Source organism: Amia ocellicauda (genome assembly GCF_036373705.1).
Source record: "Amia ocellicauda isolate fAmiCal2 chromosome 11 unlocalized genomic scaffold, fAmiCal2.hap1 SUPER_11_unloc_3, whole genome shotgun sequence".
NCBI classification, from domain to species: Eukaryota; Metazoa; Chordata; class Actinopteri; order Amiiformes; family Amiidae; genus Amia; species Amia ocellicauda.
In genome coordinates this window covers 699,458-771,204 of record NW_027102661.1, presented here as the reverse complement: position 1 = coordinate 771,204, position 71,747 = coordinate 699,458, and the positions used below count along the sequence as shown (strand labels likewise).

Here is a 71,747-nt window from a genome sequence, read left to right as displayed (position 1 = left end):
ATCACCTTGTTGGGTTAAGTGCAGGCACTGTCAGAGCGCAGGGCGTCCTGCCTTTAAAAGAGTTTCCGAAGTGTCCTGATGTGCCCTTTAGCAATGCCAAACAGGTCAGTGAAAATGGCATCCTTTCGCCGCACTTCAGACGCCATCTCACAGCCTAGCCGACCTGAAACACCTGAGCCCGTTTTACCAGCAGGCTTTAACGGTAACCATTTGAAGCAAGAGGCAGCGGTGTCAGTTTCCGTAGTGTAGCGGTTATCACGTTCGCCTAACGCGCGAAAGGTCCCCGGTTCGAAACCGGGCGGAAACAGCCTACTGAGGGCTGACCCTTTTCGTCAAGCTTGCCCTCGTGGTTCCCCGGAGGCGGTGGGTGTCTTTTCTTCATTGGAGTGCCCGCAATCGATGCACTCAGAGCGTCCGTCCGTCGACAGGTTGAAATTGTAAACGCTGGTGTAGCCACTTTTAATTAAAATCTGATGATGATGATGATGATGATGTTGTTGTTGTTGTTCTTGTTGTTGTTGTTCTTGTTGTCATCGTGGTCGCCGTCATTATTATTGTTAAAGTAAAGCAGTAGTTAGATTTGTTGCTACCGTAAGGTGTAGAAGACAACAGTAGGTATGGCGTGTGATATCAAAACATTCAGAATACTTTTAACCTATATAATTTATAAGCTTTGTAAAATAAACCCAAATATCTCTTTTGCGGGGATAAACGCTGTTCTGAGTAGTTTGTGACTTGTTTAATACCAAACAAAGCATCGCTATAAAAAATAAATAAAAAAATCACTGTAAAAGCGCTAGTTATTTTTGATCTTTATAGTTATTTTCTAGGCTCAGGTTGTTTTTTAGCGCTTATAAAGGCCTGAAATATTCTTAGTGGTTGTTGACTATAGGTCTTGATGCTTAAAAATGTTTTTTTGAGAGACCAAAAGGTTCTAATAAAAGTTTAGAGTAGAGAGGAGAGAGATCGTCTCCATCTTGGTTTCTATTTGAAATTTGATGCAGTGTCATTTTATTGGTTGGTTTTGATATGTTAATTGGTAACAGGGTGGCACAAAGGCCAGACCAGAACAATGCCTTACAAGCAGATCCGGCATGTGGCCATCAGTATAAGTATGAAGGTCTGGTCTTCAGCTCGACAGACTCATACTGACCTTTCGATTTAAGACTAAAGATCAACAATGTCCGGAAACAACATCAGCGATTCGATTTAAACGAGTTTTTAGGCAAGTCTTCAGATTATTTTCATTGACTCAGAGCGTGTTGTGTGCATGTATTGTAAATAAGGCTATAACATCTGTTTTAAGTTCTGTAAAATTATTTTTCAGCCAGTCAACAGGAGTTAATTCCCAACGCTGAGGAGATCATCTGGAACAACGACGGTAAGATTTTTGTGTTTGCGCTCATGGGTTCTTATGCATGGGTGTGTGTGGTTTTGAAGCGGCTCATTAGAGTTATGAAAACGTTTTAATATATATTAATGCCGGTCTCTTTAATTACACAGAAACTATCGAAAGGCCTGTGATTAATGTCTCTGAGGATCGACCAAGAGAAGTGGTTGTCCCTAGACAGGCTGTCTGCCGACCGGGTAAGAACTAAACCCCTGTTTGTTTGTATAACGTTTCTGTAAGATGTTTGAGTCCAGTTTTGTTAATTTAAAAAAATTATCCTGTCTAACAGTATTAAGAAACGTGGTTCGAGACAACGAAAGGCCTTCCACATCGAGGGCTTGTTTCGTTTTACCTTCGAGAACCGTAACCTTTCAAGAATCTGAAAGGCCGTCAGCCCCGGTATCTGATAGCTGTGAGTATATATCTGCAGCCTGTAAGAGGTTAAAGCTTTTTATAAAGCGGTGTGGTTAAAGGTTAAACATGTCTCTTACCTTCACAGCGGTGCAAAAAGCTAAACCAGCCGAAAAACATAAGAAACGATTATTCTGTGGAGGTAAGTAAGATCTTTCAAACTTTAATGTTTTTAAAAGAGCTTTGTTTGCCCGTTGAGGGCTAATATTTAAGCGATGGGTGACCGTTTCCTGTAGGGCGGGGGGTTCTGGGAAAGATCTTTAGAAGTCCGGACAGGTCTAGGCTTGTTTCTGGGGAACGTGTTTAGAAATGACCGATTGCTGTACCGTCTGGTTAGGAAGTAAAGCCGTCCGAAAGGGTTTAGTAAGTTGTTTGGCTTATATCCCGCTATTATACTTCTGTTTTAAAGTGGTTGTAGGAAAAGGCTTGAAGGTGTTCATTGTATTTAATATTTAAACAGATCGTGAAAACGTTTGTGAAACAGGAAGTCCCGGGATCAGGAAGCGTTTACACTTGGAAGGTTCGTTTAAAAATGAAATGTTGCTGTGTGTGTGTGTGTTTTATTAACAATATTACAGTTTTTAAAGAAACATTTAAGAAACAGTTTATTTACAGCGGCTTCTCTGTTTTACATTTATTATCAAGTCCTAATAAATATATTGTCTGTAAATAATAAGGCGTTGTAGTGAATGTCTAAGGCTATTTTCAAAGGTCTAAAAAAGCTAAAGGTTTTGAATGTCCTGGACATGTTGTTTTAAGTTTGATTTCTGTCGCCGTTTAAAGATGTAAATGTAATGTATATTTTTATTCTTCCCAAGACTCTTGGGATAGTCATTCTGTGAATGAGCTATTGAGGACAATTACCCCGTCTAAGTGGGATCAAACATCTTCCCCGGTGAGATCACCGAGAGGATCCCCCACGGTGGTCTTGGAGACCCCCCAACATCTACTCAGGCCACAGCCTTCTGGGAGTAATTCAACACCCCAGATTCAGCCCGCCGCATTGTCGGGCGGAACAAATACAGGCATCCAACAACCTCAGGGGTCGCCGTCAGTCAGGGCTGACACACCACCCAACGACGGCCTGGTTTCAACATCGTCCCCCCAGACCCGTTTCTTGGCTACAGAAACGCGGAACAGTACCCCGCGCTTGGCCAGGGTGTCACCGCAAAGGCCTTCTTGGTCTCCGTCCATGAGTATACGCTCGCTCCCTGCCTCCTTCGACCGAGATTTACCGGAGCGACCATCCTTTGAAGCTGAGCCAGGCCACCAGCCCCCGGAGCTACATCCTGAAGGTCGGCATGAGTTGCTACATACTTTGTTACAAAATCAAAGACTTGTGTTAGTGGGGCAAAACCTGGTGATAGAGAGCCAAAACATCCTTATTAATACCCTTACTAACGAATTGTACCGTATTTAATGTTTTAATAGACACAAAACGCCTTACTATTGTGGGTTGTTGGAAAAATAAAAAATAAATTAAAAAATGTCCTGACTTGGTAAAAGAACTCACAAACTAAAGGATTATGAACAAGCTAGGGCCCCAAAAAGACCTTCCCGAGAGAACATCCCCGGCCCTGTTGTGAACTCCTCTGATGTCCCAATGAACCTGGAACTATTACAAATGATAAATGATTTAAATAACCCCCAATTACCACCGATAGAATGTGAATTAACAGACTTACCGGTGAACCCCGACCTGTTACAGATGGTCAATGATCTAAATAACCACCTCCCACCGGTAGCGCTTATAGAGGTTCACCCCCTAGTTCACCCCGATTTGTTTGAAATGGTGGAGGCTTTGGAGGAGCTACCCCGACCAAATTCTGCCCCTATTATAAATGATTTGAGACAATTAGAACACAGGATGGCGGCAGAAGCAGCCATCACTATAGAGGAGGGTCTTGACATTAACCGGTTGGATATCTTTGAAGGACTTTTACAGGCTTTAAATGAGCCTCCTCAAAAAGGGGGTTTTGTAGATGTCAGCAGTGGGGGTGTTCGGAATGTGGAGGGTTCTGAGACTGATAAGGCTGTGGAGGACATGCTCTGTGAGAATGTAGGGGGTGAAGGCTTTGTTCAAAATGATGATGTGTCCAAGAGTACCAGTGATCCCGTGATTATAGATAGACCGGCCTATAACAATTTTGAAATGATTCAGCGTTTTAATTTTGCAGAACTTTTAAATTGTGACAATTATGCAGAAATATTTGTCAACATACACGAGGCCTTGCAGAAAATGCTTGAACAGGTTGCTGAAAGGGTCAGACCTCGAGATGTTGTACAGTTAGAACTCAGAGGGGATGATTTGTTTAGTAACCTATCTGTAATGCTGAGTGGAGATAATTTAGACGTCTGGCTAAAATCGAAGCGTTATTGCAAAGTAACGCAGCCATCATAGCTGATGAAAGTCTGTCTCTGGTAATGAATGTGGTTCGTAACCCTGAGGGTGGGGCGCTTAGAAGACTGTCGAAATGCTTGAAGAACGACATAATTAGGACCAAGCTCAGGCAATTAGTGGTGAGTTCCAGTGGGGACAATAAGCTCTGTTTTGCTTACAGTTTAATAAAACTACTCACCCCCGACATGCCTGAACCCCAAGCTCTGCAAGAAGCTTTAATGCTTCATCAGAGGGCCGGCTTAAACTCTCAACAGATGGTTGCCTTTTCAGACATCACCAAGTTTGAGGAGTTGTTGTCTTTAAAAATTGTTGTGTGGTACCGTTGTGAGGTAAAGGAAGTATTTGTGAAATTTCAGACACATCCTGAAACCCATACACAGACACTGTTTCTCTTCCTAAGTGATAGTCATTACTTTGGAATAAAGAGTTTGACGGCTTTTTTGGGTTGTTCGTATGTTTGTCATTGGTGTTATAAGGCCTTCAATGATAAGCTTAAGCACCGATGTGACGGTTACTGTAACGTCTGTTTCAATCCGCAATGTCGTAAGGGTTTGGCCCCTACCATCCGATGTAAAGATTGCTTAAGGATTTGTCTCTCAGCGTTCTGTTTTTCCGAGCATAAGGTACAGAGGGCCGCTGCTGAGGGGGTTAAAAAACGGAGTTATTGTGATCAAACTAAATATTGCCCGCAGTGTTGCCTCCAGTACCGTTTTCATGAGGTTAAACCACACAAATGTCTGGAGCCGAGATGCAGGATCTGTAATGCTGATTTAACCCCGGGGTCCGAACACCAGTGCTTTATTCAGCCGGTTAAAAAGGAGCCGCCGCACAACCGGTATGTCTTTTTTGCTTTTGAATGCCGGCAAGAAAACGGGGTCCACGTTGCTAATTATATACTCTGTATTGACATGTTGGATCGTGAGTGGTCAGCTAGCGGTGAGAGTTGTGTCAGGGATTTCTTTACGCGGTATCGCGGTCCAAAATACCTCAATTACACATTTATTGCCCACAATGCTAAGGGTTATGATTCTTACATTTTGATGAAGTATCTGGTGGAAAATGGGGTGACCCCAAAAATAATAGCTCAGGGTAGCAAGATCATGTGTTTCACCGACGAAGCTTTCAACTAACGTTACATAGACTCGTTAAATTTCATCCCCATGAAATTGAGCGCTTTGCCTAAGGCTCTGGGTTTTGAGGCTCAGAAGAAAGGTTGGTTCTGCCATTTTTTTAATACTATGGACACTCAAAATTATCGAGGGTCCTACCTGCCCGCCACTTATTATGGGGTTGATACTATGATGTCTCATGAGAGGGAGGAATTCTTTAAATGGTACAATACGGTTAAGGGAGGTGTTTTTGATGACCGAGAAGAGATGGCCGCTTATTGTAAAAATGATGTGGTGATCCTTAAAGAAGCCTTTGTGCGTTTCCGCGCCGAGGTTATCAACACATCGGGTCTCGACCCTTTGCAAAGTGTGACCATAGCGTCTCTCTGCATGAAAATGTATCGGTCCAATTTCTTGCAGAAAAACACTATAGCGGTCACCACTTCTGATAACTATCGTGCTAGACAAAAGAACTTTTCGACTGTCTCCATACAGTGGCTGGAATACCTGAGTGCCCGGGATAACATCTTCATCAGACATGCTTTAAATCAAGGGGAAGTCAAAATGGGGCCTTACTACTTAGACGGTTTTAGCGACGTGTCCGGGCGGCGTACCGCTTATGAGTTTGCAGGTTGTATTTACCATGGCTGTCCTCAGTGCTTCGACCCAAACACCTTTAACCCCGTAACACAAAAACTCTGCAGTGATATGTACTATGATTTCCAGGAACGAATTGAAACTTTAAAAAACACCTATGGTTTGAACGTGCTGGTGATTTGGGAACACGAGTGGACGACCCTGAAGCAACAGGATGCGGGGGTACAACGGTTTATGGAAACCTTGGACTTTCCTGAACGTCTTGAGCCCCGGGATGCGTTATTTGGGGGTCGTACCAACGCCCTCTGTTTACATTATGAGGTAAAGGAGGGTGAGAGAGTAGATTACTATGATTTCACCAGTCTGTACCCTTATGTCAACAAGACCAAAATGTACCCGGTGGGGCGTCCAACCATTGTTTATCGTGACTTTCTCGAAATCGGACATTACTTTGGTTTGATCAAAGTCACCATGTACCCTCCTCGCGAGCTGTTCTTACCCGTGTTGCCTTACAGGTGTTCGGGAAAATTGATGTTCCCTCTGTGTAGAACGTGTGTGGAAACTGAAAATAAAACTACCTCTTGTCTGCACAGTGATGAAGAGAGAGCGCTGACGGGTGTCTGGTGTAGCATTGAGCTTGACAAGGCGGTGGAGAAAGGTTACAGAGTCGGTAAGGTGTATGAGGTTTGGCATTTTTCTGAAAAATCTGATACTCTTTTTGCTGATTACATTATGACCCATCTGAAAGGGAAACAGGAGGCATCGGGCTATCCCTCATGGTGTGTTGACTCCGCGGCCAAAGAGCGATACGTTTAGCAATATTTTGAAAAGGAAGGGATCCGTCTAGTGCTGGGGAACATAACTGTAATCCCCACCAAGAGACAAATGTCCAAACTGATTTTAAACAGTCTGTGGGGTAAGTTTGGGGAAAGAAATTACCATCTAAACACAACCTTGATTAAAACCCCTGAACAGTTTATAGAATTTATGTTTTCCAAACAACATGCAGTATCACACTTTCAATTCTTAAATGACCACGTGGCACAGGTCCAGTGGAGGGCCCCTAAAGATTTCCCCACCAAACAGGGGAACGTTAATGTTTTCATAGCGGTTTTTACCACGGCTTACGCCCGGCTTGAACTGTACAACTTAATGGATCAGTTGCAGGAACGCACGCTCTATCATGATACTGACTCTGTAATCTTTGTCACCAGGCCAGGGGATTGGGTCCCTCCCCTCGGGGACTACCTTGGGGAGTTAACGAGCGAACTAGATCCTCAGGACCACATAGTGGAGTTTGTTTCAGGGGGTCCTAAGACTTACGCATACAGAACGGCTGCGGGTAAGACCTGTATGAAAGTTAAGGGTTTCACTCTGAACCATTGTAACAACAAGCTCATTAACATCAAGTCTCTGACGACCCTGGTAGAAAGTTTTGTAACGAGAAAGACGCGCCTCCTCGTGAGATTATTACAGCCGGAAATCAGATCTATCGCAATAAAAAGGGGTACACGTTGGAAAATAGATCACTAAACAAACGGTTCAGAGTGGTGTACAATAAAAGAGTGTTGAAGACTGATTATACCACTCTGCCTTATGGATATTAGCGGTGGTTTTGATAACAGACTTCAACACCCTTTCTCCTGTATTATAGCCGGTCCCTCCAATTCGGGGAAGAGCTATCTTATAAAGAACATCATAGAAGATGTGGACGCAACCGTGTCCCAAGCTCTTGACAACATAGTGTGGTGTTACTCTTGCTGGCAACCTCTCTACGATGATTTGGCTTCGAAAAAAAATAATCTGAAATTTGTGCAAGGTCTCCCCGCCTCGTTGTGTGGCGATGACTTGTTCCCGCCCGGTCAAACTAACCTAGTGATCCTTGATGACCTGATGGAGCAGGCCGGTGACAACAGTGAAGTGGAAAAAGCTTTCACAAAGTACACTCATCATAGGAATTAAAGTATTATTTATTTAGTTAAAAATCTATTTTTTCAAGGTAAAAAAAGCCGCACTATTAATTTATATGCCAATTATATAATTCTTTTTAAAAACCCCAGAGATAAACTACAGGTCACCGTCTTGGCTCGTCAAATGTACCCTAACCAGACCAAGTTCTTTTTGGAGGCATTTGAGGATGTCACCAAAAAACCCTACGGGTACTTGATTGCGAAATTAAATGCACAAACCCCAGAAGACTTTCGCCTAAGAACAGGTTTGTGCCCGCACGATTGGCCGGCAGTCTATGTGCTAAAGAAAAGGAAATAAATAAGAATGTCTGTTCGGATTAAAAGAAATCTGCCGCTTTTGCAAATGTTATTTGAGAGGAGCCCGCGCCATAGGAAAGCTGTGCTGGCAGGGGCCCCCTCGGATTTGATCGAGACCCTGTGTGAAATAGCTTTTAACATCTTACGCGGTAATATACCCCTAACCCCTTCTCAACATTCTAAACTCAAAAAACAAAAAGCGGTTATCAAGATCATCGCTAATAAGAAGTATTCTATTAAAAGAAAAAGAAAGAAGATTAATCAAACCGGGGGTTTTATAGGACCGCTGTTGAGCATAGCCGTGCCTTTCCTAACCAGTCTTCTAGCTTCCAGAGTGGGTTAATAATGGAATATGCTCAGAAAATGTTTTTGATCCCTCAGGAGCAGCTTGAGAAACTGAGAAAAAATGTTGTCGGGCCAGAGCCCATTAGACAAACGGCCGAAAACAACCTGGACTCTGAAATGAAAGCTATACAGGCCAGGGCCGATTTAAATCAGTATTCCAAAGCCCAGTTGTATACCAACACGTTACAGCGCTACCTCCGTCTGGTTAGACAGGGTGAAAAAGATCAAAACATTTTAACTTTAACCATGGCCTCTCAAGAAAATGGTTCTGGGGCTGATGCGGGGGGAACGGTTGATAAAGATGTTGCGGTGACCGAACCTGTAGAGAGTTCAGAGGGAGATGTTGTAACGGATGTTTTGAGAAACATGCCGGCCAGAAGCAAAAGACATGCACAATATATCCTGCACAAAATGGTTCAGAAACTGCGGGTAACGGCTTGGAATGAACAGGGTGAATTTGTTTTTAAAGGACAACTGATCAAAGGTTCACACATGTTTGATTTGTTGAAGAGTGTCACTAGCACTAATAAGGTACCCGATAGTCGCCGACCTGTAGGCTGGAATGCTTTCCTACAGGCGATGGCCTGTCTGAACATGCCCCAATCAACAGTTCCTAACCAGGAAACGCGACAAAAAATCCGTCTGTGTAAAGAGGTGGAGCCTGATCTGACTCCGATATCTCATTACTCTGACCGTGCTGAGCGACCATCCTCAGGATCTATCCATCGTTGGGAAGCTTATTAATCTCATGTTTTTATTTGTCTCCCCTGTAAATAATGACCCGACAAACAATTTTTTATTTTTATTTTTTATTTTTCAAATGTTGTACATTTATTTATACCATAACCCCTGCTTTGTATAAGAATTGTGTTGAATAAAAACAAAACTAATGATTCAAAGGCTGTTTTCATTATTTTTTCACCTTAACACGCATGACATCTTTTAAAATCCTCACAAGAACACCCCATCTGTATACACGGCTGGCTAGGGTCGTAAGTCATTGTGTTATAAGGGGGGGTCCACAGTGTCCTGACAAACTCTGCCACTTTTTTATCATTTTGGCCTAAATCCTCACTGTACAAGGCCATAATATCGGGGTATGACCTTCCTTTAGATCTATGATATAAGAAAAACACACAGTGTTGACCACAAGTGAAGGTCTGAAGACTTTGTACTTGACGACCGCTGTAAATGGTTTCTTGACAGTTGTTGAGCAGAAAGTTATTGATCTTCCGAGGGAAAGGTCTGAAATCCGGGGGGTTTGCATAGGAATCAAAAAATTCACCACGGTGGTCCTCCCTTAGATAAATAGCCAGCCAATGTTCTCCGGGCATATTTTTAGGGTGTGTGTTGATTATGTACATTGCAGGTAAATTCTTGATCTTAAATTTAGGCAGCTGATCGCAGGTGTAGACTCCTTGAAACAGTTTCCGTGAGCTGGCCAGGGCATTCATGATGTGGTTGAGCTCTCTGGTGTTCATTTTAATAATAATCATACATAACGTTTCTCCTCTGATTCACCTCAATAATGTTGTCAAACACTGCATACACGACCATATTTACAGTGCGTGGTAGAGGCTGCTTGAAACGCATCTCCAAACGCATATTGCCCGTCTTCATCAGTGAAAAATGTTGTCCACACTCTTCGTCAGGGGTCAGGTTGAAACCGTACAGGGTGTAACCGCTGCAGTATTCCCGGCGATCGATCAGCAGAGTTTGATCCTTGAGATGGCGACCCGTAGCCAGTACTAGACTGTCATATTCACGAACCGCATTGCCGTTTTCAAAGTCAGGTTGAAAAGGTCTGGATGGAACCTGCACACCATCGACGTACAACGCTATAAATTCCGCGTTATAATGTTTAAAGTTAAAGGGGTTCTTGTTGTAAACCCCGGTAAATGCATCATTATCTTCGAGACCTATAATAACCTGTTTTGGGAGCTGTCCTAGAAACAGATTTTCCTGGTTCATCACCCGTGTCCCTGCGGGGATACTGTGGACTTTCATATAGACTCTTTCGATCGGGTACTTGGCGTTTGCCGTCATTAACGCCTGCGCGTGTCCTAGTTTAACCGCCGGGGAGACGGACACTTTTTTCACAAACAGCGAGGACGATAATATGGTCAGTTTATATTTTTCAGTATCAGGGGTCATCAGACAAAAAGCACTTTTACTACGGATCATTTTAATTTTAATGTCTACCCCGTTGAGCATGAGTTTTTCTTGGAAAAATATGTCTGCATGGATATGCCCCATTAGCTCAAAGGTCCTCCCTTCTGTTGAAGAGGCCGTTCTTTTTTGCAAACCCTTATTGAGTCCCTCTGGATCCTTGTCGTCCATAGCTTCCGGGATGTCTTTGAAGAAAAGGCCGGGGCTGAACTGTTTGCTTAGGGTCTCCTCACTATAATTAAGTATACACTCCATCATGGCTCTATAGGGGTAAGTATTGCTGCTTTGACTAATGAGCCGATCTCCCAGGGTCACATCCACCTGTGAAAACATGGTGGCCACCGGGTAATTGATGACCCCAGCGTTGGTCGTCTTCTCGATTGCATCGCCATCCTCATCAGTCACTTTACAGTTCATTAAAATAAATGTGTTATTCAAATCAATATAATCCTCGCCATTGCCAGCTATAAAAAACTCCAGAGGGGCCGTGTCTGAAATTGCAGAAAGAGGGGGAATCTCTACATATATGCTCTTATCTATACTCGTTTGAGTGTGTGGAACTGTAAACAGATCCAGTTCTGATTTGACGCATTCTTCCGATAGACTGTGGACAAAAACAATGTTTAAAAGATGTATCCTGAGGCTCTATTTTTCTTTCTTTGAGACTTTCTTTTTGCAGGTTTTTTCTTGTGCTGCTTCCTTCTCCGAGTGTTTCCACGATATGTTGGAGAATGAGAGATTCTTCGTTTTTTGTTAGCCACGGATCTTCGTCGCCCCCTGGTGGACACATGCTGTTTCTTCTTTTACCCCCCCTCCTCGCCATTACCATGAGACCCGAACCCTCCTGATGCTCATGGCTAGCTGCCCGGTTCATAACATTGGTGAACACGTCACTAACAATATCTTTAGCCGCTGATTTCAAGTGGGGTCTGGCTATAGTAAAGCCTCTCTTAAGCAGGGGTATGGCCATTCTAAAGAGACCACGAAAGAGTCCTCCTAGACCGGCGCCATACATTGTGGGGGCTCCTACAATACCGGGCAAGCCGTTCCATCTTGCATCTTGTAATAATCCACATAGGCGCTAGGATCTACATAACCCCTCGAGGTAGCCATTTTAATAATGTACAAACTGTTTCAGGGGTCGAAAATGTAGTTTGACATTAACTTTACCGAAGCGGAAGGGTACGTTGATATTCTGATCCGATTTTACTTCGATCGTGATGTTGTCAAAGTGGGTCTTTGAGACTGGTACGTAGTGTGGTTTGTCATAAGTAATTGTGACCATGTCATTGCTTTTACCTTTAGTAAGTACATTTCTCAAAAGGGGGACATAACTATCCCAGACCCTCTGGTGGGTTATGATATCCGTATACACATAAAGAGTGTAAAAGCCGCCCCACCACTTCTGAGAACCTGCTCTCTGTGTTAGAATAGATCCCAAATATACGCCCCAGTTGGCCGCTGGTTTGAATGCTAATACCTGGTTTTGACACCTTGTACACTCTGTTTTTAATAGGGTTGTAATATAGCTTGATGTTGGGGGTGCCTTCTGAGAACTGTTTATGCATCTCATCTAATATTTTATCCACATTGTCATAATAACCTCCTTGTATCGTGAATGTCCATTGACTCTTTTTAACATCATCAAAAATGGCGAAGGTGGCATCCTTATCTTGTAAAACAGCCCAAGTGTAAGGATACTGTATTTCCGCCAACCCCACTTCCCACGACCCCCTTAGATCTATAGATTTTCCAAATTGTACCGTGTAACTGGATATTTCATTTTTAGGATATATATCGAGAGAGGCATTACTGGGTAGAGTCACGTAGAAGCCTCCTGATTCCATCTTGAGAATCGAAAGTAATGCCCCCAACACACCCGCGGGCATGTTGTTATAAGGATTGAATATCGCAAACCTGTTGTTCCGGGACCCAACTATTGAACTTTTCAGGCCATCCAAGCCATTTCATCAACACATATTTTTTCCGGTTCTGGGTTTTTTCAGCTAATATCTTTTCAACTCTGTATACACTGTCTTTACCCACAATATTTTGTAACTCGGCTTCATAAAACGTTCCTTCTATATCCTCCCTGTCATAGTCTTTTAACCGGTACACGGGGGGGTCTCTAGCCAACTGTTCGGTAACTGTAAAATATTCGTCAGAAAATGTTTGTTCATAACCTTTGGCAAAAGTACTCCTTAGCTTTGAAACGCGAACCACATCACCGATGTTGAACTAATAAGTAGTTTTTCCCTTCTTAATAAATGGTCGGTATAATTTTTTATAGACCTTAAAAGAATTACTTTGATCAACATCTAAAGGCTTCATTTTAATACTGGTGTGATACCCTTGATTGTAAGCATCGATAAAATCCTGAACTTTATCAAAATACTTGAACGTGTGGACCGCTGTAAAATATCTCCACATTTTGGTCTTTATGGTGCGGTTAAACCTCTCCACTACCGATGCCCTAAGCTCATTACCGGTGGTGAAATGATGTATTTTGTGTCTCTTCAGTAGATTCTGAAATTCTCTGTTGAGAAACTCTTTTCCTTTATCAGTCTGCAGTTTTTTAGGACATCGACCCTGGGACAATATATCCTCAAAGGCCCTTGTCACCGCCCGACCTGTTTTATTATGTAGAATGCGAGCCCAGGCATATTTTGATAACACATCGATACACATCAACATCAATTTGTGACCATTGTTATGTTTTGATAAATTTGACATATCGACTAGATCCATTTGCCATTGTGAATCTATGTCAGTTGCATATACGCGGTTTCTTTAAAAGTTAATCCTGAGAGGTTTATGTAAGGTATAGGCGTCTTGTTCCCGTAACCATTCTGAAACAACCACATCATTAACCTTCACTCCGGCCTCAGCGAGTCCTCTTTGAAAACCCTTCTTACCCGCCAAACCCCCAATCTTGGCTGGGTTGTAGTATAGTTCCTGCATTTGGGGAGCTTGCCGAGTCATTCTGTCAAATAACCACACAGACCCACACTATGCGCAAAGTTTTTATACAAGGTTTTTTATTCAACTTCAGGAGAGCAGATACCCCTTTTTAGACATTTGAGAAAAGTATAACATACACAACAATTTTTTCTACGGTCCAGACAAAAAGAAATCAGATGATTGGTTACTTGATCTATATCAACAAATATACCTGTTTCTTTATCTTGTAGGCACACACCTCAGTTACATATGTAAATAAAACAACAATATGACCTATTTTAAAAGTAAACAGAGGTGTATTAAACATGCTCAGTAAAAGGTCATACAGATGTTGATGAAATGGCCTAACATCATTCTTGGCCCCCTTGAGCCCTTCATCCCAGTGTTCGTACCCCCCGGTCTTTGTTACAGCAGCCATTCACTTTTCCAGGTTTGAAAGTTGATCCTCATCGATGGTTAAATCTGTAGAGAAAAGGCTCGCGTTGGCTACTTTTCTGTCAAGCACATGGTGTAATAGCGCTCTCAGGTTAGCTGCAGAGTGTTGATGACAGAACCAGTTGCAGAAGCAGTCCAGAACATTCCCCATGTTCAAAGTCCCTTAGTTCAGGTCAGAGTCTGAATCAGTGGCGTAGATGTCGAATTCTTCGTCGCTGCCCCCAGCTTTAACTTCTTTACGGAAGAAATAAGCTTTTAGCTTGCCAGCGGTTTTTCTACTCGGCTCATCCAGGTCATTGAGCAGCTGCCCAAGTTTCTCTATTATAAACGGCTCCTTTTTCACCTCCAGCAAAATCTCATCTATGATTTTCTGGACTTGTCCCACAGTGACATGTATGTGGGAGTAAGAGAGCGCCTTGATTAGTGCCGGTTTCAGCCACGGTTTGTTCAGTCTTCTGTAAAACACGTTGAAATAGAACAGGAAATAGTAACGGTCTGGTTCAAACAAACAACTGTGTCTCAACTGACTGGGGTGATTCACTTCACACCCCCGACAGACTTCTTTCAGAGCTCGGTCGATGAGAGCACTCAGAATATACACCAGGGTGCTTTTAACCACTCTGCTTACTTGGTCACATACCCCGGGCATAAATCCTGCGTCTTCATCACGCCCCCGGGACAGTCCGATGCTCATTGGGTCGCCTGGTGGTTTGTGGGGTGTTTCTCCATCCATTGGACTGACCCCCTCCTGAGACGCACAGACGGTAGACAGTTCGGCAAAATCGAGGCCCTCCATGAGCTCCAGAGGCTGGGGATCCCCGAGACTCATTTGGACATCCATCGCACCGCATGTTGTTTCGTCCTGAGGGACCGGGGTCTGAGGTCTTGGAGAGTAACCACAGTCAAAGGGTTCCAGAGTGTATACAAAATCTGGGGAATAGAACCAGGGGTGATCCCGGGTTTGAAGAGGCCTGTAGAGCCTGTCGACGTCCGCAGCTTTCGGGTAAGACATTCTCTTTAATTTTAAACCATGAATGAATTGTTGCACCTTTTATCCTATCTCTTCACTACATCACGACACACCGCCCTCTTAGAAGAGAGTAGCCCCTGAGCCGTCAGACCCCCCTCCAAAACCCCACACGTCGTCTGTCGTAGTTCTGCAAGCTTTCCCATTCACACCTTTCAAAACCCTGAGTCGGAGACTCCATTTCGCATTCTCTTGGACCCTCTTGCAAGCCTTCTAGAGTCTTATCCACAAGCCCCAGATCTCTCCAGGCCATCACCTTCAACCAGTCCTCATAAGAGTATTCAATTACCGTCTCAAAAGGTTCCAACGTACCCTCCTTCTCTCCCAAAGCAAGAAGCTCCACTCCAACATAGCTGGGATCCCTTTTAAAGCGGTAACCCCGTCGAGCCCCCCAGAACAACACCCAGGAGCGTTCAATCTTCAAATTGGTGAGTACAGGAACCCTTGCCCGGGATTGTTTCTTGCGGGGTTTCATGTTGATGTCGCTGGACATGTTGAAGAAGCGGGATGTTTCAGAAGCTGAGAATTAAAGAGGTATTGCCTAAAAGAAGCGCGGGTTCTTAAATAGAGAGGAGAGTTTCGGGGCGTTGCCTTCAGAGGGGTGGGGGTATTTATGGGTGGCCTTGTTGTTCAGGGTTTTATGGGTGCACACTTTCTGACGGATATGACGTAGGAATAATTAAGGAAATAACTCTACCTAAAATCACGCCCCCCAATTATGACGTAGGAATATTAATAAGCTTAGGGCATACGTCATAACAAAATAGGCCGCGCCCAAAAAACCCTACTATCTACTCTTATGTAGTTGAAGGCGCAGTATAGCTCTCATAGTCTGGTGGTGACGGAAGACCACCAGCCGTTTGAACAAGCCATTCAGCATCACCTTGTTGGGTTAAGTGCAGGCACTGTCAGAGCGCAGGGCGTCCTGCCTTTGAAAGAGTTTCCGAAGTGTCCTGATGTGCCCTTTAGCAATGCAAAATAGGTCAGTGAAAATAGAAACCTTTATCTCACAGGCTGGCCCACGGGAAACGCCTGTGCGCGTTTTATCAGCCTGCTTCGATGGGAGGCATTCGAAACGCCAGGACGGGTCGTTTTCCGTAGTGTAGTGGCTATCACGTTTGCCTCACACGTGAAAGGTCCCCGGTTCGAAACCGAACGGAAACAACCCGCGGTTCACGCGTGCCAGTGCCATGTTACCCGTCGCCATCTCTCTGCCCCAAGGCCGGCCGTCGTTTTCTCTTCCTCGGAGTGGCAAGAAATCCTGACCTTGAGAACAAACGATCGCAGAAGGGTAGCTTTGCGAGGCGCTGGAACTCACACTTTTAAAATCGATACATGTTGTTGCTGTTACAATACGACAGTAGCAGGATCAGCGACATTGCTGTTACTCTTATGTAGTCGAAGGCGCAGTATAGCTCTGATAGTCTGGTGGTGACGGAGGACCTCCAGCCGTTTGAACAAGCCATTCAGCATCACCTTGTTGGGCTAAGTGCAGGCACTGTCAGAGCGCAGGGCGACCTGCCTTTGATAGAGTTTCCTAAGTGTCCCGAAATCGGTGCACTCAGAGCGTCCGTCCGTCGACAGGTTGAAATTGTAAACGCTGGTGTAGCCACTTTTAATTGAAATATGATGATGATGATGATGATGTTGTTGTTCTTGTTCTTGTTGTTGTTGTTGTTCTTGTTTTTCTTGTTGTCGTCGTGGTCGCCGTCATTATTATTGTTAAAGTAAAGCAGTAGTTAGATTTGTTGCTACCGTAAGGTGTAGAAGGCACAATAGCTTTGTGATTGTCTGATGGTGGCACAAGACGAGCAGCAGCTGTTTGAACAAGCCATTGAGCATCACCTTGTTGGGGTAAGTGTAAGTCTTGTCATAGCTCAGGGCGTTCTTCCTTTGAAAGAGTTTCCAAAGTGTCCTGATGTGCCCTTGAGCAATGCAAAATAGGTCAGTGAAAATAGAAACCTTTATCTCACAGGCTGGCCCACGGGAAACCCCCGTGCGCGTTTTACCAGCCGGCTTCGATGGGAGCCATTTGAAACAGCAGGACGGGTCGGTTTCCGTAGTGTAGTGGCTATCACGTTCGCCTCACACGCGAAAGGTCCCTGGTTCGAAACCGGGCGGAAACAACCCGCGGTGCACGCGTGCCAGTGCCGTGTTACCCGTCGCCATCTCTCTGCCCCAAGGCCGGCCGTCGTTTTCTCTTCCTCGGAGTGGCAAGAAATCCTGACCTTGAGAACAAACGATCGCAGAAGGGTAGCTTTGCGAGGCACTGGAACTGACACTTTTAAAATCGATACATGTTGTTGCGTTACAATACGACCGTAGCAGGATCGGCGACATTGCTGTTACTCTTATGTAGTTGAAGGCGCAGTATAGCTCTGATAGTCTGGAGGTGACGGAAGACCACCAGCCGTTTGAACAAGCCATTCAGCATCACCTTGTAGGGCTAAACGCAGGCACTGTCAGAGCGCAGGTCGTCCTGCCTTTGAAAGAGTTTCCGAAGTGTCCCGAAATCGGTGCACTCAGAGCGTTCGTCCATCGACAGGTTGAAATTGTAAACGCTGGTGTAGCCACTTTTAATTAAAATCTGATGATGATGATGTTGTTGTTGTTATTCTTGTTGTCGTCGTAGTCGCCGTCATTATTAATGTTAAAGTAAAGCAGTAGTTAGATTTGTTGCTACCGTAAGGTGTAGAAGGCACAATAGCTCTGATAGTCTGGTGGTGAAGGAAGACCACCAGACGTTTGAACAAGCCATTCAGCATCACCTTGTTGGGTTAAGTGCAGGCACTGTCAGAGCGCAGGGCGTCCTGCCTTTAAAAGAGTTTCCGAAGTGTCCTGATGTGCCCTTTAGCAATGCCAAACAGGTCAGTGAAAATGGCATCCTTTCGCCGCACTTCAGACGCCATCTCACAGCCTAGCCGACCTGAAACACCTGAGCCCGTTTTACCAGCAGGCTTTAACGGTAACCATTTGAAGCAAGAGGCAGCGGTGTCAGTTTCCGTAGTGTAGTGGCTATCACGTTCGCCTAACGCGCGAAAGGTCCCCGGTTCGAAACTGGGCGGAAACAGCCTGCTGTGGGCCGGCCCTTTTCGTCCTGCTTGCCCTCGTGGTTCCCCGGAGGCGGTGGGTGGCTTTTCTTCATTGGAGTGCCCGAAATCGGTGCACTCAGAGAGTCCGTCTGTAGACAGGTTGAAATTGTAAACGCTGGTGTAGCCACTTTTAAATAAAATCTGATGATGTTGTTGTTGTTGTTCTTGTTGTTGTTCTTGTTGTCATCGTGGTCGCCGTCATTATTATTGTTAAAGTAAAGCAGTAGTTAGATTTGTTGCTACCGTAAGGTGTAGAAGACAACAGTAGGTATGGCGTGTGGTATCAAAACATTCAGAATACTTTTAACCTATATAATTTATAAGCTTTGTAAAATAAACCCAAATATCTCTTTTGCGGGGATAAACGCTGTTCTGAGTAGTTTGTGACTTGTTTATTACCAAACAAAGCATCGCTATTAAAAAAAAAAAAAATCACTGTAAAAGCGCTAGTTATTTTAGATCTTTATAGTTATTTTCTTGGCTCAGGTTGTTTTTTAGCGCTTATAAAGGCCTGAAATATTCTTAGTGGTTGTTGACTATAGGTCTTGATGCTTAAAAATGTTTTTTTGAGAGACCAAAAGGTTCTAATAAAAGTTTAGAGTAGAGAGGAGAGAGATCGTCTCCATCTTGGTTTCTATTTGAAATTTGATGCAGTGTCATTTTATTGGTTGGTTTTGATATGTTAATTGGTAACAGGGAGGCACAAAGGCCAGACCAGAACAATGCCTTACAAGCAGATCCGGCATGTGGCCATCAGTATAAGTATGAAGGTCTGGTCTTCAGCTCGACAGACTCATACTGACCTTTCGATTTAAGACTAAAGATCAACAATGTCCGGAAACAACATCAGCGACTTCGATTTAAACGAGTTTTTAGGCAAGTCTTCAGATTATTTTCATTGACTCAGAGCGTGTTGTGTGCATGTATTGTAAATAAGGCTATAACATCTGTTTTAAGTTCTGTAAAATTATTTTTCAGCCAGTCAACAGCAGTTATTTCCCAACGCTGAGGAGATAATCTGGAACAACGACGGTAAGATTTTTGTGTTTGCGCTCATGGGTTCTTATGTATGGGTGTGTGTGGTTTTGAAGAGGCTCATTAGAGTTATGAAAACGTTTTAATATATATTAATGCCGGTCTCTTTAATTACACAGATACTATCGAAAGGCCTGTGATTAATGTCTCCGAGGATCGACCAAGAGAAGTGGTTGTCCCTAGACAGGCTGTCTGCCGACCGGGTAAGAACTAAACCTCTGTTTGTTTGTATAACGTTTCTGTAAGATGTTTGAGTCCAGTTTTGTTAATTTAAAAAAATTATCCTGTCTAACAGTATTAAGAAACGTGGTTCGAGACAACGAAAGGCCTTCCACATCGAGGGCTTGTTTCGTTTTACCTACGAGAACAGTAACCTTTCAAGAATCTGAAAGGCCGTCAGCCCCGGTATCTGATAGCTGTGAGTATATATCTGCAGCCTGTAAGAGGTTAAAGCTTTTTATAAAGCGGTGTGGTTAAAGGTTAAACATGTCTCTTACCTTCACAGCGGTGCAAAAAGCTAAACCAGCCAAAAAAAATAAGAAACGATTATTCTGTGGAGGTAAGTAAGATCTTTCAAACTTTAATGTTTTTAAAAGGGCTTTGTTTGCCCGTTGAGGGCTAATATTTAAGCGATGGGTGACCGTTTCCTGTAGGGCGGGGGGTTCTGGGAAAGATCTTTAGAAGTCCGGACAGGTCTAGGCTTGTTTCTGGGGAACGTGTTTAGAAATGACCGATTGCCGTACCGTCTGGTTAGGAAGTAAAGCCGTCCGAAAGGGTTTAGTAAGTTGTTTGACTTATCTCCCGCTATTATACTTCTGTTTTAAAGTGGTTGTAGGAAAAGGCTTGAAGGTGTTCATTGTATTTAATATTTAAACAGATCGTGAAAACGTTTGTGAAACAGGAAGTCCCGGGATCAGGAATCGTTTACACTTGGAAGGTTCGTTTAAAAATGAAATGTTGTTGTGTGTGTGTGTGTTTTATTAACAATATTACAGTTTTTAAAGAAACATTTAAGAAACAGTTTATTTACAGCGGCTTCTCTGTTTTACATTTATTATCAAGTCCTAATAAATATATTGTCTGTAAATAATATTGCGTTGTATTGAATGTCTAAGGCTATTTTCAAAGGTCTAAAAAAGCTAAAGGTTTTGAATGTCCTGGACATGTTGTTTTAAGTTTGATTTCTGTCGCCGTTTAAAGATGTAAATGTAATGTATATTTTTATTCTTCCCAAGACTCTTGGGATAGTCATTCTGTGGATGAGCTATTGAGAACAATTACCCCGTCTAAGTGGGATCAAACATCTTCCCCGGTGAGATCACCAAGAGGATCCCCCACGGTGGTCATGGAGACCCCCCAACATCTACTCAGGCCACAGCCTTCTGGGGGTAATTCAACACCCCAGATTCAGCCCGCCGCATTGTCGGGCGGAACAAATAGAGGCATCCAACAACCTCATGGGTCGCCGTCAGTCAGGGCTGACACACCACCCAACGACGGCCTGGTTTCAACATCGTTCCCCCAGACCCATTTCTTGGCTACAAAAACGCGGAACAGTACCCCGCGCTTGGCCAGGGTGTCACCGCAAAGGCCTTCTTGGTCTCCGTCCATGAGTATACGCTCGCTCCCTGCCTCCTTCGACCGAGATTTACCGGAGCGACCATCCTTTGAAGCTGAGCCAGGCCACCAGCCCCCGGAGCTACTTCCTGAAGGTCGGCATGAGTTGCTACATACTTTGTTACAAAATCAAAGACTTGTGTTAGTGGGGCAAAACCTGGTGATAGAGAGCCAAAACACCCTTATTAATACCCTTACTAACGAATTGTACAGTATTTAATGTTATAATAGACACAAAACGCCTTACTATTGTGGGTTGTTGGAAAAATAAAAAATAAATTAAAAAATGTCCTGACTTGGTAAAAGAACTCACAAACTAAAGGATTATGAACAAGCTAGGGCCCCAAAAAGACCTTCCCGAGAGAACATCCCCGGCCCTGTTGTGAACTCCTCTGATGTCCCAATGAACCTGGAACTATTACAAATGATAAATGATGTAAATAACCCCCAATTACCACCGATAGAATGTGAATTAACAGACTTACCGGTGAACCCCGACCTGTTACAGATGGTCAATGATCTAAATAACCACCTCCCACCGGTAGCGCTTATAGAGGCTCACCCCCTAGTTCACCCCGATTTGTTTGAAATGGTGGAGGCTTTGGAGGAGCTACCCCGACCAAATTCTGCCCCTATTATAAATGATTTGAGACAATTAGAACACAGGATGGCGGCAGAAGCAGCCATCACTATAGAGGAGGGTCTTGACATTAACCGGTTGGATATCTTTGAAGGACTTTTACAGGCTTTAAATGAGCCTCCTCAAAAAGGGGGTTTTGTAGATGTCAGCAGTGGGGGTGTTCGGAATGTGGAGGGTTCTGAGACTGATAAGGCTGTGGAGGACATGCTCTGTGAGAATGTAGGGGGTGAAGGCTTTGTTCAAAATGATGATGTGTCCAAGAGTACCAGTGATCCCGTGATTATAGATAGACCGGCCTATAACAATTTTGAAATGATTCAGCGTTTTAATTTTGCAGAACTTTTAAATTGTGACAATTATGCAGAAATATTTGTCAACATACACGAGGCCTTGCAAAAAATGCTTGAACAGGTTGCTGAAAGGGTCAGACCTCGAGATGTTGTACAGTTAGAACTCAGAGGGGATGATTTGTTTAGCAACCTATCTTTAATGCTGAGTGGAGATAATTTAGATGTCTGGCTAAAATCGAAGCGTTATTGCAAAGTAACGCAGCCATCTTAGCTGATGAAAGTCTGTCTCTGGTAATGAATGTGGTTCGTAACCCTGAGGGTGGGGCGCTTAGAAGACTGTCGAAATGCTTGAAGAACGTCATAATTAGGACCAAGCTCAGGCAATTAGTGGTGAGTTCCAGTGGGGACAATAAGCTCTGTTTTGCTTACAGTTTAATAAAACTACTCACCCCCGACATGCCTGAACCCCAAGCTCTGCAAGAGGCTTTAATGCTTCATCAGAGGGCCGGCTTAAACTCTCAACAGATGGTTGCCTTTTCAGACATCACCAAGTTTGAGGAGTTGTTGTCTTTAAAAATTGTTGTGTGGTACCGTTGTGAGGTAAAGGAAGTATTTGTGAAATTTCAGACACATCCTGAAACCTATACACAGACACTGTTTCTCTTCCTAAGTGATAGTCATTACTTTGGAATAAAGAGTTTGACGGCTTTTTTGGGTTGTTCGTATGTTTGTCATTGGTGTTATAAGGCCTTCAATGATAAGCTTAAGCACCGCTGTGACGGTTACTGTAACGTCTGTTTCAATCCGCAATGTCATAAGGGTTTGGCCCCTACCATCCGATGTAAAGATTGCTTAAGGATTTGTCTCTCAGCGTTCTGTTTTTCCGAGCATAAGGTACAGAGGGCCGCTGCTGAGGGGGTTAAAAAACGGAGTTATTGTGATCAAACTAAATATTGCCCGCAGTGTTGCCTCCAGTACCGTTTTCATGAGGTTAAACCACACAAATGTCTGGAGCCGAGATGCAGGATCTGTAATGCTGATTTAACCCCGGGGTCCGAACACCAGTGCTTTATTCAGCCGGTTAAAAAGGAGCCGCCGCACAACCGGTATGTCTTTTTTGATTTTGAATGCCGGCAAGAAAACGGGGTCCACGTTGCTAATTATATACACTGTATTGACATGTTGGATCGTGAGTGGTCAGCTAGCGGTGAGAGTTGTGTCAGGGATTTCTTTACGCGGTATCGCGGTCCAAAATACCTCAATTACACATTTGTTGCCCACAATGCTAAGGGTTATGATTCTTACATTTTGATGAAGTATCTGGTGGAAAATGGGGTGACCCCAAAAATAATAGCTCAGGGTAGCAAGATCATGTGTTTCACCGACGAAGCTTTCAACTAACGTTACATAGACTCGTTAAATTTCCTCCCCATGAAATTGAGCGCTTTGCCTAAGGCTCTGGGTTTTGAGGCTCAGAAGAAAGGTTGGTTCTGCCATTTTTTTAATACTAAGGACACTCAAAATTATCGAGGGTCCTACCCGCCCGCCTCTTATTATGGGGTTGATACTATGATGTCTCATGAGAGGGAGGAATTCTTTAAATGGTACAATACGGTTAAGGGAGGTGTTTTTGATTTCCGAGAAGAGATGGCCGCTTATTGTAAAAATGATGTGGTGATCCTTAAAGAAGCCTGTGTGCGTTTCCGCGCCGAGGTTATCAACACATCGGGTCTCGACCCTTTGCAAAGTGTGACCATAGCGTCTCTCTGCATGAAAATGTATCGGTCCAATTTCTTGCAGAAAAACACTATAGCGGTCACCACTTCTGACAACTATCGTGCTAGACAAAAGAACTTTTCGACTGTCTCCATACAGTGGCTGGAATACCTGAGTGCCCGGGATAACATCTTCATCAGACATGCTTTAAATCAAGGGGAAGTCAAAATGGGGCCTTATGACTTAGACGGTTTTAGCGACGTGTCCGGGCGGCGTACCGCTTATGAGTTTGCAGGTTGTATTTACCATGGCTGTCCTCAGTGCTTCGACCCAAACACCTTTAACCCCGTAACACAAAAACTCTGCGGTGATATGTACTATGATTTCCAGGAACGAATTGAAACTTTAAAAAACACCTATGGTTTGAACGTGCTGGTGATTTGGAAACACGAGTGGACGACCCTGAAGCAACAGGATGCGGGGGTACAACGGTTTATGGAAACCTTGGACTTTCCTGAACGTCTAGAGCCCCGGGATGTGTTATTTGGGGGTCGTACCAACGCCCTCTGTTTACATTATGAGGTAAAGGAGGGTGAGAGAGTAGATTACTATGATTTCACCAGTCTGTACCCTTATGTCAACAAGACCAAAATGTACCCGGTGGGGCGTCCAACCATTGTTTATCGTGACTTTCTCGAAATTGGACATTACTTTGGTTTGATCAAAGTCACCATGTACCCTCCTCGCGAGCTGTTCTTACCCGTGTTGCCTTACAGGTGTTCGGGAAAATTGATGTTCCCTCTGTGTAGAACGTGTGTGGAAACTGAAAATCAAACTACCTCTTGTCTGCACAGTGATGAAGAGAGAGCGCTGACGGGTGTCTAGTGTAACATTGAGCTTGACAAGGCGGTGGAGAAAGGTTACAGAGTCGGTAAGGTGCATGAGGTTTGGCATTTTTCTGAAAAATCTGATACTCTTTTTGCTGATTACATTATGACCCATCTGAAAGGGAAACAGGAGGCATCGGGCTATCCCTCATGGTGTGTTGACTCCGCGGCCAAAGAGCGATACGTTCAGCAATATTTTGAAAAGGAAGGGATCCGTCTAGAGCCGGGGAACATAACTGTAAACCCCGCCAAGAGACAAATGTCCAAACTGATTTTAAACAGTCTGTGGGGTAAGTTTGGGGAAAGAAATTACCGTCTAAACACAACCTTGATTAAAACCCCTGAACAGTTTATAGAATTTATGTTTTCCAAACAACATGCAGTATCACACTTTCAATTCTTAAATGACCACGTGGCACAGGTCCAGTGGAGGGCCCCTAAAGATTTCCCCACCAAACAGGGGAACGTTAATGTTTTCATAGCGGTTTTTACCACGGCTTACGCCCGGCTTGAACTGTACAACTTAATGGATCAGTTGCAGGAACGCACGCTCTATCATGATACTGACTCTGTAATCTTTGTCACCAGGCCAGGGGATTGGGTCCCTCCCCTCAGGGACTACCTTGGGGAGTTAACGAGCGAACTAGATCCTCAGGACCACATAGTGGAGTTTGTTTCAGGGGGTCCTAAGACTTACGCATACAGAACGGCTGCGGGTAAGACCTGTATGAAAGTTAAGGGTTTCACTCTGAACCATTGTAACAACAAGCTCATTAACATCAAGTCTCTGACGACCCTGGTAGAAAGTTTTGTAACCGAGAAAGACGCGCCTCCTCGTGAGATTATTACAGCCGGAAATCAGATCTATCGCAATAAAAAGGGGTACACGTTGGAAAATAGATCACTAAACAAACGATTCAGGGTGGTGTACAATAAAAGAGTGTTGAAGACTGATTATACCACTCTGCCTTATGGATATTAGCGGTGGTTTTGATAACAGATTTCAACACCCTTTCTCCTGTATTATAGCCGGTCCCTCCAATTCGGGGAAGAGCTATCTTATAAAGAACATCATAGAAGATGTGGACGCAACCGTGTCCCAAGCTCTTGACAACATAGTGTGGTGTTACTCTTGCTGGCAACCTCTCTACGATGATTTGGCTTCGAAAAAAAATAATCTGAAATTTGTGCAAGGTCTCCCCGCCTCGTTGTGTGACGATGACTTGTTCCCGCCCGGTCAAACTAATCTAGTGATCCTTGATGACCTGATGGAGCAGGCCGGTGACAACAGTGAAGTGGAAAAAGCTTTCACAAAGTACACTCATCATAGGAATTTAAGTATTATTTATTTAGTTCAAAATCTATTTTTTCAAGGTAAAAAAAGCCGCACTATTAATTTAAATGCCAATTATATAATTCTTTTTAAAAACCCCAGAGATAAACTACAGGTCACCGTCTTGGCTCGTCAAATGTACCCTAACCAGACCAAGTTCTTTTTGGAGGCATTTGAGGATGCCACCAAAAAACCCTACGGGTACTTGATTGCGGACTTAAAAGCACAAACCCCAGAAGACTTTCGCCTCAGAACAGGTTTGTGCCCGCCCGATTGGCCGGCAGTGTATGTGCTAAAGAAAAGGAAATAAATAAGAATGTCTGTTCGGATTAAAAGAAATCTGCCGCTTTTGCAAATGTTATTTGAGGGGAGCCCGCGCCATAGGAAAGCTGTGCCTGCAGGGGCCCCCTCGGATTTGATCGAGACCCTGTGTGAAATAGCTTTTAACATCTTACGCGGTAATATACCCCTAACCCCTTCTCAACATTCTAAACTCAAAAAACAAAAAGCGGTTATCAAGATCATCGCTAATAAGAAGTATTCTATTAAAAGAAAAAGAAAGAAGATTAATCAAACCGGGGGTTTTATAGGACCGCTGTTGAGCATAGCCGTGCCTTTCCTAACCAGTCTTCTAGCTTCCAGAGTGGGTTAATAATGGAATATGCTCAGAAAATGTTTTTGATCCCTCAGGAGCAGCTTGAGAAACTGAGAAAAAATGTTGTCGGGCCAGAGCCCATTAGACAAACGGCCGAAAACAACTTGGACTCTGAAATGAAAGCTATACAGGCCAGGGCCGATTTAAATCAGTATTCCAAAGCCCAGTTGTATACCAACACGTTACAGCGCTACCTCCGTCTGGTTAGACAGGGTGAAAAAGATCAATACATTTTAACTTAAACCATGGCCTGTCAAGAAAATGGTTCTGGGGCTGATGCGGGGGGTACGGTTGATAAAGATGTTGCGGTGACCGAACCTGTTGAGAGTTCAGAGGGAGATGTTGTAACGGATGTTTTGAGAAACATGCCGGCCAGAAGCAAAAGACATGCACAATATATCCTGCACAAAATGGTTCAGAAACCGCGGGTAACTGCTTGGAATGAACAGGGTGAATTTGTTTTTAAAGGACAACTGATCAAAGGTTCACACATGTTTGATTTGTTGAAGAGTGTCACTAGCACTAATAAGGTACCCGATAGTCGCCGACCTGTAGGCTGGAATGCTTACCTACAGGCGATGGCCTCTCTGAACATGCCCCAATCAACAGTTCCTAACCAGGAAACGCTACAAAAAATCCGTCTGTGTAAAGAGGTGGAGCCTGATCTGACTCCGATATCTCATTACTCTGACCGTGCTGAGCGACCATCCTCAGGATCTATCCATCGTTGGGAAGCTTATTAATCTCATGTTTTTATTTGTCTCCCCTGTAAATAATGACCCGACAAACAATTTTTTATTTAATTTTTTTTAATTTCAAATGTTGTACATTTATTTATAACATAACCCCTGCTTTGTATTAGAATTGTTTTGAATAAAAACAAAACTAATGATTCAAAGGCTGTTTTCATTATTTTTTCACCTTAACACGCATGACATCTTTTAAAATCCTCACAAGAACACCCCATCTGTATACATGGCTGGCTAGGGTCGTAAGTCATTGTGTTATAAGGGGGGGTCCACAGTGTACTGACAAACTCTGCCACTTTTTTATCATTTTGGCCTAAATCCTCACTGTACAAGGCCATAATATCGGGGTATGACCATTCCTTTAGATCTATGATATAAGAAAAACACACAGTGTTGACCACAAGTGAAGGTCTGAAGACTTTGTACTTGACGACCGCTGTAAATGGTTTCTTGACAGTTGTTGAGCAGAAAGTTATTGATCTTCCGAGGGAAAGGTCTGAAATCCGGGGGGTTTCCATAGGAATCAAAAAATTCACCACGGTGGTCCTCCCTTAGATAAATAGCCAGCCAATGTTCTCCGGGCATATTTTTAGGGTGTGTGTTGATTATGTACATTGCAGGTAAATTCTTGATCTTAAATTTAGGCAGCTGATCGCAGGCGTAGACTCCTTGAAACAGTTTCCGTGAGCCGGCCAGGGCATTCATGATGTGGTTGAGCTCTCTGGTGTTCATTTTAATAATAATCATACAGAACGTTTCTCCTCTGATTCACCTCAATAATGTTGTCAAACACAGCATTCACGACCATATTTACAGTGCGTGGTAGAGGCTGCTTGAAACGCATCTCCAAACGCATATTGCCCGTCTTCATCAGTGAAAAATGTTGTCCACACTCTTCGTCAGGGGTCAGGTTGAAACCGTACAGGGTGTAACCGCTGCAGTATTCCCGGCGATCGATCAGCAGAGTTTGATCCTTGAGATGGCGACCCGTAGCCAGTACTAGACTGTAATATTCACGAACCGCATTGCCGTTTTCAAAGTCAGGTTGAAAAGGTCTGGATGGAACCTGCACACCATCGACGTACAACGCTATAAATTCCGCGTTATAATGTTTAAAGTTAAAGGGGTTCTTGTTGTAAACCCCGGTAAATGCATCATTATCCACGAGACCTATAATAACCTGTTTTGGGAGCTGTCCTAGAAACAGATTTTCCTGGTTCATCACCCGTGTCCCTGCGGGGATACTGTGGACTTTCATATAGACTCTTTCGATCGGGTACTTGGCGTTTGCCGTCATTAACGCCTGCGTGTGTCCTAGTTTAACCGCCGGGGAGACGGACACTTTTTTCACAAACAGCGAGGCCGATAATATGGTCAGTTTATATTTTTCAGTATCAGGGGTCATCAGACAAAAAGCACTTTTACTACGGATCATTTTAATTTTAATGTCTACCCTGTTGAGCATGAGTTTTTCTTGGAAAAATATGTCTGCATGGTTATGCCCCATTAGCTCAAAGGTCCTCCCTTCTGTTGAAGAGGCCGTTCTTTTTTGAAAACCCTTATTGAGTCCCTCTGGATTCTTGTCGTCCATAGCTTCCGTGATGTCTTTGAAGAAAAGGCCGGGGCTGAACTGTTTGCTCAGGGTCTCCTCACTATAATTAAGGATACACTCCATCATGGCTCTATAGGGGTAAGTATTGCTGCTTTGACTAATGAGCCGATCTCCCAGGGTCACATCCACCTGTGAAAACATGGTGGCCACCGGGTAATTGATGACCCCAGCGTTGGCCGTCTTCTCGATTGCATCGCCATCCTCATCAGTCACTTTACAGTTTATTAAAATAAATGTGTTATTCAAATCAATATAATCCTCGCCATTGCCAGCTATAAAAAACTCCAGAGGGGCCGTGTCTGAAATTGCAGAAAGAGGGGGAATCTCTACATATATGCTCTTATCTATACTCGTTTGAGTGTATGGAACTGTAAACAGATCCAGTTCTGATTTGACGCATTCTTCCGATAGACTGTGGACAAAAGACATGTTTAAAAGATATATCCTGAGGCTCTATTTTTCTTTCTTTGAGACTTTCTTTTTGCAGGTTTTTTCTTGTGCTGCTTCCTTCTCCGAGTGTATCCACGATATGTTGGAGAATGAGAGATTCTTCGTTTTTTGTTAGCCACGAATCTTCGTCGCCCTGGTGGACACATGCTGTTTCTTCTTTTACCCCCCCTCCTCGCCATTACCATGAGACCCGAACCCTCCTGATGCTCATGGCTAGCTGCCCGGTTCATAACATTGGTGAACACGTCACTAACAATATTTTTAGCCGCTGATTTCAAGTGGGGTCTGGCTATAGCAAAGCCTCTCTTAAGCAGGGGTACGGCCATTCTAAAGAGACCACGAAAGAGTCCCCATAGACCGGCGCCATACATTGTGGGGGCTCCTACAAAACCGGGCAAGCCGTTCCCGGCTTGCATCTTGTAATAATCCACATAGGCGCTAGGATCTACATAACCCCTCGAGGTAGCCATTTTAATAATGTACACACTGTTTCAGGGGTCGAAAATGTAGTTTGACATTAACTTTACCGAAGCGGAAGGGTACGTTGATATTCTGATCCGATTTTACTTCGATCGTGATGTTGTCAAAGTGGGTCTTTGAGACTGGTACGTAGTGTGGTTTGTCATAAGTAATTGTGACCATGTCATTGCTTTTACCTTTAATAAGTACATTTCTCAAAAGGGGGACATAACTATCCCCGACCCTCTGGTGGGTTATGATATCCGTATACACATAAAGAGTATAAAAGCCGCCCCACCACTTCTGAGAACTTGCTCTCTGTGTCAGAATAGAACCCTAATATACGCCCCAGTTGGCCGCTGGTTTGAATGCTAATACCTGGTTTTGACACCTTGTACACTCTGTTTTTAATAGGGTTGTAATATAGCTTGATGTTGGGGGTGCCTTCTGAGAACTGTTTATGCATCTCATCTAATATTTTATCCACATTGTCATAATAACCTCCTTGTATCGTGAATGTCCATTGACTCTTTTTAACATCATCAAAAATGGCGAAGGTGGCATCCTTATCTTGTAAAACAGCCCAAGTGTAAGGATACTGTATTTCCGCCAACCCCACTTCCCACGACCCTCTTAGATCTATAGATTTTCCAAATTGTACCGTGTAACTGGATATTTCATTTTTAGGGTATATATCGAGAGAGGCGTTACTGGGTAGAGTCACGTAGAAGCCTCCTGATTCCATCTTGAGTATCGAGAGTAATGCCCCCAACACACCCGCGGGCATGTTGTTATAAGGATTGAATATCGCAAACCTGTTGTTCCGGGACCCAACTATTGAACTTTTCAGGCCATCCAAGCCATTTCACCAACACATATTTTTTCCGGTTCTGGGTTTTTTCAGCTAATATCTTTTCAACTCTGTATACACTGTCTTTACCCACAATAATTTTTTGTAACTCGGCTTCGTAAAACGTTCCTTCTATATCCTCCCCGTCATAGTCTTTTAACCGGTACACGGGGGGGGCTCTAGCCAACTGTTCGGTAACTGTAAAATATTCGTCAGAAAATGTTTGTTCATAACCTTTGGCAAAAGTACTCCTTAGCTTTGAAACGCGAACCACATCACCGATGTTGAACTTATAAGTAGTTTTTCCTTTCTTAATAAATGGTCCGTATAATTCTTTATAGACCTTAAAAGAATTACTTTGATCAACATCTATAGGCTTCATTTTAATACTGGTGTGATACCCTTGGTTGTAAGCATCGATAAAATCCTGAACTTTATCAAAATACTTGAACGTGTTGACCGCTGTAAAATATCTCCAGATTTTGGTCTTCATGGTGCGGTTAAACCTCTCCACTACCGATGCCTTAAGCTCATTACCGGTGGTGAAATGATGTATTTTGTGTCTCTTCAGTAGATTCTGAAATTCTCTGTTGAGAAACTCTTTTCCTTTATTAGTCTGCAGTTTTTTAGGACATCGACCCTGGGACAATATATCCTCAAAGACCCTCGTCACCGCTCAACCTGTTTTATTATGTAGAATTCGAGCCCAGGCATATTTTGATTACACATCGATACACATCAACATCAATTTGTGACCATTGTTATGTTTTGATAAATTTGACATATCGACTAGATCCATTTGCCATTGTGAGTCTATGTCAGTTGCATATACGCGGTTTCTTTTAAAGTTAATCCTGAGAGGTTTATGTAAGGTATAGGCGTCTTGTTCCCGTAACCATTCTGAAACAACCACATCATTAACCTTCACTCCGGCCTCAGCGAGTCCTCTTTGAAAACCCTTCTTACCCGCCAAACCCCCAATCTTGGCTGGGTTGTAGTATAGTTCCTGCATTTGGGGAGCTTGCCGAGTCATTCTGTCAAATAACCACACAGACCCACACTATGCGCAAAGTTTTTATACAAAGTTTTTTATTCAACTTCAGGAGAGCAGATACCCCTTTTTAGACATTTGAGAAAAGTATAACATAAAAAACAATTTTTTCTACGGTCCAGACAAAAAGAAATCAGATGATTGGTTACTTGATCTATATCAACAAATATACCTGTTTCTTTATCTTGTAGGCACACACCTCAGTTACATATGTAAATAAAACAACAATATGACCTATTTTAAAATTAAACAGAGGTGTATTAAACATGCTCAGTAAAAGGTCATACAGATGTTGATGAAATGGCCTAATATCATTCTTGGCCCCCTTGAGCGCTTCATCCCAGTGTTCGTTCCCCCCGATCTTTGTTACAGCAGCCATTAACTTTTCCAGGTTTGAAAGTTGATCCTCATCGATGGTTAAATCTGTAGAGAAAAGGCTCGCGTTGGCTACTTTTCTGTCAAGCACATGGTGTAATAGCGCTCTCAGGTTAGCTGCAGAGTGTTGATGACAGAACCAGTTGCAGAAGCAGTCCAGAACATTCCCCATGTTCAAAGTCCCTTAGTTCAGGTCAGAGTCTGAATCAGTGGCGTAGATGTCGAATTCTTCGTCGCTGTCCCCAACTTTAACTTCTTTACGGAAGAAATAAGCTTTTAGCTTGCCAGCGGTTTTTCTACTCGGCTCATCCAGGTCATTGAGCAGCTGCCCAAGTTTCTCTATTATAAACGGCTCCTTTTTCAGCTCCAGCAAAATCTCATCTATGATTTTCTGGACTTGTCCCGCAGTGACATGTATGTGGGAGTAAGACAGCGCCTTGATTAGTGCCGGTTTCAGCCACGGTTTGTTCAGTCTTCTGTAAAACACGTTGAAATAGAACAGGAAATAGTGACGGTCTGGTTCAAACAAACAACTGTGTCTCAACTGACTGGGGTGATTCACTTCACACCCCCGACAGACTTCTTTCAGAGCTTGGTCGATGAGAGCACTCAGAATATACACCAGGGTGCTTTTAAGCACTCTGCTTACTTGGTCACATACCCCGGGCATAAATCCTGCGTCTTCATCACGCCCCCGGGACAGTCCGATGCTCATTGGGTCGCCTGGTGGTTTGTGGGGTGTTTCTACATCCATTGGACTGACCCCCTCCTGAGACGCACAGACGGTAGACAATTCGGCAAAATCGAGGCCCTCCATGAGCTCCAGAGGCTGGGGATCCCCGAGACTCATTTGGACATCCATCGCACCGCATGTTGTTTCGTCCTGAGGGACCGGGGTCTGAGGTCTTGGAGAGTAACCGCAGTCAAAGGGTTCCAGAGTGTATAAAAAATCTGGGGAATAGAACCAGGGGTGATCCCGGGTTTGAAGAGGCCTGTAGAGCCTGTCGACGTCCGCAGCTTTCAGGTAAGACATTCTCTTTAATTTTCAACCATGATTGAATTGTTGCGCCTTTTATCCTATCTCTTCACTACGTCACGACACACCGCCCTCTTAGAAGAGAGTAGCCCCTGAGCCGTCAGACCCCCCTCCAAAACCCCACACGTCGTCTGTTTTATCATCGTCGTCGTCATTCAAGGGGGATATATAATCCATAATCCAGCATTTTCTCCTTCTAACCAAATCCAGTTGCGAACATTTGGTCAAGATGTCAAAACCATCATTTATACAGTTTATGACCTCTTTCAAGAACGGCCAGTCCACGGCGTCAAACATAATTTCAGTAACCTGTTTTTCTGGATCCTCCACACCCCCTTCAATAGGGTTTGTAATCAGGGTACTGCTAAACAAAACCTTACGATCTGTAGTTAGAGATAGACTCTTCACCACTCTACCGTAGTTCTGCAAGCTTTCCCATTCACACCTTTCAAAACCCTGAGTCGGAGACTCCATTTCGCATTCTCTTGGACCCTCTTGCAAGCCTTCTAGAGTCTTATCCACAAGCCCCAGATCTCTCCAGGCCATCACCTTCAACCAGTCCTCATAAGAGTATTCAATTACCGTCTCAAAAGGTTCCAACGTACCCTCCTTCTCTCCCAAAGCAAAAAGCTCCACTCCAACATAGCTGGGATCCCTTTTAAAGCGGTAACCCCGTCGAGACCCCCAGAACAACACCCAGGAGCGTTCAATCTTCAAAATGGTGAGTACAGGAACCCTTGCCCGGGATTGTTTCTTGCGGGGTATCATGTTGATGTCGCTGGACATGTTGAAGAAGCGGGATGTTTCTGATGCTGAGAATTAAAGAGGTATTGCCTAAAAGCAGCGCGGGTTCTTAAATAGAGAGGAGAGTTTCGGGGCGTTGCCTTCAGAGGGGTGGGGGTATTTATGGGTGGCCTTGATGTTCAGGGTTTTATGGGTGTACACTTTCTGACGGATATGACGTAGGAATAATTAAGGAAATAACTCTACCTAAAATCACGCCCCCCAATTATGACGTAGGAATATTAATAAGCTTAGGGCATACGTCATAACAAAATAGGCCGCGCCCAAAAAACCTTACTATCTACTCTTATGTAGTTGAAGGCGCAGTATAGCTCTGATAGTCTGGTGGTCTTTTAATTAAAATCTGATGATGATGATGATGATGATGTTGTTGTTGTTGTTGTTGTTCTTGTTGTTCTTGTTGTCGTCGTAGTCGCCGTCATTATTATTGTTAAAGTAAAGCAGTAGTTAGATTTGTTGCTACCGTAAGGTGTAGAAGGCACAATAGCTCTGTGATTGTCTGATGGTGGCACAAGACGAGCAGCAACTGTTTGAACAAGCCATTGAGCATCACCTTGTTGGGGTAAGTGTAAGTCTTGTCATAGCTCAGGGCGTTCTTCCTTTGAAAGAGTTTCCAAAGTGTCCTGATGTGCCCTTGAGCAATGCAAAATAGGTCAGTGCAAATAGAAACCTTTATCTCACAGGCTGGCCCACGGGAAACGTCTGTGCGCGTTTTACCAGCCTGCTTCGATGGGAGCCATTCGAAACGCCAGGACGGGTCGGTTTCCGTAGTGTAGTGGCTATCACGTTCGTCTCACACGCGAAAGGTCCCCGGTTCGAAACCGGGCGGAAACAACCCGCAGTGGACGCGTGCCAGTGCTTTGTTACCCGTCCCCGAAGCTGGCCGTCGTTTTCTCTTGCTCGGAGTGGCAAGAAATCCTGACCTTGAGAACAAACGATCGCAGAAGGGTAGCTTTGCGAGGCGCTGGAACTGACACTTTTAAAATCGATACATGTTGTTGCTGTTACAATACGACCGTAGCAGGATCGGCGACATTGCTGTTACTCTTATGTAGTTGAAGGCGCAGTATAGCTCTGATAGTCTGGTGGTGACGGAAGACCACCAGCCGTTTGAACAAGCCATTCAGCATCACCTTGTTGGTATAAGTGCAGGCACTGTCTGAGCGCAGGGCGTCCTGCCTTTGAAAGAGTTTCCAAAGTGTCCTGATGTGCCCTTGAGCAATGCAAAAAAGGTCAGTGAAAATAGAAACCTTTATCTCACAGGCTGGCCCACGGGAAACGCCTGTGCGCGTTTTACCAGCCTGCTTCGATGGGAGCCATTCGAAACGCCAGGACGGGTCGGTTTTACCAGCAGTCTCCAACGGTAACCGTTCTAAGCAAGAGGTGACGGTGTCAGTTTCCGAAGTGTAGCGGTTATCACGTTCGCCTAACGCACGAAAGGTCCCCGGTTTGAAACCGGGCGGAAAGAGCCTGCTGTGGGCCGGCCCTTTTCGTCCTGCTTACCCTCGTGGTTCCCCGGAGGCGGTAGGTGGCTTTTCTTCATTGGAGTTCCCGAAATTGGTGGACTCAGAGCGTCCGTCCGTCGACAGGTTGAAATTGTAAACGCTGGTGTAGCCACTTTTAATTAAAATCTGATGATGATGTTATTGTTGTTGTTGTTGTTCTTGTTGTCGTCGTGGTCGCCGTCATTATTATTGTTAAAGTAAAGCTACCGTAAGGTGTAGAAGGCACAATAGCTCTGTGATTGTCTGATGGTGGCACAAGACAAGCAGCAGCTGTTTGAACAAGCCATTGAGCATCACCTTGTTGGGGTAAGTGTAAGTCTTGTCATAGCTCAGGGCGTTCTTCCTTTGAAAGAGTTTCCAAAGTGTCCTGATGTGCCCTTGAGCAATGCAAAATAGGTCAGTGAAAATAGAAACCTTTATCTCACAGGCTGGCCCACGGGAAACGCCTGTGTGCGTTTTACCAGCCGGCTTCGATGGGAGCCATTCGAAACGCCAGGACGGGTTGGTTTCCGTAGTGTAGTGGCTATGATGTTTGCCTCACACGCGAAAGGTCCCCGGTTCAAAACCGGGCGGAAACAACCCACGGTGCACGCGTGCCAGTGCCGTGTTACCCGTCCCCATCTCTCTGCCCCAAGGCTGGCCGTTGTTTTCTCTTCCTCGGAGTGGCAAGTAATCCCGACCTTGAGAACAAACGATCGCAGAAGGGTAGCTTTGCGAGGCGCAGGAACTGACACTTTTAAAATCGATACATGTTGTTGCTGTGACAATACGACCGTAGCAGGATCGGCGACATTGCTGTTACTCTTATGAGTAGATAGTTGGGTTTTTTGGGTGCGGCCTATTTTGTTATGACGTATGCCCTAAGCTTATTAATATTCCTACGTCATAATTGGGGGGCGTGATTCTAGGTAGAGTTATTTCCTTAATTATTCCTACGTCATATCCGTCAGAAAGTGTACACCCATAAAACCCTGAACAACAAGGCCGCCCATAACCTGTTGTTCTTGTTGTTCTTGTTGGTCAACTGTAGAGTGTGAATGGGTCGGCTCTTCCTGTAGTGGTTGGGGGTCTTTTTTAAATATACATGTAATGGTTTAGTAAATCTAAACCGTTATAAGATCAACAAGTTCTGTTGTCTGTAATGGTCCCAGGTCTTAACAATGCCAGTTTTGAATAGTGCGTTTATCATATTCACACTGTCTCTGTCTGTCTCTCTCTCTCTCTCGCCCAATCATTTTATAAGATCAACAAGTTCTGTTGTCTGTTATGATCCCAGGTCCTAACAATGCCTGTTTTGCATAGGGTACTTATGTTATCCACACTGTATCTGGCTCTGTCTCTCCCCTCAAATTTAATTAAAAATAAAATTAAAAAAGAGGGTGTGTGTGTGGGTGTTTGTGTGTATAGGTTAATTGTGTTTGTAAAAAAAAAAAAAAAAAGCTGTGGTTATATTTTATCTCTCACATAATGTGTTCAGTCGTTTTACTTAAATACAATCTAGGGTCTTAAAGCTCATAAGAGTTAGACTTAAGATAAGGATATGCTTTTAAGGTATTTTAGCAGTCTCAATCCCTGATGATAAGGAATCGTTTAAAAAATAAAAACAACTGATCACTCAATGCTAAATAGATCACAACACTCAAGGCTAAATCACTCACACCATGGGGGGCGGGTGTGGGCTCAGACAACAGTAGGTATGGCGTGTGGTATCAAAACATTCAGAATACTTTTAACCTATATAATTTATAAGCTTTGTAAAATAAACCCAAATATCTCTTTTGCGGGGATAAACGCTGTTCTGAGTAGTTTGTGACTTGTTTATTACCAAACAAAGCATCGCTATTAAAAAAAAAAAAAATCACTGTAAAAGCGCTAGTTATTTTAGATCTTTATAGTTATTTTCTTGGCTCAGGTTGTTTTTTAGCGCTTATAAAGGCCTGAAATATTCTTAGTGGTTGTTGACTATAGGTCTTGATGCTTAAAAATGTTTTTTTGAGAGACCAAAAGGTTCTAATAAAAGTTTAGAGTAGAGAGGAGAGAGATCATCTCCATCTTGGTTTCTATTTGAAATTTGATGCAGTGTCATTTTATTGGTTGGTTTTGATATGTTAATTGGTAACAGGGCGGCACAAAGGCCAGACCAGAACAATGCCTTACAAGCAGATCCGGCATGTGGCCATCAGTATAAGTATGAAGGTCTGGTCTTCAGCTCGACAGACTCATACTGACCTTTCGATTTAAGACTAAAGATCAACAATGTCCGGAAACAACATCAGCGACTTCGATTTAAACGAGTTTTTAGGCAAGTCTTCAGATTATTTTCATTGACTCAGAGCGTGTTGTGTGCATGTATTGTAAATAAGGCTATAACATCTGTTTTAAGTTCTGTAAAATTATTTTTCAGCCAGTCAACAGCAGTTATTTCCCAACGCTGAGGAGATAATCTGGAACAACGACGGTAAGATTTTTGTGTTTGTGCTCATGGGTTCTTATGTATGGGTGTGTGTGGTTTTGAAGAGGCTCATTAGAGTTATGAAAACGTTTTAATATATATTAATGCCGGTCTCTTTAATTACACAGATACTATCGAAAGGCCTGTGATTAATGTCTCCGAGGATCGACCAAGAGAAGTGGTTGTCCCTAGACAGGCTGTCTGCCGACCGGGTAAGAACTAAACCCCTGTTTGTTTGTATAACGTTTCTGTAAGATGTTTGAGTCCAGTTTTGTTAATTTAAAAAAATTATCCTGTCTAACAGTATTAAGAAACGTGGTTCGAGACAACGAAAGGCCTTCCACATCGAGGGCTTGTTTCGTTTTACCTACGAGAACAGTAACCTTTCAAGAATCTGAAAGGCCATCAGCCCCGGTATCTGATAGCTGTGAGTATATATCTGCAGCCTGTAAGAGGTTAAAGCTTTTTATAAAGCGGTGTGGTTAAAGGTTAAACATGTCTCTTACCTTCACAGCGGTGCAAAAAGCTAAACCAGCCGAAAAACATAAGAAACGATTATTCTGTGGAGGTAAGTAAGATCTTTCAAACTTTAATGTTTTTAAAAGGGCTTTGTTTGCCCGTTGAGGGCTAATATTTAAGCGATGGGTGACCGTTTCCTGTAGGGCGGGGGGTTCTGGGAAAGATCTTTAGAAGTCCGGACAGGTCTAGGCTTGTTTCTGGGGAACGTGTTTAGAAATGACCGATTGCCGTACCGTCTGGTTAGGAAGTAAAGCCGTCTGAAAGGGTTTAGTAAGTTGTTTGGCTTATCTCCCGCTATTATACTTCTGTTTTAAAGTGGTTGTAGGAAAAGGCTTGAAGGTGTTCATTGTATTTAATATTTAAACAGATCGTGAAAACGTTTGTGAAACAGGAAGTCCCGGGATCAGGAAGCGTTTACACTTGGAAGGTTCGTTTAAAAATGAAATGTTGTTGTGTGTGTGTGTGTTTTATTAACAATATTACAGTTTTTAAAGAAACATTTAAGAAACAGTTTATTTACAGCTGCTTCTCTGTTTTACATTTATTATCAAGTCCTAATAAATATATTGTCTGTAAATAATAAGGCGTTGTAGTGAATGTCTAAGGCTATTTTCAAAGGTCTAAAAAAGCTAAAGCTTTTGAATGTCCTGGACATGTTGTTTTAAGTTTGATTTCTGTCGCCGTTTAAAGATGTAAATGTAATGTATATTTTTATTCTTCCCAAGACTCTTGGGATAGTCATTCTGTGGATGAGCTATTGAGGACAATTACCCCGTCTAAGTGGGATCAAACATCTTCCCCGGTGAGATCACCGAGAGGATCCCCCACGGTGGTCTTGGAGACCCCCCAACATCTACTCAGGCCACAGCCTTCTGGGGGTAATTCAACACCCCAGATTCAGCCCGCCGCATTGTCGGGCGGAACAAATACAGGCATCCAACAACCTCATGGGTCGCCGTCAGTCAGGGCTGACACACCACCCAACGACGGCCTGGTTTCAACATCGTTCCCCCAGACCCGTTTCTTGGCTACAGAAACGCGGAACAGTACCCCGCGCTTGTCCAGGGTGTCACCGCAAAGGCCTTCTTGGTCTCCGTCCATGAGTATACGCTCGCTCCCTGCCTCCTTCGACCGAGATTTACCGGAGCGACCATCCTTTGAAGCTGAGCCAGGCCACCAGCCCCCGGAGCTACTTCCTGAAGGTCGGCATGAGTTGCTACATACTTTGTTACAAAATCAAAGACTTGTGTTACTGGGGCAAAACCTGGTGATAGAGAGCCAAAACACCCTTATTAATACCCTTACTAACGAATTGTACCGTATTTAATGTTTTAATAGACACAAAACGCCTTACTATTGTGGGTTGTTGGAAAAATAAAAAATAAATTAAAAAATGTCCTGACTTGGTAAAAGAACTCACAAACTAAAGGATTATGAACAAGCTAGGGCCCCAAAAAGACCTTCCCGAGAGAACATCCCCGGCCCTGTTGTGAACTCCTCTGATGTCCCAATGAACCTGGAACTATTACAAATGATAAATGATTTAAATAACCCCCAATTACCACCGATAGAATGTGAATTAACAGACTTACCGGTGAACCCCGACCTGTTACAGATGGTCAATGATCTAAATAACCACCTCCCACCGGTAGCGCTTATAGAGGTTCACCCCCTAGTTCACCCCGATTTGTTTGAAATGGTGGAGGCTTTGGAGGAGCTACCCCGACCAAATTCTGCCCCTATTATAAATGATTTGAGACAATTAGAACACAGGATGGCGGCAGAAGCAGCCATCACTATAGAGGAGGGTCTTGACATTAACCGGTTGGATATCTTTGAAGGACTTTTACAGGCTTTAAATGAGCCTCCTCAAAAAGGGGGTTTTGTAGATGTCAGCAGTGGGGGTGTTCGGAATGTGGAGGGTTCTGAGACTGATAAGGCTGTGGAGGACATGCTCTGTGAGAATGTAGGGGGTGAAGGCTTTGTTCAAAATGATGATGTGTCCAAGAGTACCAGTGATCCCGTGATTATAGATAGACCGGCCTATAACAATTTTGAAATGATTCAGCGTTTTAATTTTGCAGAACTTTTAAATTGTGACAATTATGCAGAAATATTTGTCAACATACACGAGGCCTTGCAGAAAATGCTTGAACAGGTTGCTGAAAGGGTCAGACCTCGAGATGTTGTACAGTTAGAACTCAGAGGGGATGATTTGTTTAGCAACCTATCTGTAATGCTGAGTGGAGATAATTTAGATGTCTGGCTAAAATCGAAGCGTTATTGCAAAGTAACGCAGCCATCTTAGCTGATGAAAGTCTGTCTCTGGTAATGAATGTGGTTCGTAACCCTGAGGGTGGGGCGCTTAGAAGACTGTCGAAATGCTTGAAGAACGACATAATTAGGACCAAGCTCAGGCAATTAGTGGTGAGTTCCAGTGGGGACAATAAGCTCTGTTTTGCTTACAGTTTAATAAAACTACTCACCCCCGACATGCCTGAACCCCAAGCTCTGCAAGAGGCTTTAATGCTTCATCAGAGGGCCGGCTTAAACTCTCAACAGATGGTTGCCTTTTCAGACATCACCAAGTTTGAGGAGTTGTTGTCTTTAAAAACTGTTTTGTGGTACCGTTGTGAGGTAAAGGAAGTATTTGTGAAATTTCAGATACATCCTGAAACCCATACACAGACACTGTTTCTCTTCCTAAGTGATAGTCATTACTTTGGAATAAAGAGTTTGACGGCTTTTTTGGGTTGTTCGTATGTTTGTCATTGGTGTTATAAGGCCTTCAATGATAAGCTTAAGCACCGCTGTGACGGTTACTGTAACGTCTGTTTCAATCCGCAATGTCATAAGGGTTTGGCCCCTACCATCCGAACTAAAGATTGCTTAAGGATTTGTCTCTCAGCGTTCTGTTTTTCCGAGCATAAGGTACAGAGGGCCGCTGCTGAGTGTGTTAAAAAACGGAGTTATTGTGATCAAACTAAATATTGCCCGCAGTGTTGCCTCCAGTACCGTTTTCATGAGGTTAAACCACACAAATGTCTGGAGCCGAGATGCAGGATCTGTAATGCTGATTTAACCCCGGGGTCCGAACACCAGTGCTTTATTCAGCCGGTTAAAAAGGAGCCGCCGCACAACCGGTATGTCTTTTTTGATTTTGAATGCCGGCAAGAAAACGGGGTCCACGTTGCTAATTATATACACTGTATTGACATGTTGGATCGTGAGTGGTCAGCTAGCGGTGAGAGTTGTGTCAGGGATTTCTTTACGCGGTATCGCGGTCCAAAATACCTCAATTACACATTTATTGCCCACAATGCTAAGGGTTATGATTCTTACATTTTGATGAAGTATCTGGTGGAAAATGGGGTGACCCCAAAAATAATAGCTCAGGGTAGCAAGATCATGTGTTTCACCGACGAAGCTTTCAACTAACGTTACATAGACTCGTTAAATTTCCTCCCCATGAAATTGAGCGCTTTGCCTAAGGCTCTGGGTTTTGAGGCTCAGAAGAAAGGTTGGTTCTGCCATTTTTTTAATACTAAGGACACTCAAAATTATCGAGGGTCCTACCCGCCCGCCTCTTATTATGGGGTTGATACTATGATGTCTCATGAGAGGGAGGAATTCTTTAAATGGTACAATACGGTTAAGGGAGGTGTTTTTGATTTCCGAGAAGAGATGGCCGCTTATTGTAAAAATGATGTGGTGATCCTTAAAGAAGCCTGTGTGCGTTTCCGCACCGAGGTTATCAACACATCGGGTCTCGACCCTTTGCAAAGTGTGACCATAGCGTCTCTCTGCATGAAAATGTATCGGTCCAATTTCTTGCAGAAAAACACTATAGCGGTCACCACTTCTGACAACTATCGTGCTAGACAAAAGAACTTTTCGACTGTCTCCATACAGTGGCTGGAATACCTGAGTGCCCGGGATAACATCTTCATCAGACATGATTTAAATCATGGGGAAGTCAAAATGGGGCCTTATGACTTAGACGGTTTTAGCGACGTGTCCGGGCGGCGTACCGCTTATGAGTTTGCAGGTTGTATTTACCATGGCTGTCCTCAGTGCTTCGACCCAAACACCTTTAACCCCGTAACACAAAAACTCTGCGGTGATATGTACTATGATTTCCAGGAACGAATTGAAACTTTAAAAAACACCTATGGTTTGAACGTGCTGGTGATTTGGAAACACGAGTGGACGACCCTGAAGCAACAGGAAGCGGGGGTACAACGGTTTATGGAAACCTTGGACTTTCCTGAACGTCTAGAGCCCCGGGATGCGTTATTTGGGGGTCGTACAAACGCCCTCTATTTACATTATGAGGTAAAGGAGGGTGAGAGAGTAGATTACTATGATTTCACCAGTCTGTACCCTTATGTCAACAAGACCAAAATGTACCCGGTGGGGCGTCCAACCATTGTTTATCGTGACTTTCTCGAAATCGGACATTACTTTGGTTTGATCAAAGTCACCATGTACCCTCCTCGCGAGCTGTTCTTACCCGTGTTGCCTTACAGGTGTTCGGGAAAATTGATGTTCCCTCTGTGTAGAACGTGTGTGGAAACTGAAAATCAAACTACCTCTTGTCTGCACAGTGATGAAGAGAGAGCGCTGACGGGTGTCTGGTGTAGCATTGAGCTTGACAAGGCGGTGGAGAAAGGTTACAGAGTCGGTAAGGTGAATGAGGTTTGGCATTTTTCTGAAAAATCTGATACTCTTTTTGCTGATTACATTATGACCCATCTGAAAGGGAAACAGGAGGCATCGGGCTATCCCTCATGGTGTGTTGACTCCGCGGCCAAAGAGCGATACGTTCAGCAATATTTTGAAAAGGAAGGGATCCGTCTAGAGCCGGGGAACATAACTGTAAACCCCGCCAAGAGACAAATGTCCAAACTGATTTTAAACAGTCTGTGGGGTAAGTTTGGGGAAAGAAATTACCATCTAAACACAACCTTGATTAAAACCCCTGAACTGTTCATAGAATTTATGTTTTCCAAACAACATGCAGTATCATACTTTCAATTCTTAAATGACCACGTGGCACAGGTCCAGTGGAGGGCCCCTAAAGATTTCCCCACCAAACAGGGGAACGTTAATGTTTTCATAGCGGTTTTTACCACGGCTTACGCCCGGCTTGAACTGTACAACTTAATGGATCAGTTGCAGGAAAGCACGCTCTATCATGATACTGACTCTGTAATCTTTGTCACCAGGCCAGGGGATTGGGTCCCTCCCCTCGGGGACTACCTTGGGGAGTTAACGAGCGAACTAGATCCTCAGGACCACATAGTGGAGGTTGTTTCAGGGGGTCCTAAGACTTACGCATACAGAACGGCTGCGGGTAAGACCTGTATGAAAGTTAAGGGTTTCACTCTGAACCATTGTAACAACAAGCTCATTAACATCAAGTCTCTGACGACCCTGGTAGAAAGTTATGTAACGAGAAAGACGCGCCTCCTCGTGAGATTATTACAGCCGGAAATCAGATCTATCGCAATAAAAAGGGGTACACGTTGGAAAATAGATCACTAAACAAACGGTTCAGGGTGGTGTACAATAAAAGAGTCTTGAAGACTGATTATACCACTCTGCCTTATGGATATTAGTGGTGGTTTTGATAACAGACTTCAACACCCTTTCTCCTGTATTATAGCCGGTCCCTCCAATTCGGGGAAGAGCTATCTTATAAAGAACATCATAGAAGATGTGGACGCAACCGTGTCCCAAGCTCTTGACAACATAGTGTGGTGTTACTCTTGCTGGCAACCTCTCTACGATGATTTGGCTTCGAAAAAATATAGTCTGTAATTTGTGCAAGGTCTCCCCGCCTCGTTGTGTGATAATGACTTGTTCCCGCCCGGTCAAACTAATCTAGTGATCCTTGATGACCTGATGGAGCAGGCCGGTGACAACAGTGAAGTGGAAAAAGCTTTCACAAAGTACACTCATCACAGGAATTTAAGTATTATTTATTTAGTTCAAAATCTATTTTTTCAAGGTAAAAAAAGCCGCACTATTAATTTATATGCCAATTATATAATTCTTTTTAAAAACCCCAGAGATAAACTACAGGTCACCGTCTTGGCTCGTCAAATGTACCCTAACCAGACCAAGTTCTTTTTGGAGGCATTTGAGGATGCCACCAAAAAACCCTACGGGTACTTGATTGCGGACTTAAAAGCACAAACCCCAGAAGACTTTCGCCTCAGAACAGGTTTGTGCCCGCCCGATTGGCCGGCAGTGTATGTGCTAAAGAAAAGGAAATAAATAAGAATGTCTGTTCAGATTAAAAGAAATCTGCCACTTTTGCAAATGTTATTTGAGGGGAGCCCGCGCCATAGGAAAGCTGTGCTGGCAGGGGCCCCCTCGGATTTGATCGAGACCCTGTGTGAAATAGCTTTTAACATCTTACGCGGTAATATACCCCTAACCCCTTCTCAACATTCTAAACTCAAAAAACAAAAAGCGGTTATCAAGATCATCGCTAATAAGAAGTATTCTATTAAAAGAAAAAGAAAGAAGATTAATCAAACCGGGGGTTTTATAGGACCGCTGTTGAGCATAGCCGTGCCTTTCCTAACCAGTCTTCTAGCTTCCAGAGTGGGTTAATAATGGAATATGTTTTTGATCCCTCAGGAGCAGCTTGAGAAACTGAGAAAAAATGTTGTCGGGCCAGAGCCCATTAGACAAATGGCCGAAAACAACCTGGACTCTGAAATGAAAGCTATACAGGCCAGGGCCGATTTAAATCAGTATTCCAAAGCCCAGTTGTATACCAACATGTTACAGCGCTACCTCCGTCTGGTTAGACAGGGTGAAAAAGATCAATACATTTTAACTTTAACCATGGCCTCTCAAGAAAATGGTTCTGGGGCTGATGCGGGGGGTTCGGTTGATAAAGATGTTGCGGTGACCGAACCTGTTGAGAGTTCAGAGGGAGATGTTGTAACGGATGTTTTGAGAAACATGCCGGCCAGAAGCAAAAGACATGCAGAATATATCCTGCACAAAATGGTTCAGAAACCGCGGGTAACGGCTTGGAATGAACAGGGTGAATTTGTTTTTAAGGGACAACTGATCAAAGGTTCACACGTTTGATTTGTTGAAGAGTGTCACTAGCACTAATAAGGTACCCGATAGTCGCCGACCTGTAGGCTGGAATGCTTTCCTACAGGCGATGGCCTGTCTGAACATGCCCCAATCAACAGTTCCTAACCAGGAAACGCGACAAAAAATCCATCTGTGTAAAGAGGTGGAGCCTGATCTGACTCCGATATCTCATTACTCTGACCGTGCTGAGCGACCATCCTCAGGATCTATCCATCGTTGGGAAGCTTATTAATCTCATGTTTTTATTTGTCTCCCCTGTAAATAATGACCCGACAAACAATTTTTTTTTTTTTTTTTTTTTTTTTTCAAATGTTGTACATTTATTTATACCATAACCCCTGCTTTGTATAAGAATTGTGTTGAATAAAAACAAAACTAATGATTCAAAGGCTGTTTTCATTATTTTTTCACCTTAACACGCATGACATCTTTTAAAATCCTCACAAGAACACCCCATCTGTATACATGGCTGGCTAGGGTCGTAAGTCATTGTGTTATAAGGGGGGGTCCACAGTGTCCTGACAAACTCTGCCACTTTTTTATCATTTTGGCCTAAATCCTCACTGTACAAGGCCATAATATCGGGGTATGACCTTCCTTTAGATCTATGATATAAGAAAAACACACAGTGTTGACCACAAGTGAAGGTCTGAAGACTTTGTACTTGACGACCGCTGTAAATGGTTTCTTGACAGTTGTTGAGCAGAAAGTTATTGATCTTCCGAGGGAAAGGTCTGAAATCCGGGGGGTTTCCATAGGAATCAAAAAATTCACCACGGTGGTCTTCCCTTAGATAAATAGCCAGCCAATGTTCTCCGGGCATATTTTTAGGGTGTGTGTTGATTATGTACATTGCAGGTAAATTCTTGATCTTAAATTTAGGCAGCTGATCGCAGGCGTAGACTCCTTGAAACAGTTTCCGTGAGCTGGCCAGGGCATTCATGATGTGGTTGAGCTCTCTGGTGTTCATTTTTATAATAATCATACAGAACGTTTCTCCTCTGATTCACCTCAATAATGTTGTCAAACACAGCATACACGACCATATTTACAGTGCGTGGTAGAGGCTGCTTGAAACGCATCTCCAAACGCATATTGCCCGTCTTCATCAGTGAAAAATGTTGTCCACACTCTTCGTCAGGGGTCAGGTTGAAACCGTACAGGGTGTAACCGCTGCAGTATTCCCGGCGATCGATCAGCAGAGTTTGATCCTTGAGATGGCGACCCGTAGCCAGTACTAGACTGTAATATTCACGAACCGCATTGCCGTTTTCAAAGTCAGGTTGAAAAGGTCTGGATGGAACCTGCACACCATCGACGTACAACGCAATAAATTCCGGGTTATAATGTTTAAAGTTAAAGGGGTTCTTGTTGTAAACCCCGGTAAATGCATCATTATCCACGAGACCTATAATAACCTGTTTTGGGAGCTGTCCTAGAAACAGATTTTCCTGGTTCATCACCCGTGTCCCTGAGGGGATACTGTGGACTTTCATATAGACTCTTTCGATCGGGTACTCGGCGTTTTCCGTCATTAACGCCTGCGCGTGTCCTAGTTTAACCGCCGGGAAGACGGACACTTTTTTCACAAACAGCGAGGCCGATAATATGGTCAGTTTATATTTTTCCGTATCAGGGGTCATCAGACAAAAAGCTCTTTTACTACGGATCATTTTAATTTTAATGTCTACCCCGTTGAGCATGAGTTTTTCTTGGAAAAATATGTCTGCATGGATATGCCCCATTAGCTCAAAGGTCCTCCCTTCTGTTGAAGAGGCCGTTCTTTTTTGCAAACCCTTATTGAGTCCCTCTGGATCCTTATCGTCCATAGCTACCGGGATGTCTTTGAAGAAAAGGCCGGGGCTGAACTGTTTGCTTAGGGTCTCCTCACTATAATTAAGGATACACTCCATCATGGCTCTATAGGGGTAAGTATTGCTGCATTGACTAATGAGCCGATCTCCCAGGGTCACATCCACCTGTGAAAACATGGTGGCCACCGGGTAATTGATGACCCCAGCGTTGGCCGTCTTCTCGATTGCATCGCCATCCTCATCAGTCACTTTACAGTTCATTAAAATAAATGTGTTATTCAAATCAATATAATCCTCGCCATTGCCAGCTATAAAAAACTCCAGAGGGGCCGTGTCTGAAATTGCAGAAAGAGGGGGAATCTCTACATATATGATCTTATCTATACTCGTTTGAGTGTATGGAACTGTAAACAGATCCAGTTCTGATTTGACGCATTCTTCCGATAGACTGTGGACAAAAGACATGTTTAAAAGATGTATCCTGAGGCTCTATTTTTCTTTCTTTGAGACTTTCTTTTTGCAGGTTTTTTCTTGTGCTGCTTCCTTCTCCGAGTGTATCCACGATATGTTGGAGAATGAGAGATTCTTCGTTTTTTGTTAGCCACGGATCTTCGTCGCCCCCTGGTGGACACATGCTGTTTCTTCTTTTACCCCCCTCCTCGCCATTACCATGAGACCCGAACCCTCCTGATGCTCATGGCTAGCTGCCCGGTTCATAACATTGGTGAACACGTCACTAACAATATTTTTAGCCGCTGATTTCAAGTGGGGTCTGGCTATAGCAAAGCCTCTCTTAAGCAGGGGTACGGCCATTCTAAAGAGACCACGAAAGAGTCCTCCTAGACCGGCGCCATACATTGTGGGGGCTCCTACAATACCGGGCAAGCCGTTCCCGGCTTGCATCTTGTAATAATCCACATAGGCGCTAGGATCTACATAACCCCTCGAGGTAGCCATTTTAATAATGTACACACTGTTTCAGGGGTCTAAAATGTAGTTTGACATTAACTTTACCGAAGCGGAAGGGTACGTTGATATTCTGATCCGATTTTACTTCGATCGTGATGTTGTCAAAGTGGATCTTTGAGACTGCTACGTAGTGTGGTTTGTCATAAGTAATTGTGACCATGTCATTGCTTTTACCTTTAATAAGTACATTTCTCAAAAGGGGGACATAACTATCCCCAACCCTCTGGTGGGTTATGATATCCGTATACACATAAAGAGTGTAAAAGCCGCCCCACCACTTCTGAGAACCTGCTCTCTGTGTCAGAATAGAACCCTAATATACGCCCCAGTTGGCCGCTGGTTTGAATGCTAATACCTGGTTTTGACACCTTGTACACTCTGTTTTTAATAGGGTTGTAATATAGCTTGATGTTGGGGGTGCCTTCTGAGAACTGTTTATGAATCTCATCTAATATTTTATCCACATTGTCATAATAACCTCCTTGTATCGTGAATGTCCATTGATTTTAACATCATCAAAAATGGCGAAGGTGGCATCCTTATCTTGTAAAACAGCCCAAGTGTAAGGATACTGTATTTCCGCCAACCCCACTTCCCACGACCCCCTTAGATCTATAGATTTTCCAAATTGTACCGTGTAACTGGATATTTCATTTTTAGGGTATATATCGAGAGAGGCGTTACTGGGTAGAGTCACGTAGAAGCCTCCTGATTCCATCTTGAGTACCGAAAGTAATGCCCCCATCACACCCGCGGGCATGTTGTTATAAGGATTGAATATCGCAAACCTGTTGTTCCGGGACCCAACTATTGAACTTTTCAGGCCATCCAAGCCATTTCACCAACACATATTTTTTCCGGTTCTGGGTTTTTTCAGCTAATATCTTTTCAACTCTGTATACACTGTCTTTACCCACAATCATTTTTTGTAACTCGGCTTCGTAAAACGTTCCTTCTATATCCTCCCCGTCATAGTCTTTTAACCGGTACACGGGGGGGTCTCTAGCCAACTGTTCGGTAACTGTAAAATATTCGTCAGAAAATGTTTGTTCATAACCTTTGGCAAAAGTACTCCTTAGCTTTGAAACGCGAACCACATCACCGATGTTGAACTTATAAGTAGTTTTTCCCTTCTTAATAAACGGTCCGTATAATTCTATATAGACCTTAAAAGAATTACTTTGATCAACATCTATAGGCTTCATTTTAATACTGGTGTGATACCCTTGGTTGTAAGCATCGATAAAATCCTGAACTTTATCAAAATACTTGAACGTGTTGACCGCTGTAAAATATCTCCAGATTTTGGTCTTTATGGTGCGGTTAAACCTCTCCACTACCGATGCCTTAAGCTCATTACCGGTGGTGAAATGATGTATTTTGTGTCTCTTCAGTAGATTCTGAAATTCTCTGTTGAGAAACTCTTTTCCTTTATCAGTCTGCAGATTTTTAGGACATCGACCCTGGGACAATATATCCTCAAAGGCCCTTGTCACCGCCCGACCTGTTTTATTATGTAGAATGCGAGCCCAGGCATATTTTGATAACACATCGATACACATCAACATCAATTTGTGACCATTGTTATGTTTTGATAAATTTGACATATCGACTAGATCCATTTGCCATTGTGAGTCTATGTCAGTTGCATATACGCGGTTTCTTTTAAAGTTAATCCTGAGAGGTTTATGTAAGGTATAGGCGTCTTGTTCCCGTAACCATTCTGAAACAACCACATCATTAACCTTCACTCCGGCCTCAGCGAATCCTCTTTGAAAACCCGGTCCAGACAAAAAGAAATCAGATGATTGGTTACTTGATCTATATCAACAAATATACCTGTTTCTTTATCTTGTAGGCACACACCTCAGTTACATATGTAAATAAAACAACAATATGACCTATTTTAAAAGTAAACAGAGGTGTATTAAACATGCTCAGTAAAAGGTCATACAGATGTTGATGAAATGGCCTAATATCATTCTTGGCCCCCTTGAGCGCTTCATCCCAGTGTTCGTACCCTCCGGTCTTTGTTACAGCAGCCATTAACTTTTCCAGGTTTGAAAGTTGATCCTCATCGATGGTTAAATCTGTAGAGAAAAGGCTCGCGTTGGCTACTTTTCTGTCAAGCACATGGTGTAATAGCGCTCTCAGGTTAGCTGCATGGTTAGCTGTTGATGACAGAACCAGTTGCAGAAGCAGTCCAGAACATTCCCCATGTTCAAAGTCCCTTAGTTCAGGTCAGAGTCTGAATCAGTGGCGTAGATGTCGAATTCTTCGTCGCTGCCCCCAGCTTTAACTTCTTTACGGAAGAAATAAGCTTTTAGCTTGCCAGCGGTTTTTCTACTCGGCTCATCCAGGTCATTGAGCAGCTGCCCAAGTTTCTCTATTATAAACGGCTCCTTTTTCAGCTCCAGCAAAATCTCATCTATGATTTTCTGGACTTGTCCCGCAGTGACATGTATGTGGGAGTAAGACAGCGCCTTGATTAGTGCCGGTTTCAGCCACGGTTTGTTGAGTCTTCTGTAAAACACGTTGAAATAGAACAGGAAATAGTAACGGTCTGGTTCAAACAAACAACTGTGTCTCAACTGACTGGGGTGATTCACTTCACACCCCCGACAGACTTCTTTCAGAGCTCGGTCGATGAGAGCACTCAGAATATACACCAGGGTGCTTTTAACTACTCTGCTTACTTGGTCACATACCCCGGGCATAAATCCTGCGTATTCATCACGCCCCCGGGACAGTCCGATGCTCATTGGGTCGCCTGGTGGTTTGTGGGGTGTTTCTACATCCATTGGACTGACCCCCTCCTGAGACGCACAGACGGTAGACAGTTCGGCAAAATCGAGGCCCTCCATGAGCTCCAGAGGCTGGGGATCCCCGAGACTCATTTGGACATCTATCGCACCGCATGTTGTTTCGTCCTGAGGGACCGGGGTCTGAGGTCTTGGAGGGTAACCGCAGTCAGAGGGTTCCGGAGTATATACAAAATCTGGGGAATAGAACCAGGGGTGATCCCGGGTTTGATGAGGCCTGTAGAGCCTGTCGACGTCCGCAGCTTTCGGGTAAGACATTCTCTTTAATTTTAAACCATGAATGAATTGTTGCGCCTTTTATCCTATCTCTTCACTACGTCACGACACACCGCCCTCTTAGAAGAGAGTAGCCCCTGAGCCGTCAGACGGCGTCAAACATAATTTCAGTAACCTGTTTTTCTGGATCCTCCACACCCCCTTCAATAGGGTTTGTAATCAGGGTACTGCTAAACAAAACCTTACGATCTGTAGTTAGAGATAGACTCTTCACCACTCTACCATAGTTCTGCAAGCTTTCCCATTCACCACCTTTCAAAACCCTGAGTCGGAGACTCCATTTTGCATTCTCTTGGACCCTCTTGCAAGCCTTCTAGAGTCTTATCCACAAGCCCCAGATCTCTCCAGGCCATCACCTTCAACCAGTCCTCATAAGAGTATTCAATTACCGTCTCAAAAGATTCCAACGTACCCTCCTTCTCTCCCAAAGCAAAAAGCTCCACTCCAACATAGCTGGGATCCCTTTTAAAGCGGTAACCCCGTCGAGCCCCCCAGAACAACACCCAGGAGCGTTCAATCTTTAAATTGGTGAGTACAGGAACCCTTGCCCGGGATTGTTTCTTGCGGGGTTTCATGTTGATGTCGCTGGACATGTTGAAGAAGCGGGATGTTTCTGATGCTGAGAATTAAAGAGGTATTGCCTAAAAGCAGCGCGGGTTCTTAAATAGAGAGGAGAGTTTCGGGGCATTGCCTTCAGAGGGGTGGGGGTATTTATGGGTGGCCTTGTTGTTCAGGGTTTTATGGGTGTACACTTTCTGACGGATATGACGTAGGAATAATTAAGGAAATAACTCTACCTAAAATCACGCCCCCCAATTACGACGTAGGAATATTAATAAGCTTAGGGCATACATCATAACAAAATAGGCCGCGCCCAAAAAACCCTACTATCTACTCTTATGTAGTTGAAGGCGCAGTATAGCTCTGATAGTCTGGTGGTGACGGAAGACCACCAGCCGTTTGAACAAGCCATTCAGCATCACCTTGTTGGGCTAAGTGCAGGCACTGTCAGAGCGCAGGGCGACCTGCCTTTGAAAGAGTTTCCTAAGTGTCCCGAAATCGGTGCACTCAGAGCGTCCGTCCGTCGACAGGTTGAAATTGTAAACGCGGGTGTAGCCACTTTTAATTAAAATCTGATGATGATGATGATGATGATGCTGTTCATGCTGTTGTTCTTGTTGTTCTTGTTGTCGTCGTGGTCGCTGTCATTATTATTGTTAAAGTAAAGCAGTAGATAGATTTGTTGCTACCGTAAGGTGTAGAAGGCACAATAGCTCTGTGATTGTCTGATGGTGGCACAAGACGAGCAGCAGCTGTTTGAACAAGCCATTGAGCATCACCTTGTTGGGGTAAGTGTAAGTCTTGTCATAGCTCAGGGCGTTCTTGCTTTGAAAGAGTTTCCAAAGTGTCCTGATGTGCCTTTGAGCAATGCAAAATAGGTCAGTGAAAATAGAAACCATTATCTCACAGGCTGGCCCACGGGAAACGCCTGTGCGCGTTTTACCAGCCTGCTTCGATGGAAGCCATTCGAAACGCCAGGACGGGTTGGTTTCCGTAGTGTAGTGGCTATCACGTTCGCCTCACACGCGAAAGGTCCCCGGTTCGAAACCGGGCGGAAACAACCCGCGGTGCACGCGTGCCAGTACCGTGTTACCCGTCCTCATCTCCATGCCCCAAGGCCGGCCGTCGTTTTCTCTTCCTCGGAGTGGCAAGAAATCCTGACCTTGAGAACAATCGATCGCAGAAGGGTAGCTTTGCGAGGCGCTGGAACTGACACTTTTAAAATCGATACATGTTGTTACTGTTACAATACGACCGTAGCAGGATCGGCGACATTGCTGTTACTCTTATGTAGTTGAAGGCGCAGTATAGCTCTGATAGTCTGGTGGTGACGGAAGACCACCAGCCGTTTGAACAAGCCATTCAGCATCACCTTGTTGGGCTAAGTGCAGGCACTGTCAGAGCGCAGGGCGTCCTGCCTTTGAAAGAGTTTCCGAAGTGTCCTGATGTGCCCTTTAGCAATGCCAAACAGGTCTGTGAAAATGGCATCCTTTCGCGGCACTTCAGACGCCATCTCACAGTCTAGCCGACCTGAAATTCCTGAGCCCGTTTTACCAGCAGGCTTCAACGATAACCGTTTGAAGCAAGACGCCGCGTTGTCAGTTTCCGTAGTGTAGCGGTTATCACGTTCGCCTAACGCGCGAAAGGTCCCCGGTTCGAAACCGGGCGGAAACAGCCTGCTGTGGGTTGGCCGTTTTCGTCCTGCTTGCCCTCGTGGTTCCCCGGAGGCGGTGGGTGGCTTTTCTTCATTGGAGTGCCCGAAATCGGTGCACTCAGAGCGTCCGTCTGTAGACAGTTTGAAATTGTAAACACTGGTGTAGCCACTTTTAATTAAAATCTGATGATGTTGTTGTTGTTGTTCTTGTTGTTGTTCTTGTTGTCATCGTGGTCGCCGTCATTATTATTGTTAAAGTAAAGCAGTAGTTAGATTTGTTGCTACCGTAAGGTGTAGAAGGCACAATAGCTCTGATAGTCTGGTGGTGAAGGAAGACCACCAGCCGTTTGAACAAGCCATTCAGCATCACCTTGTTGGGCTAAGTGCACGCACTGTCTGATCGCAGGGCGTCCTGCCTTTGAAAGAGTTTCCGAAGTATCCCGAAATCGGTGCACTCAGAGCGTCCGTCCGTCGACAGGTTGAAATTGTAAACGCTGGTGTAGCCACTTTTAATTAAAATCTGATAATGATGTTATTGTTCTTGTTGTTGTTGTTGTTGTTCTTGTTTTTCTTTTTGTCGTCGAGGTCGCCGTCATTATTATTGTTAAAGTAAAGCTACCGTAAGGTGTAGAAGGCACAATAGCTCTGTGATTGTCTGATGGTGGCACAAGACGAGCAGCAGCTGTTTGAACAAGCCAGTGAGCATCACCTTGTTGGGGTAAGTGTAAGTCTTGTCATAGCTCAGGGCGTTCTTCCTTTGAAAGAGTTTCCAAAGTGTCCTGATGTGTCCTTGAGCAATGCAAAATAGGTCAGTGAAAATAGAAACCTTTATCTCACAGGCTGGCCCACGGGAAACGCCTGTGCGCGTTTTACCAGCCGGCTTCGATGGGAGCCATTCAAAACACCACGACACGTCGGTTTCCGTAGTGTAGTGGCTATCACGTTCGCCTCACACGCGAAAGGTCCCTGGTTCGAAACCGGGCGGAAACAACCCGCGGTGCACGCGTGCTAGTGCTTTGTTATCTGTCCCTGTAACGCGGCCGGCCATCGTTTTCTCTTCCTCGGAGTGTCAAGAAATCCTGACCTTGAGAACAAACGATCACAGAAGGGTAGCTTTGCGAGGCGCTGGAACTGACAGTTTTAAAATCGATACATGTTGTTGCTGTTACAATACGACCGTAGCAGGATCGGCGACATTGCTGTTACTCTTATGAGTAGATAGTAGGGTTTTATGGGCGCGGCCTATTTTGTTATGACGTATGCCCTAAGCTTATTAATATTCCTACGTCATAATTGGGGGGCGTGATTTTAGGTAGAGTTATTTCCTTAATTATTCCTACGTCATATCCGTCAGAAAGTGTACACCCATAAAACCCTGAACAACAAGGCCGCCCATAACCTGTTGTTCTTGTTGTTCTTGTTGGTCAACTGTAGAGTGTGAATGGGTCGGCTCTTCCTGTAGTGTTTGGGGGTCTTTTTTAAATATACATGTAATGGTTTAGTAAATCTAAACCGTTATAAGATCAACAAGTTCTGTTGTCTGTAATGGTCCCAGGTCTTAACAATGCCAGTTTTGAATAGTGCGTTTATCATATTCACACTGTCTCTGTCTGTCTCTCTCTCTCTCTCGCCCAATCATTTTATAAGATCAACAAGTTCTGTTGTCTGTTATGATCCCAGGTCCTAACAATGCCTGTTTTGCATAGGGTACTTATGTTATCCACACTGTATCTGGCTCTGTCTCTCCCCTCAAATTTAATTAAAAATAAAATTAAAAAAGAGGGTGTGTGTGTGGGTGTTTGTGTGTATAGGTTAATTGTTTTTGTAAAAAAAAAAAAAAAAAGCTGTGGTTATATTTTATCTCTCACATAATGTGTTCAGTCGTTTTACTTAAATACATTCTAGGGTCTTAAAGCTCATAAGAGTTAGACTTAAGATAAGGATATGCTTTTAAGGTATTTTAGCAGTCTCAATCCCTGATGATAAGGAATCGTTTAAAAAATAAAAACAACTGATCACTCAATGCTAAATAGATCACAACACTCAAGGCTATATCACTCACACCATGGGCGGCGGGAGTGGGCTCAGACAACAGTACGTATGGCATGTGGTATCAAAACATTCAGAATACTTTTAACCTATATAATTTATAAGCTTTGTAAAATAAACCCAAATATCTCTTTTGCGGGTATAAACGCTGGTCTGAGTAGTTTGTGACTTGTTTAATACCAAACAAAGCATCGCTATTAAAAAAAAAAAAAAAAATCACTGTAAAAGCGCTAGTTATTTTAGATCTTTATAGTTATTTTCTTGGCTCAGGTTGTTTTTTAGCGCTTATAAAGGCCTGAAATATTCTTAGTGGTTTGTTGACTATAGGTCTTGATGCACAAAGGCCAGACCAGAACAATGCCTTACACGCAGATCCGGCATGTGGCCATCAGTATAAGTATGAAGGTCTGGTCTTCAGCTCGACAGACTCTTACTGACCTTTCGATTTAAGACTAAAGATCAACAATGTCCGGAAACAACATCAGCGACTTCGATTTAAATGAGTTTTTAGGCAAGTCTTCAGATTATTTTCATTGACTCAGAGCGTGTTGTGTGCATGTATTGTAAATAAGGCTATAACATCTGTTTTAAGTTCTGTAAAATTATTTTTCAGCCAGTCAACAGGAGTTAATTCCCAACGCTGAGGAGATCATCTGGAACAACGACGGTAAGATTTTTGTGTTTGCGCTCATGGGTTCTTATGTATGGGTGTGTGTGGTTTTGAAGCGGCTCATTAGAGTTATGAAAACGTTTTAATATATATTAATGCCGGTCTCTTTAATTACACAGAAACTATCGAAAGGCCTGTGATTAATGTCTCCGAGGATCGACCAAGAGAAGTGGTTGTCCCTAGACAGACTGTCTGCCGACCGGGTAAGAACTAAATCCCTGTTTGTTTGTATAACGTTTCTGTAAGATGTTTGAGTCCAGTTTTGTTAATTTTAAAAAATTATCCTGTCTAACAGTATTAAGAAACGTGGTTCGAGACAACGAAAGGCCTTCCACATCGAGGGCTTGTTTCGTTTTACCTTCGAGAACCGTAACCTTTCAAGAATCTGAAAGGCCGTCAGCCCCGGTATCTGATAGCTGTGAGTATATGTCTGCAGCCTGTAAGAGGTTAAAGCTTTTTATAAAGCGGTGTGGTTAAAGGTTAAACATGTCTCTTACCTTCACAGCGGTGCAAAAAGCTAAACCAGCCGAAAAAAATAAGAAACGATTATTCTGTGGAGGTAAGTAAGATCTTTCAAACTTTAATGTTTTTAAAAGGGCTTTGTTTGCCCGTTGAGGGCTAATATTTAAGCGATGGGTGACCGTTTCCTGTAGGGCGGGGGGTTCTGGGAAAGATCTTTAGAAGTCCGGACAGGTCTAGGCTTGTTTCTGGGGATCGTGTTTAGAAATGACCGATTGCCGTACCGTCTGGTTAGGAAGTAAAGCCGTCCGAAAGGGTTTAGTAAGTTGTTTGACTTATCTCCCGCTATTATACTTCTGTTTTAAAGTGGTTGTAGGAAAAGGCTTGAAGGTGTTCATTGTATTTAATATTTAAACAGATCGTGAAAACGTTTGTGAAACAGGAAGTCCCGGGATCAGGAATCGTTTACACTTGGAAGGTTCGTTTAAAAATGAAATGTTGTTGTGTGTGTGTGTGTTTTATTAACAATATTACAGTTTTTAAAGAAACATTTAAGAAACAGTTTATTTACAGCGGCTTCTCTGTTTTACATTTATTATCAAGTCCTAATAAATATATTGTCTGTAAATAATATTGCGTTGTAGTGAATGTCTAAGGCTATTTTCAAAGGTCTAAAAAAGCTAAAGGTTTTGAATGTCCTGGACATGTTGTTTTAAGTTTGATTTCTGTCGCCGTTTAAAGATGTAAATGTAATGTATATTTTTATTCTTCCCAAGACTCTTGGGATAGTCATTCTGTGGATGAGCTATTGAGAACAATTACCCCGTCTAAGTGGGATCAAACATCTTCCCCGGTGAGATCACCGAGAGGATCCCCCACGGTGGTCTTGGAGACCCCCCAACATCTACTCAGGCCACAGCCTTCTGGGGGTAATTCAACACCCCAGATTCAGCCCGCCGCATTGTCGGGCGGAACAAATACAGGCATCCAACAACCTCATGGGTCGCCGTCAGTCAGGGCTGACACACCACCCAACGACGGCCTGGTTTCAACATCGTCCCCCCAGACCCGTTTCATGGCTACAGAAACGCGGAACAGTACCCCGCGCTTGGCCAGGGTGTCACCGCAATGGCCTTCTTGGTCTCCGTCCATGAGTATACGCTCGCTCCCTGCCTCCTTCGACCGAGATTTACCGGAGCGACCATCCTTTGAAGCTGAGCCAGGCCACCAGCCCCCGGAGCTACTTCCTGAAGGTCGGCATGAGTTGCTACATACTTTGTTACAAAATCAAAGACTTGTGTTAGTGGGGCAAAACCTGGTGATAGAGAGCCAAAACACCCTTATTAATACCCTTACTAACGAATTGTACCGTATTTAATGTTTTAATAGACACAAAACGCCTTACTATTGTGGGTTGTTGGAAAAATAAAAAATAAATTAAAAAATGTCCTGACTTGGTAAAAGAACTCACAAACTAAAGGATTATGAACAAGCTAGGGCCCCAAAAAGACCTTCCCGAGAGAACATCCCCGGCCCTGTTGTGAACTCCTCTGATGTCCCAATGAACCTGGAACTATTACAAATGATAAATGATTTAAATAACCCCCAATTACCACCGATAGAATGTGAATTAACAGACTTACCGGTGAACCCCGACCTGTTACAGATGGTCAATGATCTAAATAACCACCTCCCACCGGTAGCGCTTATAGAGGTTCACCCCCTAGTTCACCCCGATTTGTTTGAAATGGTGGAGGCTTTGGAGGAGCTACCCCGACCAAATTCTGCCCCTATTATAAATGATTTGAGACAATTAGAACACAGGATGGCGGCAGAAGCAGCCATCACTATAGAGGAGGGTCTTGACATTAACCGGTTGGATATCTTTGAAGGACTTTTACAGGCTTTAAATGAGCCTCCTCAAAAAGGGGGTTTTGTAGATGTCAGCAGTGGGGGTGTTCGGAATGTGGAGGGTTCTGAGACTGATAAGGCTGTGGAGGACATGCTCTGTGAGAATGTAGGGGGTGAAGGCTTTGTTCAAAATGATGATGTGTCCAAGAGTACCAGTGATCCCGTGATTATAGATAGACCGGCCTATAACAATTTTGAAATGATTCAGCGTTTTAATTTTGCAGAACTTTTAAATTGTGACAATTATGCAGAAATATTTGTCAACATACACGAGGCCTTGCAGAAAATGCTTGAACAGGTTGCTGAAAGGGTCAGACCTCGAGATGTTGTACAGTTAGAACTCAGAGGGGATGATTTGTTTAGCAACCTATCTGTAATGCTGAGTGGAGATAATTTAGATGTCTGGCTAAAATCGAAGCGTTATTGCAAAGTAACGCAGCCATCTTAGCTGATGAAAGTCTGTCTCTGGTAATGAATGTGGTTCGTAACCCTGAGGGTGGGGCGCTTAGAAGACTGTCGAAATGCTTGAAGAACGACATAATTAGGACCAAGCTCAGGCAATTAGTGGTGAGTTCCAGTGGGGACAATAAGCTCTGTTTTGCTTACAGTTTAATAAAACTACTCACCCCCGACATGCCTGAACCCCAAGCTCTGCAAGAGGCTTTAATGCTTCATCAGAGGGCCGGCTTAAACTCTCAACAGATGGTTGCCTTTTCAGACATCACCAAGTTTGAGGAGTTGTTGTCTTTAAAAATTGTTGTGTGGTACCGTTGTGAGGTAAAGGAAGTATTTGTGAAATTTCAGATACATCCTGAAACCCATACACAGACACTGTTTCTCTTCCTAAGTGATAGTCATTACTTTGGAATAAAGAGTTTGACGGCTTTTTTGGGTTGTTCGTATGTTTGTCATTGGTGTTATAAGGCCTTCAATGATAAGCTTAAGCACCGCTGTGACGGTTACTGTAACGTCTGTTTCAATCCGCAATGTCGTAAGGGTTTGGCCCCTACCATCCGATGTAAAGATTGCTTAAGGATTTGTCTCTCAGCGTTCTGTTTTTCCGAGCATAAGGTACAGAGGGCCGCTGCTGAGGGGGTTAAAAAACGGAGTTATTGTGATCAAACTAAATATTGCCCGCAGTGTTGCCTCCAGTACCGTTTTCATGAGGTTAAACCACACAAATGTCTGGAGCCGAGATGCAGGATCTGTAATGCTGATTTAACCCCGGGGTCCGAACACCAGTGCTTTATTCAGCCGGTTAAAAAGGAGCCGCCGCACAACCGATATGTCTTTTTTGCTTTTGAATGCCGGCAAGAAAACGGGGTCCACGTTGCTAATTATATACACTGTATTGACATGTTGGATCGTGAGTGGTCAGCTAGCGGTGAGAGTTGTGTCAGGGATTTCTTTACGCGGTATCGCGGTCCAAAATACCTCAATTACACATTTATTGCCCACAATGCTAAGGGTTATGATTCTTACATTTTGATGAAGTATCTGGTGGAAAATGGGGTGACCCCAAAAATAATAGCTCAGGGTAGCAAGATCATGTGTTTCACCGACGAAGCTTTCAACTAACGTTACATAGACTCGTTAAATTTCCTCCCCATGAAATTGAGCGCTTTGCCTAAGGCTCTGGGTTTTGAGGCTCAGAAGAAAGGTTGGTTCTGCCATTTTTTTAATACTAAGGACACTCAAAATTATCGAGGGTCCTACCCGCCCGCCTCTTATTATGGGGTTGATACTATGATGTCTCATGAGAGGGAGGAATTCTTTAAATGGTACAATACGGTTAAGGGAGGTGTTTTTGATTTCCGAGAAGAGATGGCCGCTTATTGTAAAAATGATGTGGTGATCCTTAAAGAAGCCTGTGTGCGTTTCCGCGCCGAGGTTATCAACACATCGGGTCTCGACCCTTTGCAAAGTGTGACCATAGCGTCTCTCTGCATGAAAATGTATCGGTCCAATTTCTTGCAGAAAAACACTATAGCGGTCACCACTTCTGACAACTATCGTGCTAGACAAAAGAACTTTTCGACTGTCTCCATACAGTGGCTGGAATACCTGAGTGCCCGGGATAACATCTTCATCAGACATGCTTTAAATCAAGGGGAAGTCAAAATGGGGCCTTATTACTTAGACGGTTTTAGCGACGTGTCCGGGCGGCGTACCGCTTATGAGTTTGCAGGTTGTATTTACCATGGCTGTCCTCAGTGCTTCGACCCAAACACCTTTAACCCCGTAACACAAAAACTCTGCGGTGATATGTACTATGATTTCCAGGAACGAATTGAAACTTTAAAAAACACCTATGGTTTGAACGTGCTGGTGATTTGGAAACACGAGTGGACGACCCTGAAGCAACAGGAAGCGGGGGTACAACGGTTTATGGAAACCTTGGACTTTCCTGAACGTCTAGAGCCCCGGGATGCGTTATTTGGGGGTCGTACCAACGCCCTCTGTTTACATTATGAGGTAAAGGAGGGTGAGAGAGTAGATTACTATGATTTCACCAGTCTGTACCCTTATGTCAACAAGACCAAAATGTACCCGGTGGGGCGTCCAACCATTGTTTATCGTGACTTTCTCGAAATCGGACATTACTTTGGTTTGATCAAAGTCACCATGTACCCTCCTCGCGAGCTGTTCTTACCCGTGTTGCCTTACAGGTGTTCGGGAAAATTGATATTCCCTCTGTGTAGAACGTGTGTGGAAACTGAAAATCAAACTACCTCTTGTCTGCACAGTGATGAAGAGAGAGCGCTGACGGGTGTCTGGTGTAGCATTGAGCTTGACAAGGCGGTGGAGAAAGGTTACAGAGTCGGTAAGGTGAATGAGGTTTGGCATTTTTCTGAAAAATCTGATACTCTTTTTGCTGATTACATTATGACCCATCTGAAAGGGAAACAGGAGGCATCGGGCTATCCCTCATGGTGTGTTGACTCCGCGGCCAAAGAGCGATACGTTCAGCAATATTTTGAAAAGGAAGGGATCCGTCTAGAGCCGGGGAACATAACTGTCAACCCCGCCAAGAGACAAATGTCCAAACTGATTTTAAACAGTCTGTGGGGTAAGTTTGGGGAAAGAAATTACCGTCTAAACACAACCTTGATTAAAACCCCTGAACAGTTTATAGAATTTATGTTTTCCAAACAACATGCAGTATCACACTTTCAATTCTTAAATGACCACGTGGCACAGGTCCAGTTGAGGGCCCCTAAAGATTTCCCCACCAAACAGGGGAACGTTAATGTTTTCATAGCGGTTTTTACCACGGCTTACGCCCGGCTTGAACTGTACAACTTAATGGATCAGTTGCAGGAACGCACGCTCTATCATGATACTGACTCTGTAATTTTAGCTCAAAGGTCCTCCCTTCTGTTGAAAATGCCGTTCTTTTTTGCAAACCCTTATTGAGTCCCTCCGGATCCTTGTCGTCCATAGCTTCCGGGATGTCTTTGAAGAAAAGGCCGGGGTTGAACTGTTTGCTTAGGGTCTCCTCACTATAATTAAGGATACACTCCATCATGGCTCTATAGGGGTAAGTATTGCTGCTTTGACTAATGAGCCGATCTCCCAGGGTCACATCCACCTGTGAAAACATGGTGGCCACCGGGTAATTGATGACCCCAGCGTTGGTCGTCTTCTCGATTGCATCGCCATCCTCATCAGTCACTTTACAGTTCATTAAAATAAATGTGTTATTCAAATCAATATAATCCTCGCCATTGCCAGCCATAAAAAACTCCAGAGGGGCCGTGTCTGAAATTGCAGAAAGAGGGGGAATCTCTACATATATGATCTTATCTATACTCGTTTGAGTGTATGGAACTGTAAACAGATCCAGTTCTGATTTGACGCATTCTTCCGATAGACTGTGGACAAAAGACATGTTTAAAAGATGTATCCTGAGGCTCTATTTTTCTTTCTTTTAGACTTTCTTTTTGCAGGTTTTTTCTTGTGCTGCTTCCTTCTCCGAGTGTTTCCACGATATGTTGGAGAATGAGAGATTCTTCGTTTTTTGTTAGCCACGGATCTTCGTCGCCCTGGTGGACACATGCTGTTTCTTCTTTTACCCCCCCTCCTCGCCATTACCATGAGACCCGAACCCTCCTGATGCTCATGGCTAGCTGCCCGGTTCATAACATTGGTGAACACGTCACTAACAATATTTTTAGCCGCTGATTTCAAGTGGGGTCTGGCTATAGCAAAGCCTCTCTTAAGCAGGGGTACGGCCATTCTAAAGAGACCACGAAAGAGTCCTCCTAGACCGGCGCCATACATTGTGGGGGCTCCTACAAAACCGGGCAAGCCGTTCCATCTTGCATCTTGTAATAATCCACATAGGCGCTAGGATCTACATAACCCCTCGAGGTAGCAATTTAATAATGTACACACTGTTTCAGGGGTCGAAAATGTAGTTTGACATTAACTTTACCGAAGCGGAAGGGTACGTTGATATTCTGATCCGATTTTACTTCGATCGTGATGTTGTCAAATTGGGTCTTTGAGACTGGTACGTAGTGTGGTTTGTCATAAGTAATTGTGACCATGTCATTGCTTTTACCTTTAATAAGTACATTTCTCAAAAGGGGGACATAACTATCCCCGACCCTCTGGTGGGTTATGATATCCGTATACACATAAAGAGTGTAAAAGCCGCCCCACCACTTCTGAGAACCTGCTCTCTGTGTCAGAATAGAACCCAAATATACGCCCCAGTTGGCCGCTGGTTTGAATGCTAATACCTGGTTTTGACACCTTGTACACTCTGTTTTTAATAGGGTTGTAATATAGCTTGATGTTGGGGGTGCCTTCTGAGAACTGTTTATGCATCTCATCTAATATTTTATCCACATTGTCATAATAACCTCCTTGTATCGTGAATATCCATTGATTTTAACATCATCAAAAATGGCGAAGGTGGCATCCTTATCTTGTAAAACAGCCCAAGTGTAAGGATACTGTATTTCCGCCAACCCCACTTCCCACGACCCCCTTAGATCTATAGATTTTCCAAATTGTACCGTGTAACTGGATATTTCATTTTTAGGGTATATATCGAGAGAGGCGTTACTGGGTAGAGTCATGTAGAAGCCTCCTGATTCCATCTTGAGTACCGAAAGTAATGCCCCCAACACACCCACGGGCATGTTGTTATAAGGATTGAATATCGCAAACCTGTTGTTCCGGGACCCAACTATTGAACTTTTCAGGCCATCCAAGCCATTTCACCAACACGTATTTTTTCCGGTTCTGGGTTTTTTCAGCTAATATCTTTTCAACTCTGTATACACTGTCTTTACCCACAATCATTTTTTGTAACTCGGCTAACCTTTGGCAAAAGAACTCCTTAGCTTTGAAACGCGAACCACATCACCGATGTTGAACTTATAAGTAGTTTTTCCCTTCTTAATAAATGGTCCGTATAATTCTTTATAGACCTTAAAAGAATTACTTTGATCAACATCTATAGGCTTCATTTTAATACTGGTGTGATACCCTTGGTTGTAAGCATCGATAAAATCCTGAACTTTATCAAAATACTTGAACGTGTTGACCGCTGTAAAATATCTCCAGATTTTGGTCTTCATGGTGCGGTTAAACCTCTCCACTACCAATGCCTTAAGCTCATTACCGGTGGTGAAATGATGTATTTTGTGTCTCTTCAGTAGATTCTGAAATTCTCTGTTGAGAAACTCTTTTCCTTTATCAGTCTGCAGTTTTTTAGGACATCGACCCTGGGACAATATATCCTCAAAGGCCCTTGTCACCGCCCGACCTGTTTTTTTATGTAGAATGCGAGCCCAGGCATATTTTGATAACACATCGATACACATCAACATCAATTTGTGACCATTGTTATGTTTTGATAAATTTGACATATCGACTAGATCCATTTGCCATTGTGAGTCTATGTCAGTTGCATATACGCGGTTTCTTTTAAAGTTAATCCTGAGAGGTTTATGTAAGGTATAGGCGTCTTGTTCCCGTAACCATTCTGAAACAACCACATCATTAACCTTCACTCCGGCCTCAGCGAGTCCTCTTTGAAAACCCTTCTTACCCGCCAAACCCCCAATCTTGGCTGGGTTGTAGTATAGTTCCTGCATTTGGGGAGCTTGCCGAGTCATTCTGTCAAATAACCAAACAGACCCACACTATGCGCAAAGTTTTTATACAAGGTTTTTTATTCAACTTCAGGAGAGCAGATACCCCTTTTTAGACATTTGAGAAAAGTATAACATACACAACAATTTTTTCTACGGTCCAGACAAAAAGAAATCAGATGATTGGTTACTTGATCTATATCAACAAATATACCTGTTTCTTTATCTTGTAGGCACACACCTCAGTTACATATGTAAATAAAACAACAATATGACCTATTTTAAAAGTAAACAGAGGTGTATTAAACATGCTCAGCAAAAGGTCATACAGATGTTGATGAAATGGCCTAATATCATTCTTGGCCCCCTTGAGCGCTTCATCCCAGTGTTCGTACCCCCCGGTCTTTGTTACAGCAGCCATTCACTTTTCCAGGTTTGAAAGTTGATCCTCATCGATGGTTAAATCTGTAGAGAAAAGGCTCGCGTTGGCTACTTTTCGGTCAAGCACATGGTGTAATAGCGCTCTCAGGTTAGCTGCAGAGTGTTGATGACAGAACCAGTTGCAGAAGCAGTCCAGAACATTCCCCATGTTCAAAGTCCCTTAGTTCAGGTCAGAGTCTGAATCAGTGGCGTAGATGTCGAATTCCTCGTCGCTGCCCCCAGCTTTAACTTCTTTATGGAAGAAATAAGCTTTTAGCTTGCCAGCGGTTTTTCTACTCGGCTCATCCAGGTCATTGACCAGCTGCCCAAGTTTCTCTATTATAAACGGCTCCTTTTTCAGCTCCAGCAAAATCTCATCTATGATTTTCTGGACTTGTCCCGCAGTGACATGTATGTGGGAGTAAGACAGCGCCTTGATTAGTGCCGGTTTCAGCCACGGTTTGTTCAGTCTTCTGTAAAACACGTTGAAATAGAACAGGAAATAGTAACGGTCTGGTTCAAACAAACAACTGTGTCTCAACTGACTGGGGTGATTCACTTCACACCCCCGACAGACTTCTTTCAAAGCTCTGTCGTTGAGAGCACTCAGAATATACACCAGGGTGCTTTTAACCACTCTGCTTACTTGGTCACATACCCCGGGCATAAATCCTGCGTCTTCATCACGCCCCTGGGACAGTCCGATGCTCATTGGGTCGCCTGGTGGTTTGTGGGGTGTTTCTACATCCATTGGACTGACCCCCTCCTGAGACGCACAGACGGTAGACAGTTCGGCAAAATCGAGGCCCTCCATGAGCTCCAGAGGCTGGGGATCCCCGAGACTCATTTGGACATCCATCGCACCGCATGTTGTTTCGTCCTGAGGGACCGGGGTCTGAGGTCTTGGAGGGTAACCGCAGTCAGAGGGTTCCAGAGTGTATACAAAATCTGGGGAATAGAACCAGGGGTGATCCCGGGTTTGAAGAGGCCTGTAGAGCCTGTCGACGTCCGCAGCTTTCGGGTAAGACATTCTCTTTAATTTTAAACCATGAATGAATTGTTGCGCCTTTTATCCTATCTCTTCACTACGTCACGACACACCGCCCTCTTAGAAGAGAGTAGCCCCTGAGCCGTCAGACCCCCCTCCAAAACCCCACACGTCGTCGGTTTTATCATCGTCGTCGTCATTCAAGGGGGATATATAATCCATAATCCAGCATATTCTCCTTCTAACCAAATCCAGTTGCGAACATTTGGTCAAGATGTCAAAACCATCATTTATACAGTTTATGACCTCTTTCAAGAACGGCCAGTCCACGGCGTCAAACATAATTTCTGTAACCTGTTTTTCTGGATCCTCCACACCCCCTTCAATAGGGTTTGTAATCAGGGTACTGCTAAACAAAACCTTACGATCTGTAGTTTGAGATAGACTCTTCACCACTCTACCGTAGTTCTGCAAGCTTTCCCATTCACACCTTTCAAAACCCTGAGTCGGAGACTCCATTTCGCATTCTCTTGGACCCTCTTGCAAGCCTTCTAGAGTCTTATCCACAAGCCCCAGATCTCTCCAGGCCATCACCTTCAACCAGTCCTCATAAGAGTATTCAATTACCGTCTCAAAAGGTTCCAACGTACCCTCCTTCTCTCCCAAAGCAAAAAGCTCCACTCCAACACAGCTGGGATCCCTTTTAAAGCGCAGGGCGACCTGCCTTTGAAAGAGTTTCCAAAGTGTCCTGATGTGCCCTTTAGCAATGCCAAACAGGTCTGTGAAAATGGCATCCTTTCGCGGCACTTCAGACGCCATCTCACAGTCTAGCCGACCTGAAATGCGTGAGCCCGTTTTACGAGCAGGCTTCAACGGTAACCGTTTGAAGCAAGACGTTGCGGTGTCAGTTTCCGTAGTGTAGCGGTTATCACGTTCGCCTAACACGCGAAAGGTCCCCGGTTCGAAACCGGGCGGAAACAGCCTGCTGTGGGCCGGTCCGTTTCATCCTGTTTGCCCTCGTGGTTCCCCGGAGGCGGTGGGTAGCTTTTCTTCATTGGAGTGCCCGAAATCGGTGCTCTCAGAGCGTCCGTCCGTCGACAGGTTGAAATTGTAAACGCTGGTGTAGCCACTTTTAATTAAAATCTGATGATGATGATGATGATGATGTTGTTGTTGTTGTTGTTCCTGTTGTTGTTCTTGTTGTCATCGTGGTCGCCGTCATTATTATTGTTAAAGTAAAGCAGTAGTTAGATTTGTTGCTACCGTAAGGTGCAGAAGGCACAATAGCTCTGTGATTGTCTGATGGTGGCACAAGACGAGCAGCAGCTGTTTGAACAAGCCATTGAGCATCACCTTGTTGGGGTAAGTGTAAGTCTTGTCATTGCTCAGGGCGTTCTTCCTTTGAAAGAGTTTCCAAAGTGTCCTGATGTGCCCTTGAGCAATGCAATATAGGTCAGTGAAAATAGAAACCTTTATCTCACAGGCTGGCCCACGGGAAACGCCTGTGTGCGTTTTACCAGCCGGCTTCGATAGGAGTTATTCGAAATACCAGGACGGGTTGGTTTCCGTAGTGTAGTGGCTATCACGTTTGCCTCACACGCGAAAGGTCCCCGGTTCGAAACCGGGTGGAAACAACCCGTGGTGCACGTGTGCCAGTGCCGTGTTACCCGTCCCCCATCTCTCTGCCCCAAGGGTGGCTGTCATTTTCTCTTCCTCGGAGTGGCAAGAAATCCTGACCTTGAGAACAAACGATGTATGAAGGGTAGCTTTGCGAGGCGCTGGAACTGACACTTTTAAAATCGATACATGTTGTTGCTGTTACAATACGACCGTAGCAGGATCGGCGACATTGCTGTTACTCTTATGTAGTTGAAGGCGCAAAATAGCTCTGATAGTCTGGTGGTGACGGAAGACCACCAGCCGTTTGAACAAGCCATTCAGCATCACCTTGTTGGGCTAAGTGCAGGCACTGTCTGATCGCAGGGCGTCCTGCCTTTGAAAGAGTTTCCGAAGTATCCCGAAATCGGTGCACTCAGAGCGTCCGTCCGTCGACAGGATGAAATTGTAAACGCTGGTGTAGCCACTTTTAATTAAAATCTGATGATGATGATGATGATGATGTTGTTGTTCTTGTTGTTGTTCTTGTTGTTCTTGTTGTCGTCGTGGTCGCCGTCATTATTATTGTTAAAGTAAAGCAGTAGTTAGATTTGTTGCTACCGTAAGGTGTAGAAGGCACAATAGCTCTGATAGTCTGGTGGTGAAGGAAGACCACCAGCCGTTTGAACAAGCCATTCAGCATCACCTTGTTGGGCTAAGTGCACGCACTGTCTGATCGCAGGGCGTCCTGCCTTTGAAAGAGTTTCCGAAGTATCCCGAAATCGGTGCACTCAGAGCGTCCGTCCGTCGACAGGTTGAAATTGTAAACGCTGGTGTAGCCACTTTTAATTAAAATCTGATGATGATGTTATTGTTCTTGTTGTTGTTGTTGTTGTTCTTGTTTTTCTTTTTGTCGTCGAGGTCGCCGTCATTATTATTGTTAAAGTAAAGCTACCGTAAGGTGTAGAAGGCACAATAGCTCTGTGATTGTCTGATGGTGGCACAAGACGAGCAGCAGCTGTTTGAACAAGCCAGTGAGCATCACCTTGTTGGGGTAAGTGTAAGTCTTGTCATAGCTCAGGGCGTTCTTCCTTTGAAAGAGTTTCCAAAGTGTCCTGATGTGTCCTTGAGCAATGCAAAATAGGTCAGTGAAAATAGAAACCTTTATCTCACAGGCTGGCCCACGGGAAACGCCTGTGCGCGTTTTACCAGCCGGCTTCGATGGGAGCCATTCGAAACACCACGACAGGTCGGTTTCCGTAGTGTAGTGGCTATCACGTTCGCCTCACACGCGAAAGGTCCCTGGTTCGAAACCGGGCGGAAACAACCCGCGGTGCACGCGTGATAGTGCTTTGTTATCTGTCCCTGTAACGCGGCCGGCCATCGTTTTCTCTTCCTCGGAGTGTCAAGAAATCCTGACCTTGAGAACAAACGATCACAGAAGGGTAGCTTTGTGAGGCGCTGGAACTGACAGTTTTAAAATCGATACATGTTGTTGCTGTTACAATACGACCGTAGCAGGATCGGCGACATTGCTGTTACTCTTATGAGTAGATAGTAGGGTTTTATGGGCGCGGCCTATTTTGTTATGACGTATGCCCTAAGCTTATTAATATTCCTACGTCATAATTGGGGGGCGTGATTTTAGGTAGAGTTATTTCCTTAATTATTCCTACGTCATATCCGTCAGAAAGTGTACACCCATAAAACCCTGAACAACAAGGCCGCCCATAACCTGTTGTTCTTGTTGTTCTTGTTGGTCAACTGTAGAGTGTGAATGGGTCGGCTCTTCCTGTAGTGTTTGGGGGTCTTTTTTAAATATACATGTAATGGTTTAGTAAATCTAAACCGTTATAAGATCAACAAGTTCTGTTGTCTGTAATGGTCCCAGGTCTTAACAATGCCAGTTTTGAATAGTGCGTTTATCATATTCACACTGTCTCTGTCTGTCTCTCTCTCTCTCTCGCCCAATCATTTTATAAGATCAACAAGTTCTGTTGTCTGTTATGATCCCAGGTCCTAACAATGCCTGTTTTGCATAGGGTACTTATGTTATCCACACTGTATCTGGCTCTGTCTCTCCCCTCAAATTTAATTAAAAATAAAATTAAAAAAGAGGGTGTGTGTGTGGGTGTTTGTGTGTATAGGTTAATTGTTTTTGTAAAAAAAAAAAAAAAAAGCTGTGGTTATATTTTATCTCTCACATAATGTGTTCAGTCGTTTTACTTAAATACATTCTAGGGTCTTAAAGCTCATAAGAGTTAGACTTAAGATAAGGATATGCTTTTAAGGTATTTTAGCAGTCTCAATCCCTGATGATAAGGAATCGTTTAAAAAATAAAAACAACTGATCACTCAATGCTAAATAGATCACAACACTCAAGGCTAAATCACTCACACCATGGGTGGCGGGGGTGGGCTCAGACAACAGTACGTATGGCATGTGGTATCAAAACATTCAGAATACTTTTAACCTATATAATTTATAAGCTTTGTAAAATAAACCCAAATATCTCTTTTGCGGGGATAAACGCTGTTCTGAGTAGTTTGTGACTTGTTTAATACCAAACAAAGCATCGCTATTAAAAAAAAAAAAAAATCACTGTAAAAGCGCTAGTTATTTTAGATCTTTATAGTTATTTTCTTGGCTCAGGTTGTTTTTTAGCGCTTATAAAGGCCTGAAATATTCTTAGTGGTTTGTTGACTATAGGTCTTGATGCACAAAGGCCAGACCAGAACAATGCCTTACACGCAGATCCGGCATGTGGCCATCAGTATAAGTATGAAGGTCTGGTCTTCAGCTCGACAGACTCTTACTGACCTTTCGATTTAAGACTAAAGATCAACAATGTCCGGAAACAACATCAGCGACTTCGATTTAAATGAGTTTTTAGGCAAGTCTTCAGATTATTTTCATTGACTCAGAGCGTGTTGTGTGCATGTATTGTAAATAAGGCTATAACATCTGTTTTAAGTTCTGTAAAATTATTTTTCAGCCAGTCAACAGGAGTTAATTCCCAACGCTGAGGAGATCATCTGGAACAACGACGGTAAGATTTTTGTGTTTGCGCTCATGGGTTCTTATGTATGGGTGTGTGTGGTTTTGAAGCGGCTCATTAGAGTTATGAAAACGTTTTAATATATATTAATGCCGGTCTCTTTAATTACACAGAAACTATCGAAAGGCCTGTGATTAATGTCTCCGAGGATCGACCAAGAGAAGTGGTTGTCCCTAGACAGACTGTCTGCCGACCGGGTAAGAACTAAATCCCTGTTTGTTTGTATAACGTTTCTGTAAGATGTTTGAGTCCAGTTTTGTTAATTTTAAAAAATTATCCTGTCTAACAGTATTAAGAAACGTGGTTCGAGACAACGAAAGGCCTTCCACATCGAGGGCTTGTTTCGTTTTACCTTCGAGAACCGTAACCTTTCAAGAATCTGAAAGGCCGTCAGCCCCGGTATCTGATAGCTGTGAGTATATGTCTGCAGCCTGTAAGAGGTTAAAGCTTTTTATAAAGCGGTGTGGTTAAAGGTTAAACATGTCTCTTACCTTCACAGTGGTGCAAAAAGCTAAACCAGCCGAAAAAAATAAGAAACGATTATTCTGTGGAGGTAAGTAAGATCTTTCAAACTTTAATGTTTTTAAAAGGGCTTTGTTTGCCCGTTGAGGGCTAATATTTAAGCGATGGGTGACCGTTTCCTGTAGGGCGGGGGGTTCTGGGAAAGATCTTTAGAAGTCCGGACAGGTCTAGGCTTGTTTCTGGGGAACGTGTTTAGAAATGACCGATTGCCGTACCGTCTGGTTAGGAAGTAAAGCCGTCCGAAAGGGTTTAGTAAGTTGTTTGGCTTATCTCCCGCTATTATACTTCTGTTTTAAAGTGGTTGTAGGAAAAGGCTTGAAGGTGTTCATTGTATTTAATATTTAAACAGATCGTGAAAACGTTTGTGAAACAGGAAGTCCCGGGATCAGGAATCGTTTACACTTGGAAGGTTCGTTTAAAAATGAAATGTTGTTGTGTGTGTGTGTGTTTTATTAACAATATTACAGTTTTTAAAGAAACATTTAAGAAACAGTTTATTTACA

The 71,747-nt window shown here is 43.7% G+C and overlaps 10 non-coding genes across 10 annotated transcripts; all 10 read left to right on the top strand.

Moving 5' to 3' along the window:
* The first annotated feature begins 234 nt into the window (after nt 1–234).
* trnav-aac (transfer RNA valine (anticodon AAC)) lies at nt 235–307 on the top strand. The gene has a single exon. It is a non-coding gene; the product is annotated as a tRNA-Val (tRNA).
* Nucleotides 308–17,165: 16,858 nt separating this feature from the next.
* Nucleotides 17,166–17,238, top strand: trnav-cac (transfer RNA valine (anticodon CAC)). The gene has a single exon. It is a non-coding gene; the product is annotated as a tRNA-Val (tRNA).
* An 871-nt stretch (nt 17,239–18,109) lies between these two features.
* On the top strand, nt 18,110–18,182 carry trnav-aac (transfer RNA valine (anticodon AAC)). The gene has a single exon. It is a non-coding gene; the product is annotated as a tRNA-Val (tRNA).
* Nucleotides 18,183–34,524: 16,342 nt separating this feature from the next.
* Nucleotides 34,525–34,597, top strand: trnav-cac (transfer RNA valine (anticodon CAC)). Its single transcript has one exon. It is a non-coding gene; the product is annotated as a tRNA-Val (tRNA).
* An 18,196-nt stretch (nt 34,598–52,793) lies between these two features.
* trnav-cac (transfer RNA valine (anticodon CAC)) lies at nt 52,794–52,866 on the top strand. The gene has a single exon. It is a non-coding gene; the product is annotated as a tRNA-Val (tRNA).
* Nucleotides 52,867–53,407: 541 nt separating this feature from the next.
* Nucleotides 53,408–53,480, top strand: trnav-aac (transfer RNA valine (anticodon AAC)). The gene has a single exon. It is a non-coding gene; the product is annotated as a tRNA-Val (tRNA).
* Nucleotides 53,481–54,377: 897 nt separating this feature from the next.
* trnav-cac (transfer RNA valine (anticodon CAC)) lies at nt 54,378–54,450 on the top strand. Its single transcript has one exon. It is a non-coding gene; the product is annotated as a tRNA-Val (tRNA).
* Nucleotides 54,451–66,974: 12,524 nt separating this feature from the next.
* On the top strand, nt 66,975–67,047 carry trnav-aac (transfer RNA valine (anticodon AAC)). Its single transcript has one exon. It is a non-coding gene; the product is annotated as a tRNA-Val (tRNA).
* A 581-nt stretch (nt 67,048–67,628) lies between these two features.
* Nucleotides 67,629–67,701, top strand: trnav-cac (transfer RNA valine (anticodon CAC)). Its single transcript has one exon. It is a non-coding gene; the product is annotated as a tRNA-Val (tRNA).
* Nucleotides 67,702–68,916: 1,215 nt separating this feature from the next.
* trnav-cac (transfer RNA valine (anticodon CAC)) lies at nt 68,917–68,989 on the top strand. The gene has a single exon. It is a non-coding gene; the product is annotated as a tRNA-Val (tRNA).
* The last annotated feature ends 2,758 nt before the right edge of the window (nt 68,990–71,747 follow it).